Below are 72,089 nucleotides of genomic sequence, written 5' to 3'. Positions count from 1 at the left end.
AAAAGGGTCATTTAAAAAAATTATTTTAATAATTGTCAACATCATTTGGCAATCATTTTATTTTTACCTTTTTTAACTACTCAGACTTTTTTCTAATTAAGTGGTATTTTAGTATTACATGGGAAGTTTTGAAGGAAAATTATATCGATGTCTTTAATCATTAATAAATAAATTAAAATTTCTAGAAAATATTTTTTTTAATGTTTATTTATTTCTGAGACAGAGAGAGACAGAGCATGAGTGAGGGAGGGGCAGAGAGAGAGGGAGACACAGAATCAGAAGCAGGCTCCAGGCTCTGAGCTGTCAGCACAAAGCCCGATGCGGGGCTCGAATTCACAAACCAGGAGATCATGACCTGAGCCGAAGTCGGGCTCTCAACCGACTGAGCCACCCAGGCGCCCCTCTAGAAAATATTTTTTAAAATTCATGTAATTCAAGCAATACCACTGTTGACTTCTCTCTTGGAAACTCCTCCCTCAAAAGACCTTTCCATTTGGTCCAAATCACGTTTCCTCATCAATTTTTCCTCTTCTCTGTTAGAGATATTTTTTAAATTTTTTAAAGTTTTATTTATCTATTTGGGGAGAGAAACACAAGCAGGGGAGTGGCAGAGAGAGTGGGAGAGAGAGAATCCCAAGTTGGTTCCACACTATCAGCACAGAGCCAGATGCAGGGCTCAAACTCACGAACCGTGAGATCATGACCTGCATTGAAACCAAGGGTCAGAGGCTTCACTGACTGAGCCACCCAGGCAGCCCTCTGTTGGAGATTTAATAGGAAATGAAAAGGGAAGGCAATCTGATCCGTGGGATAACTGAGGTAGCAGACCTAACAGTCAAAGGGCTCCCCAGTCTCAGTACCACATACTACCCCCAAGCTCGCTATGTTACGGTGCTTCCCATGAATGAATGTTTCTGCATATTCATAACCTCTTCTTTTTCTTACACAAGATGTTGGTTATAATCTTCCCATTGTAAGTAAGCAAAGACAGATGTGTTTTAATTTGTATGCCAAGTGCCAAGTATCAGTTACTGGTATTGCCCGTGTTAAGGAATCTAAAGCTCAACAAGAAAGAAAGTGGAGATCTTATTAATAGCTGCGTTTCCCTAGGAGGGAACAGTGGGCATACTTAACACATTTTCACCAAATTGTTATCTCTAATGTGTGCTGTCCCCCCTAAAGTTTTCTAGTGATGCAAGCACAATAAATGTTCCAATCCTGTCTGATGATGTTTGCATGTCACATACAGAGAAATTACAATTAATCTTTTTAATTAAAACAATTTTTTTTGATGTTTGCTTATTTTTGAGAGAGAGAGACAGAGCGTGAGCCGGGGGAGGGGCAGAGAGAGAGGGAGAGACAGAATCGGAGGCAGGCTCCAGGCTCTGAGATAACAGCAGCAAGCCAGACCTGGACTTAACTGACTGAGCCACCCAGGTGCCCCAATTATAACTAATTTTTAAGGGCTGAAGTCACTTCTACCATTGCTGGCCCAAATGGATGCCTTTTTGGTTTTTTACCTTGGTAAAGTAGATCTAATCATTTAATCCAGATACAACAACAACAAAGTGTATTACACTAAGAAGGACTTCATTCATGACTCACTAATGTGAGGTCTAAGTGGGAGGGGAAAAACTTGAAACTCAAAATGTAGGTAAATCGCAATTGCAGGATGAACCAAAATTTTGTGTCAGGAAAATAACTCCTTCCATTTTCACCCTTCTGTGCTTTTAATATAAGTTTAACATGAAAATCTCCAGACATGAAATAAGATAGATAAAGTGAACAGGGCAGTGGGCACTTCAAAATTTCCAATATCTAGCTGAAAAATCTTTGTCTTAATTAGCTACCTGCTATTATATGGCAGAGATTCATAGGATATAATAATGACCCTGCATCTTTTCACTCCTTATACTCTAGCCTCATATTGTCCCATTAGAGGGAGAGAAGCTGCTTAAGGGCTCTTAACAGCCAGGTATGCCCGATCTGGAGAAGCATCTATTAATTCTAATGTCATTTATATTAACATACCAAGTAAAAGGAATCTGATAGATTGGAACTAATGGATCCTGAATCCTCTGTTTCCCTAAAATATGTCAATATGCCCTGCATTTCCAAAATAAATGTTCGAAAGTATTTTTTAATTCATATTGAATATATCATATTGCATATAGAAAGAAGTTTAAGAAAACTTTCTCAAAATACACAATTCTCACAAAATTCGCAGAATCCCTGGCATTTTAAATTTCAAGTTAATTAAATATCTGCTACCGCAGAGCCTGATTTTACTTTTTTACTTTCTTCCCATATCGCAAAGTTCATAAAACTCCTTCTCACTATGATTTCCTGGATTATTCATTTATTTACTTAAATTTTTTTTTGCACTGAAGACTTTCTGTTGACTCATAGTCTCACAGGGTCTCTTCAGAGATTCAGAATAAATGGGCATTTTTATAAGGAAGGCTTTGGAAATCTTCCATTATTTTTGTAATGCAACATGGATGAGAGACAAAACTTCATAATCTTCAAGAACACTTCTCCAGCCCCACCTCCAGTCTCAAAGTTCTGGAGCTTTAGATCCACATCTCACCATCCCATTCCACGGTGACCTTCAACAAGCAACCCCAGAGCCAGAGTGCCCCTTCTCCCCTCTCAGAAGAAAAGAGAGCTTTTTTCTTCACTTGTATGCAACTGGAAGGAGGTAGTGATTAAGACTAAACTCTTAGAAGTCCAAAGAAAAAGATTTTCTAAAAAAGTAATAATAATACTCAGAGAGAAGGAACTATGAAGATCGTATGTGTGCTGTGTCTTTCCTTTGAGATGCATCTCTGGATGGGACAGACTTGTACCTGATTAAAACGGGCACTTAAAGTTCTCACAGACTCATAAGTTAGAGGAAAGACTTACTCAGGAGACCAAAACAATTCCTCAGTTTATAAAAATAATAATAATAATAAAACTGTAAGTCCCTTTAAGTATTTGTTTGCCGATTATTAAGAACTTCTTATAGTGATAAACTCAATGCTGAATTGTTTCAAGTGACTCTTAAATATCAGAACGTATAAAGAAAATTAAAAATTATAGTAATAAAATAACATTTACATGTCCAATTTTAGTTTTAGTTTTTAATTTAGTAGGCAATTAAAAGCCTACTTATCAAACTGCTGACTCCTCCTGTTTACCTTCCATGGCCTTGCCCTTCATCACCATGAGAATCATTTCCTCTTTAATAGATGGATAGATGGATAGATGGATGGATGGGTGGATGGATGATAGACAGATCTTTCTCCGTGTGTCTTTCCTTCATTTCTATACCACCTGCCTAGTCCAAGCTTCATCATCTCCCTCTGACCTCCTTCTGCCATGGCCTCAGAACAAACCCTTCTAACTTTTCTCCAAAACACCCTTTCCACACTCATCACATACCACGCTCATCAATTTTCTTGCTCTCTATGCTCCATCCATACTCTCCTCCCTGCATTTCTATCAATTCCCCACGGTTACTGCCAATATAGAACCTATACAATCCTCTTCCCACTATCTCTCATGCTTTTTCCAGTTTCTTTTCTTATTTAGTACCAATTCTTTCTTTACTTCACCAATCCCCAAAAGTGTTTTATTGTACCCACATCAGTAAAATTTTTGCACTTGCAGCCTAATTAAAGTGTGTACAGATACACACACACAGGGACACACTCATGAACACACAGACACATTATATATGGTTATAAATATGCTATGTATATGAAAAAATGTACATGAAAATAGAAAATGTAAAGGATATTCCAAGGATAAAATTTAAAAATTGTTTTTCAATAGTACTTACTAAAGACACTAAGAAGCTCCTTAGTTCAATATTATTGAAAACTAAAAAATGTCTTCAATAATATTTTTATGAGAAATGAAATTAAATATGCTGTGACTTGAAAGTCTGCTGCTTCCACATTCTGTTCATTTTGTATACATATAGTTATTATATATATTGTCACACAAATTAAAGTATATATATTTTATCTATAGAAGTATATATATTTATCTATTATATATATAATATATATACACATATGTATACATGTATATATACATATACATATACATATAATAGCTGAAAAAAGGTACCTCACAAAAGTATATAGACAGAATTCAATAATTGTCTCTAGAATCAGACTGACCAGAGTAGCTTGGCCTATGTTCCAGTGTTATGATCTTCAGGAGGTTTATGAACTTCTCTATGCCTCAGTTTCCTAATCTGAGAAAAGACACTGCAACTGTGTCACCCTCCAAGAGTTTTGATGACTAAATGAGTTAATATGGAAGTCACTAAAGAATAGACTCTGGCTCAGGGGAAGTTTGTATTAATGCCATCTAACATTATCGTTGTATTTATAAACCCAGAGATATACCACAGCGCTTTGCATACTTCTGACTCAACTCCTCTGCTATGAATTATCACAGAATGAAAAAAATCTTTAGGTTATTTATTTATTTATTTTGAGAGAGACAGAGTGCACGTGTGAATGGGGGAAGGGCAGAGAGGGAGAGAGAGAATCTCTAGCTCAGTCTCACAAACTGTGAGATCATGATCTGTGCCCAAATCAAGAGCTGACACTTAACCAACTGAGCCACCCGGGTGCCTGGAATGAAAATATTTTAAATGTGCTGCTAACTCTGTGCCTTTGCCCCATAATCAGTCATAAATGTCAGCCAAGCTGCCACTATATAAGAGTTTATACTTACATAATTTGTCTGTAAAATGTCTGCATTTAAGTATAAGTCCAGTACATCTTTTTCTTTAGTCAAGTGGCTCACAAAAATAATTACTTTTATATTTCATTATTAAAACAAAATTTTGCAGATACCATAAGCTCAGGCATGTTACAAACATCTGTTCCTTCAACCAACTGCACAGCAAACCTCCCACATTGTGAATTTGTTCTAATACTTGTCTCTTCAAATATTAAACAGTATTTTCTCTGTGCCAGTATTTACTGCCAAAGGGATGTATTTTAGTTTCTATTGTACAGTTCTCTGTTCTGGTTTCAGCCATTTTTATTATGCTATGAAAACCAAGTGGCATTTTGAATTCTGTTAATAGACAGGACATCTCAGAGGTTTTCAAACATGTGTCTTTATGCTTAGTGAAGACACAGAGTGCTGCATTAGGTATCACAAAAATGTTAAGCATAATTGAAAACGTTATAGAACTTTGTCCTCCTCTTTTAGTGTGCTAGGCTTCCTAGTAACATCAGCTAATTTCCCAAGGCATTCTGTGAACTCTCTGAGTAGATCGTAATTGCTTTACTTCACAATGTGTCCTAGGAAGGGCTCAAACCAGGAATGGGAGACTCAGCTCCGCCATTTTCTTGTTCACTCTCCTTGCATTATTAGTGTGTTCTTCAGTTGGGACCTCCATCTGGTCACTATTTTTTCAAGCAATCTGTTCATTTGGTGACAATTGACATGGTTGACAATATAATCTTACACAGTATGACCTGTGCAAAAGCGTATTGTGATATATCTCCATATACGTTGAACCAACAGAAGAGTGAACATTGGCTGCCTCTCAGTAGAGAACTTCCACTCCTGAACATGGCTCAGGCCTGACCATAGAGATCAATTTAGGGCACCCATATGTGTCCACATACTATTAAATAATGGTCAAATGTGCTTTCTTTCTAATTTGTAGATAAATACACATATGTAACATCTATTACTATCTTAGTGCTCCACAAATGGAATGTTTTGTACATTGGTGCTCCAGGGTATGTCATCTCTACTTTGTTTTGGGGGGATTTTGTGTGTGGGGTGATGTGGGGGAGAGTTACTTTTGTGCTGTTGTTGTTTTTGTTTTTGTTTTTCTATTGCCATTCTGATTTTGTTTATGTATTTATTTGAGTATAGTTGACACATGTCATCTTCACTTTGGAGGCTACTTCATTAGTTTTTTTCTCAATCATCACTTCTTCAGGAGAGCATGTCAGGGCCATGAGTGACCGAGGAGAAGTGATAGCCTTATCTATTGACTCCCTATGGCAATATATCTTTTCAAGGGGTCATCATGTTGCTTTGATACTCTCGACAAAAACAAAGTCAACATGAAGATTGTGTGGACTGGTCTAACAATGTACCTTATTCCATATGGTAAAGGGAAAAAAAATAAATTGGTTTTAATATGTCATTCTGGCCACTCATCAGTAAAAATACTCCCTGATTTTGATTTTGTGGCAACGTACATCATTTATTTTTATTTTATTTTTTAATAGGCTTTGATGTTTTCCAAATTATATCTCTTGGCTTCATTTTGAGCCTCTTATTCTAAAATTCACAAGTTCCTCTCATATTGAATTGGAAGATGCCAGGAAAACTGGGTCTGAAAAGAGATGGTCACAGAACATAAAACCTAGAAATGAAAATTAAAAATAATTCAGTAAAGAAGAAAATTTATATAAATGGGTTTCATTTATGAATCCCTCAAAGAGAAGTGACTATATGCGCGTGCGCGCGCGCGCGCGCACACACACACACACACACACACACACATATAATCACTGGCTAAGTAGTAATTAAGGTCGACAGACCTGAGAACTTCTACAAATGTTGTAAGGCATGCACATGAAGGAGTGAGAAAATTTTTCAAGCAGAATTCAAAGCATGAAATTAATAGATGGTAAAATGCATGCTTTTTGGAAATACTTTTCACAGTAGAGACATTTCAAATAAGAAGTAAAGGTCCCTAAACCCTCAAGAAAGTAGGGATAGAAGGAACATGTCTCAACATCATAAAAGCCATATACGAAAGCCCCACAGCTAATATCATCCTCAATGGGGAAAAACTAACATCTTTCCCCCTAAGGTCAGGAATATAACAGGGATGTCCACTCTCACCACTGTTGTTCAACATAGCACTGGAAGTCCTAGCCTCAGCAATCAGACAAGAAGAAATAAAAGGCATACAAATTGGCAAGGAAGTCAAACTTTCACTCTTCACAGATGACGTGATACTCTACATGGAAAACCCAAAAGACTCCACCAAAAAACTGCTAGAACTCATATAGGAATTCAGCAAAGTTGCAGGACATAAAATCAATGTACAGAAATAAGTTGCATTTCTATATACCAATAATGAAACAGCAGAAAGAGAAATCAAGGAATCGATCCCATTTACATTTGCACAAAAACCATAAGATACTTAGGAATAAACCTAACCAAAGAGATAAAAGATGTATGCTGAAAATTATAGAAAGCTTATGAAAGAAATTGAAGAAGACACAAAGAAATGGAAAAACATTCCATGCTCATGGATGAGAAGAACAAATATTGTTAAAATGTCGATACTACCCAAAGCAATCTACGCATGCAATGCAACCCCTATCAAAATAACACCAGCATTCTCCACAGAGCTAGAACAAATAATCCTAAAATTTGTATGGAACCAAAAGGCCCTAAATAGCCAAAGAAATGTTGAAAAGGAAAGCAAAGCTGTAGGCATCACAATTCCAGACTTTAAGCTATATCACAAAGCTGTAATCATCAGGACAGTATGGTACTGGCACAAAAACAGACACATAGATCAATGGGACAGAAAAGAGAACCTATAAATGGACACAAAAATGTATGGCCAACTAATACTTGACAAAGAAGCAAAGAGTATCCAATGGAAAAAAGACAAGTCTCTTTAGCAAAGAGTGCTGGGAAAACTGGACAGCAACATGCAGAAGAATGAAACTGGACTACTGTCTTACCCCATACACAAAAACTCAAAATGGGTCAAAGTCCTAAATGTGATACAGGAAACCATCAAAATCCTAGAGGGAAGAACAGGCAACAACTCCATTTCTTCACTGGATTTGACCTTACCCCCGCTGCAACAACTTCTTACTAGACATGTCTCTGGAGGCAAGGGAAACAAAAGCAAAACTGAACTATTGGGACCTCATCAAGATAAAAAGCTTCTTCACTGAAAAAATACACAATCAACAAAACTAAAAGGCAATTGACAGAATGGGAGAAGATGTTTGCAAATGACATATTGGATAAAGGGTTAGTATCCAAACTCTATAAAGAACATATCAAACTCATCACCCAAAAAAACAAATAATCCAGTGAAGAAATGGGTAGAAGACATGAATAGACACTTTACCAAAGAAGACATGAAGATGGCAAACAGACACATGAAAAGATGCTCAACATCACTCATCATCAGGGAAATAGATATCAAAACCACAGTGAGATACCACCTCACAGCAGACAGAATGGCTGAAATTAACAACTCAGGCAAAAACAGATGTTGGCGAGGATGATGAGAAAGGGGAACACTTTTGCACTGTTGGTGGGAGTGTAAACCGGTGCAGCCACTTTGGAGAATAGTATGGAGGTTCCTCAAAAAAATTAAAAATAGAACTATCCCATGAGTCAGCAATTGCACCTCCAAGGTATATATCCAAGATACAAAAGTGCTGATTCAAAGGGGCACATGCATCCCAGTGTTTGTGGGAGCACTATAAACAATAGCTAAATTATGGAAAGAACTAAATGTCCATAGACAGATGGATAAAAAAGATGTGGTATATATATAAGGAATACTACTTGCCAATCCAAAAGAATGAAATCTTGCCCTCTTGCCATTTGCAACAACGTGGATGGAACTAGACTGTATTATGCTAAACAGACTTAAGACAATCAGAGAGAGACAAATATATGATTTCACTCATATGTGGAATTTAAGAAACAAAAAGATAAAGATTGGGGAAGGGAAAGAAAAATGGGATAAAAACACAGAGAGAGGCAAACCATAAGAGACTCTTAAATACACAGAACAATCTGTGGGTTCCTGAAGTGAGGTGAGTGGGAAGATGAGCCAAATGGGTGATGGGCATTAAGGAGGGCGCTTGTCGGAATGAGCACTGGGTGTTATGTGTAAGTGATGAATTACTGGGTTCTACTCATGAAACCAATACTACACTGTATGTTAATTAACTTGAAGTTAAATAAATACTTAAAAATAAAAATAAAATTCTTAAAATTTGAAAAAAAAAGGGAAAAGAAAGAGTTTTCTCAAGGAAAAAGGTAAAGAAATAATAATCACCTGTTGCTCCTAACCACATAGGAAAAACATTCTTGAGGGTATGCAGTGAAGAAAAGTTCTGAAACGCCAAAACAGGCTATTGAATTGGTTGAATTACTAGATTTTTCCACATCTGATTTTTCAAATTCAATCAATTTCCTACCAGCTTTTCTACTTTGCCATCTGTTTCTAAAGCAAAACTTAACACAAGTCTGTGGAGGATGAGGTTTGTTTTATTTCTTTTCAATCTAAGTTTTAGTGAATCATGTCTAGGCTAAATTCCAGGTTGAATGGATCATCAAAATCCAGCATCATACCCACATGTTTTCTTAAATTCAGGGCAGAGCATGTTGTCTTTCTCAATACATTACATTTGAACCACAGAAATAGATTTATTATGCTAAAAAGCATCCAAAGAGCACGTGCAGTAGTGCTTAAGTAAAGAGATAGTTAACAAGCATTTCAATACTGTTCATCTCTACTGAGAACCTAATTCTTCACTGTTCTTAATGCAGTCTTAAACTCTGTTTATTTTAAATCTGATAGTTCCTATGCTAATGAATTTTACATACATTGTGTAGGATAATCTGGCACATGCTGACACGTAAGGATCAACAACCTTCACACATTTACCATTCTGATTATGTTCTAGATGATCCTGAGTTCAAATTTATCCCACCGGAGTATAAGAATTCATGATCACATCACAATAAATTTCCAGACAACAGCAATTCTTTCTGTGGATAAAGAATGCATTTGCCCTTGAAGTTTGGAAGAAAATAAATCAAAAACACTGTGCATAAACAAAGACCAAAAATCTATGCCAATATAGCAATCTCTAATAACCGGGGCAAAAATAATATGAAGCTCGATTGAGAAACAATACATGAGAAATGGTTGGTATATACAAGTTACTCAATAAATATAAGTTGTTATTATTACTAGACTTAAAACAACTCTATAACACCCTGATTTTTAGTTTCTAAAGGAATATACGAGGCAATGAATTGCTGTTCTTTTGCACACTAAAATCATGACATATTCAGGAAAAAAGAAAATCCATTTCCAGGCTAACAGTAACCCAATTGCATACTCTTATCTCGAATATAAGGACTTAACACAGAAGTGTGTGCAAGAAATAACAGGTATGCACTGAGGTGTAGAAAAAGATCCTTGGGTGTCAATTCCGTTTTTACTGAAGTGCCACTCAAGTGCTGAGCAAGTTGTTTAACTGGTGTACATAGATGACACCTGAGAGTTTGCAGGTACAAAAGAAGTTTTGATAGAAGAGGAAAACACTCCTACAAACCACCTCGCAAAATGTGAACTCAGCTGATTACCATTAAAACCTGCATCCTTTCCAGTACTGAATTTGCTCCACTTCAAAGTATTTGTGTATGACTAAGTTGTTGATTTCTAGAAATGCATTCTGAAATTTTAAATGGAAATTGGTGCCCTTTAATAGATTATAGACTTCTTAAGGGCAGGGGAAATTTCCTTGACCTTCTTTGTTAAATACAAATGGTTGATGACCTTACAGATTTTATTTTTCATAACTGTAATGACAATGTTCAAAATAAGATAGATGGGGGAAAATAATGTGATTTAATATCATTTTAGGCCCTGAATCTTTATTTTGTTTTTAACAGCTTTACTGAGATAGAGTTGACACGCAATGCACATATGAAACTGAACAATTTGGTAAGATTTAACCATGTACACACCACCCATGAAACCATCATGGCAATCAAGATAATTAGCATATCCATGCCCCTAAGTGTCTCCCCATGCTGCAATCCCTTCCTCTGCCCGCTCTTCACTGCCCCCTACCTGTCCACCCAGGCAGCGGATCTTTCTTCCGCTAATACTAATTAGTTTGCATTTACAAGAATTTTATAGAAATGGATTCATATAGGAAGTAAACTTTTCTGCCCCTTTTACATTTCATACTGAGTAATACAGTAATCATACTGAGATTCCTCTTCATCGTATACAGTTCATTCCATTTTATGCCTGAGTAATATTTCATAAATTCAGTATACCACAATTCGATAATCCTTTCACCTGTTGATGGTTGGTTGAGTTGTTTCCATTCTTTAGCTATTACAAACAAAGCAACTGTGAACATTTATGTGCACGTCTTTTTTTTTTTAATTTTTTTTCCCAACGTTTATTTTTTTGGGACAGAGAGAGACAGAGCATGAACGGGGGAGGGGCAGAGAGAGAGGGAGACACAGAATCGGAAACAGGCTCCAGGCTTCGAGCCATCAGCCCAGAGCCTGACGCGGGGCTCGAACTCCCGGACCGCGAGATTGTGACCTGGCTGAAGTCGGACGCTTAACCGACTGTGCCACCCAGGCGCCCCTATGTGCACGTCTTTATATGGACATATGCTATCGCTTCTTTTAGACAAATACCTAGGAGTGGAATGGGTGCGTCAAACATTGGATGAATGTTCAGCTTTAAAGAAACTATCAAACCATTTTCCAAAGTGTTTGCATCTTTTACATTCCCAGCAGCAGGGTATGAGCTTTAGTTGTTTCATACCCTCACCACTTTATATGGTCAGGGTGTTTGCTTGCTTTTTTTTTTATTTTTAGCCATTCTTAAGAGAGGTATAGGGATACTTCATTAGGTTTTAACCTTTCATTTCCCTAATAATTATCAAGGTAAAAAATATGTTCATATTTTCTATTTGTCATCTGTATCTCTTTCTTGCTGAAGTGGCCATTAAAATTTGTTGCCCATTTTTATTGGACTATTTTCTTATTATTGGCTTTCAATGTTATTTATATATATTTGACATACAAGTCATTTTACCAGATAAATGATTTTCAAATACTTTCCCATGCCTATAGTTTTTTTTTGTTATTTTATCATTGCCTTTTGAAAAGTAGAACTATTAATTTTAATGAGGTTCGATTTATCAATTTATTCTTTACTGTATCATGTTTGAAGGGGTGTATCTAAGAAATCTTACTTAACCTAAGGTTACAAGATTTTCTTCTATGTTTCTCCTAAAACATTTATAGTTTGAGAATTTACATTTAGGCCTGTGTTATTTTTATACACAGTGTAAGTTATGTGGAGAGGTTAACTTTTTGCATATAGATGTTTAATTTGTATAGCTCCATTTGTTGGAAAAAATAATTCTCTATTGAATTGCCTTTTGTCAGGAATCAATGACCATATATACGTGGCTGTGTTTCAGGACTCTCCAGTTTGTTGTGTTAATTTATTTGTCTCTGTTGACATGAACACCAGACTTCATTGGATACTGTAGCTTTAGAGTAAGTCATAAAATCATGCACCATTAGTCCTACTGTTTTGTTCTTTTTCAATGTTGTTTTGCCTATTCCATGCACTCAAATATGAATTTTAGAATTCATTTGCAACTTTCTATCTAAAAAGTCAGCTGAAATTTTGATGGGATTTTATTGAATCCATAAGTCTATTTGGAAAATATTGACATCTTAAGAGTAGAGACGATTTTGACCAATGAGTACAATATAGCCCTCCATAGATTCACTTATTCTGTAATTTTTTTCAACAGTATTTTCTAGTTTTCAGAGTATACATCTTTCACATACTCAAATTTATCCCTATTTCTTTTGTTACCTACTTCACAAATGGCACTCTTAAAAATTTTCTGGTAATTTCTTGCTTAATTGAAATAGTATTTTGGCACATAAATCTTGTATACTGTGAACGTGCTAAACTCATTCACTAGATTTTTATACATTCTGTTGGCTTTGCTACATAGATGATTATGTCACATTGAAATACAGTTTTGCTTCTTCTTTTCCATTCTAGATGCCTTTTATCTCCGTTTCTTGCCTTGTTACATGACTAGAACTTAGAGTACAATAATGAATAAAAGTGATGAAAGTGAACAATCATGGTTTTTTCCTAATTTTAGGGGGAAATTTTTCAGTCTTTCACCATTAAGTATTATGTTAGTTGTACATTTTCTATAGATGTCATTTATTGGTTTTGTCTATTCCTAATTTACTCAGAGTTATATCACAAATGAGTGTTGAATTTTGATTAATGATATTTCTGCAACTACTGAGATGATCATGTTTCCTTCTCTTTTACTGTTAACATGATGAATTGTTTTGATTACTTGTTTAAAAGTTAATACAACCTTAAATCCAAATAGGGAGTCCAGAAATAGATATACACATATATAGAACATTGATTGTGTCCACACAATTCATTTAGGAAAAGCATGATCTTTTAAATAAATAATGATGGAACAAATGGATATTTATATTCTACATGGAAAAAAATTCTTGACCCTTACCTCATGCATACATAAAAATCAACCCAAAATAGTAATAGGCTTACTATTGTAAATGGTAAAGCCATTCATCTTTTTGAAGAATACAGAGGAACAATTTTCATGACCTTGAGATTTCTTGGATATAAAACAATGAATATGAATCATTTAAAAACACTTTATATTTGGGACTTCATCAAAATTCAAAAGGTAGCTCTTTAAAGAACACTGTTAATGTAACTCATAGGTAGGCCATAGATTGGAAAAATTATTTAAAATATATGTATTTCAAAAGCCTCGTATTCAGGATAACTTAAAATTTTCACAACACGATAATGTGAGAAAAATTACTAAGTAAAAAATGGGAAATTTTGAATAGGCACTTCAGAAAAAAAGATATGTGACTGGGCAAAAAGCACATGAAAAGGCATCCAACAACATCAGTCATCAAGGAAATGTAAATTAAAGCCACATTGAGATTTCACTACACCAAAATTGATCTATAGTTTTAATGCCATCAAAATTAAAACAACAGTGATTTTTTTATAGAAAATGGCAAGATAATTCTAAAATGTATATGTAAAAACAAATGATCTAGAGAATCTAAACAACTTTTAAGAAGATCAGCAAAGTTCGAAGACTTCTAATACCCAATTTAAGACTTACTATAAAGCTACAGTAACGGAGTCCATATGATTGGAATAATAATTATTATAGATTAATAGAATAAAATAGAATCCAGAAACAGACACACATATCTCAGATCAACTGTTTTCAACAAAAACTGCAAAGGTAATTCAATAGATAAAAATATTCATTTACAAAATTGTGCTAGAAAAAATGGACGTCCATGTGGGGGAAAATATGAACCTGGATGAAGGCATAGAATTGTTATCATTTCCGAAACTTAATTCAAAGGGAATCAAACAAATAGACAAAAAAGCAGAATCATGCCTATGAAACGGAGAACAAACTGATGATTGCCAGAGGGGAGGAGGTGAGGGGATGAGCAAAATATGTGAAAGGGAGTGGGAGGTACAGGCTTCTACCTATGGAATGAGTAAGTCATGCGAATAAAAGGCACAGCATAGGCCACACAGTCAATGATATGTAATAGCGTTGTATGGTGACAGACGGCAGCTACACTTGTGGTGAGTTTAACGTATAAAGAAGTTGAATCACTATGTTGTATGCCTGAAACTAATGTAATATTGTGTGTCAACTATTCTTGAATTTAAAAAAAAAAAAGAATCACAAAAGCATTCTGAAAATAAAACCTAAAATCATAAAAGTTTTGGACAAAAACATAGGAGAAAATCTTTGTAACCAGAGCTTTAGCAAAGAATATTTAGATAAGACACCAAGAGCACAAGCCATAAAAGAAAATAAGTGAAGAGGTGAATTTCATCAAAGATTTTAAAATAGGGGCACCCGGGTGGCTCGGTCGGTTAAGCGTCCGACTTTGGCTCAGGTCATGATCTCACAGTTTGTGGGTTCGAGCCCCGCATCAGGTTCTGTGCTGACAGCTCAGAGCCTGGAGCCTGCTTCGGATTCTGTGTCTCATTCTCTCTCTGCCCCTGCCCCATGTGTGCTCTGTCTCTCTCTGTCTCTCAAAAATAAATAAAAATGTAAAAAAAATTTTTTTAATAAAAATAAATAAAAAATAAATTTAAAAATTTTAAAAATTAAGGCCATTGTTAAGAAAATGAAAAGATAAACAGAAGGACAGCACATTCTGATAAAGGATTTGTGCTGAAAAAAAATACATATATATGATAAGAAATAACATACATTACAGTGTGTGTGTGTGTGTGTGTGTGTGTGTGTGTGTGCATGTGTGTCTGTGTATCTAAAGAGAAACTATAATAAAACACCAGGATAACACCATCTAACTTTGTTTTAAACCACTGCCTAATCCCTATCTATTCAAAGTTACTCCTTGAACAAACGCCCTTGATATCACCTTGTAACTTACCATAAACAGCATCTTGCACCCCATTCTAAAGCAACTAAATCAAAATCTGTATTTTTAAACATTTGCAAATGACTGAAATTCACATTTATATTTGAAAATTTCTGGAATCCTTTTCCAAGCCAGAATCTTCCTACACTGCTCAGAGCTTATCTTGTCAATTTCACAAGGTGTTAAGACCCCTGAAGTCTTTACTCTCCAAATAGAGAATCTTAACCATGAATATTTTTAATTCTAAGAAGAGTTAATGTCCTTCCCTGAACCTTTGCCTAGTTATGCGTATTTTTAGGAATCTGTATCTCTCTTACTTTTAAACCATGACAAAAGTGGAAATCTATCCAAATCCTACATGTGCTTTAGATTTCATTACGACCCTATGACCGTCCTTTCTCCTAATCAGAAAGGAATCACTTTGTTACCTGCCTGCCTGCTCTCACCTAAGCTCTTTGTCCTTTGAAGCTATAGTTTTCATATGCATAATTTGCAATGAATAATTTCTGATTATACCTTAAATACTGCCTTTAGTAGCCCTCAAGTTTTACAAGCCAATTTTTTAAACCAATCTCATTTTTTAAAGGTTATTTATTTATTTGGAGAGAGAGAGAGAATGCACACATGCAAGTGGTAAGGGGGAAAGAAAGAAGGAGAGAATCCCAAACAAGCTCCACACTCAGTACGGAGCCCAGCGCAGGACCAGATCCCAGTACCTCAAGATCATGACCTGAGCTGATAATGAGTCAAACGCTCAACCGACTGAGCCACCCCCAGGCACCCAAGAACTAATCTCATTTTTCAAGCCCTTCTGTTTTGGTCCCTGAAAACACAATTTGAAAATCTTTTAGAGGTACCATAAATATGCTTTGATACAAAATGCAACATGATTTATTCAATGTATAGTACTTTGGTGATCATTTAGCCATATTAAAAAAAAAAGAAAACATACATCCTTAATGAAAAGAATTAAAGGCGTTTTTAATTGTCAATATGCTATCTGCATGCAATATAGCTGGAGGAAAGTAAAGAATAAAGGAATTCTTGTTCTTTTTTCTGTTTCTTTAAAGTCATGAGAGGTTAAGGGTAGAAAGGGTTGGGGAAAAAAACAAAATCAGAAATGATATACATTTAACTCTGGTTAAAACTACACTGAAAAGTAGATGAGATTACGGATGCCTAGTCTCCTCCAAAAACATTAAACATAACATGGTATGTAACAGCTATGTGAAAGCAAGCTGCAGTGTAAAAATTCACTTGGGATTGATAAACCAGTAAATAATTAAAGATCGTTTATTCATACCTAGGTATAAAATTACCTGGGACTTACACAGAAATTGCCAACATATGTATCACAGACAGTTTTTTTCATTCCAGATTATATAAGGTCCTAATTCTGTATGTTTTCTCTCTTCCTTACTAATTTTGAAAGTTAAAATATTAACTCATGTATATTTTTTTCAACAATGATTCCCAACTTGCAAAGTTGACTTTATAACTATTCTTTTTAATATATATCAAATTAGGTGTTAGCTATATAGAGTTTTATGTGCTTTTGTAGGGGTTATCAAATCCCACAGAAAAACTGGTTACTTAAATTTAACTCATCACCCCAAGATTTTTTTTTCCTAATTCAGGTCAACGTTTGACATGGCTCAAATATAATGAGCTTTTGTGCCAAGGCCTGCATTGCAATGAATATATTTCTCATTTAAAGCATGAGCTTTTGTGCCAAAGCCTGCATTTTAGATGAATATATTTCTCATTTGAAGCAGCAATATGATATAAAGTTTGCTGAAATAATAAAACCAAGTTCCTAAGTGAAAAACAAATAATTAAGAAGTAGTGAGAAATGCTTCACAAATAGAAATGTAATAAAGACACATCATTGGTTCACTTCTGGTTTCTTAGAAATATCATCTCTTGACCTTTTCTCTACTTGATTCTCTGAAGTTCTAACTACATTTTGCACTGATACAATTCAGTTCTCTTTTAACCCATTGGTGTCTTTCCCACTTTTGTACCTACTCTTAGCCTCCCTTGTCTTCTTCTACAGATTTCTGTAACAGCTATGAATAAGCAGGGCTTGGAAAACAAGAGAAAGATCAATTGATTAGGCAACGAGCTTTTGTTTTCCCTTGTCTGTTGCTTATCAAGGATTTAGCTGGTTTTGTCATTTCCCTCCATTTTGTAAACCATAAAAACAAAACCTTTAAAGTTCAAATGCACAAACTTGGCCAGGGAAACAATAAATTGGCCAGTTTTGGTGAATTTGGTGAAGGTTAATTGCATCTCATAAGTTCAGTTGTCAATGGAAAGACACTTGGCACTGATTCTTTCCAGAACAGAAAGTTTTATCAGGACATTAACGAAAAGAAAGAGAGGATACTAACCCCTTGGACTTGACAGAGAAAAGTCCAAATCTTCTTTTCGGTGTCAGTTCACTGCCAGATGACTCCTTGGGCTTTCATATGTTGAGAGAGAATTTTCCAAGGGTCTCTTGTATTTCTGCACTTTTTGCAAGTAGATTCACTGAAAAGTTCTGTACTGGACTAGCTTTTCAAGGATATTTTTATAGAGAAGAGCTATTGGAAATTGAGAACTATCTTTCTATAGAGGAGAAGATGGATTTGTTTGTTCTCCAGCATTATAAAGATAATATCTCCTTTTGTGACAAAGGTTAAACAGGTTTGCTTATGGCTTATTATAAAAGACTGGGGTTTCCTAATCTTGGGGTTTCTCAGTGAGATACAAACACACTGCCTGAATCAACCTGTGTTTCCCTGTGGAAATTGGGAAGCATAAGGAACCAGTGGAGATACGAAGATTATGCACTTTGTTCCATCATGAGTAATAAAGTCCTCTGTCTCTGACCCAAGAGTCTCATGTTTTCTGCCAGCATCTATGAGTCTGTGGCAAACTAACTTGTTAACTTGAAAGCACAGTAGAATCTCAGACCTTTCACATTTCCATACTCTTAAGTCATTTCTGAACATTCAATGCACCTACCTTCCTCAAGTTCATTGATATTTGAAACATGTCCACTAGGAGGTATTGACACAAATGTTTAGGCCAAAATGCTGATTTATTCTTGAGTTGTTCATAGTATTTAATCCACATAAACATCACCAACAAAACATTTTTAAGGGCTTGGGGCTCCTGTGTAGCTCAGTTGGTTAAGATTCCAACTCTTGATCTCGGCTCAAGTCATAATCAGGGTTCATAAGATAGAGAGCCCCATGTCAGGCTCTGCGCTGACAGTATGGAGCCTGCTTGGGATTCTCTCTCCTCCTTTCTGCCCCTCCCCCTCCACTAGGAAAAGTACCTGACTGGGGTTTATCATGGTAGTTAATGAACTCTTCCCATTCATAAATGGGCCAGAGGGAAGATGAAGAGGTGACTGGCCACCATGCTGACCCTCAGCTGATCACAGAGTACGAACGTACCAGTTGCCTAGGACTGCATTGGTTGCATTACAGACACCATTGTTTACGGCTAGCACCCCCTCTGACAAGTCATACATCCATTCTTTCTTTTGTCTCTGCTACCATAGTGCTTTCTTTCTTGTCCTGGGTAGGACAGTCAGGATAAGGCATATAATGTTGAGATTGCTTCCAACAATATTTAATCCAAACAAACTCTCTCACAGTGTACTGAGAAACAAGGAAGTATCAAAAACTGGCAAAAAAAAAAAAAAACAACAAAAACAAAAACAAAAAAAACCCAAAAACGTTGCTAGAATGGGTTACCAAGAGCAATCCAAAGAATTTCTGTGAAAGGGAACTTACTACTTATTATGAAATTAAGGTTGTATACAGTAGACTCAAAATAATCAAAAGCTGCTAAATTATGCCAATATTAGAAGAAACAGGTAGATGTATGGAAAAACTTAAGAATAAGAGACTAGTAGACTAGTTTCTGTTCCAAACTGGCAAATTATTTCTAGTATTCAATGACTCAAAGAACAAAATTATCTTAAGCACCAAAATAACAACTAAAAGGTACAAGCTATGTGACAAAGATAAATGCAATCACAACATTCTTCGACAAAGTTATTATTGACCTAAATCTGCAAGTGGAGGCTGGTGCCTCCCAAAGACTAAGCTCAAAGAACTAACAAAGGACAAAGCATAAGTTTTCAGTCAGTTTTCTCTAATTCTAAAGCCACATTAGTTTGACCATTTTTAGTTCAAATATCCACAGCATTGTGAGGATTTCAAAAGAAAACAGGGTGGGGGCACCTGGGTGGCTCAGTCAGTTAAGCATCCGACTTCAGCTCAGGTCATGATCTCCTGGTTCCTGAGTTTGAGCCCCACATTGGGCTCTGTGTTGACAGCTCAGAGCCTGGACCTGCTTCAGAATCTATGACTTCCTCTCTCTCTCTTCCCTCTCCCACTCATGCTCTGTCACTCTCTGTCTCCCAAAAAATAAATAAATGTTCAAAAAAAATTTTAATGAAAAAAAAAGAGACAACGGGGTAAATGCTGAGCACTGTGTCAGACACATAATAAATAACTGAATGCTGTTATTGTCGATAATTTTAATAAGTTAGAAAAATGTGGACAGGATTCAATAGTCAAATTTTGTTTTAACACAAGAAGGCTGGCTCATTAATCCAACAAATAGTTTTCAAATATTTATTCCCATTCAGACATTGGAATGTTGTGTCCTGGATGAACAAAACTACGTCTTTACTGTCAGGGAGCTTACAGTGCAGTTGGAGACAAGCAAGTGCCCTAGCAATTTCAAGGCCATATTTTAAGGGAGGTTTCAGTGAGGTTAGCACAAGTGTTGTAGAAGAACATAGAAAACACACCTTCCAGCTATTGGAGATTTTAGGATCAAGACATTTTCCCCAGTGGCTCCATTTTAGTGAGACATACTTACTGAGAAGACCTGGTTCCTATATATGCCAGCTTGTTCTACAGAAGTATCTGCCTTCTGGGGTGTCTGGGAGGCTCGGTCAGTTGAGCATCCAACTCTTGATTTCAGCTCAGGTCATGATCTCGTGGTTCATGAGTTTGAGCCCCACATTGAACTCAGAGCCGACAGTATGGAGCCTGCTTGGGACTCTCTGTCTCCCTCCCTCTCTCTCTGTCCCTGCCCCACTCTCAAACCCTGTCTTTCTCTCTCTCTCTCTCAAAAAGTAAACTTTAAAAATATCTGCCTTCTGGGGCAGATTAATGTCTCTAAGGATTCTTGCAGACCGAATACCTGGGAACAGCAACATCCAGAGAAATCAGCAACATCAATGCATGTTTGGAGTCCTGTTATCTGACACTACCAAAGTCAGAAGAAACTTCTTTAACTGATGTGTCTCCTGCTCGTCTCCAGCAATGAACCAAATGTGATATTTTCCTCCTTGAGTTTGTCAAAAGTCAGAAACTAAAGGTCAATCTATACTATTATTCCCAAAGTATTATCCATATGTCCAAATGGAACTAAAAAAGAATAATTTCAAGGAATGTACTCCCTGTGCAATCAAATTTGAAGGAAAGCAATTTTTGACTTCAAAAACTTCCTAACTCTTTTAGGACTAAGTAAACATGTTGTAAGTCAGATAGTTTAAGCTACTTATTATGCTCTGAAGGCACATTTCAAACTCCCTTGAGCTTTTCTGCCTGTAATACCTGCATATAGTTTGGAGCCAAACCACATAGAACAAATTCCCCAGAGACCAATGAATTTGGAGAGAATGCTAATTATCACAGGCAAGAAGAAAAGGTTCCAAAGCTACATTTTCATCCTTTCTGATTCTCTACAATCCTTCCTAAAAGGGAAATTTGAAAATGGGCACCTCCCTGTACATTGTCCACTTTTTGAACTGGAACCACTGTCAGAGTTTGCTGAGGATTGAAATAGCAAGAAACGGAGAAGGGATACGCCGACCGTTAAGTCTTTTATTGCTACAAAAGCCACTCTGGGAAACCCCATCCCGCATCCCCGCAGTGTACAACTGCAAGTTCAGGAAATAAAACTCACAGGTGGACTAAATCTGAGCCTCTGCGGATACTCAATGCCAGCCCCCATCCTTCCACAAACAAGTAAGTACCCCACGGTCCTGCAGCTGGGGCCAACAGTTGCTTGGCTTCTGCAGATACCCGACACTTCCCCCAACAAAGAGATAACCAAAGAAGTTTGGCCCACAGATGTTCGAACTGCCAGCCGGAAATTACTTCAGAATTTCAGAAGTACTTTTCTTATAACTCTAGAATATCCATGAATGAAGGTTTATAAAAGTAGCAAAACTAGATACCCAGATAATGCTATCCGTATTTCATACATCTGATTTTTTTCCCCTCTCTTAAAAAAAAAGAAACAAAAGCAAGATTAGTTCTGTCTGCTTCGAGGCAGCAAAAATTATAAACGTCTGCTCACTTGGCCTGGTATCTCGGAGTAAAGCATTTGATCTTGTGAGCAGGAGGAGAGGCTGAAGGGAACTCTATGTACTTGGACAGAGAAGATGAATTGTGCCCCAATCAGTGCCTACCAGTCACCTCCAATGATTTACGTCCCTGAATGTTTGGCTCTTCAAACCAGGTGAGTAGATGAATATCTGTGTTTACCTTCGAGGTTTATACCACAGGATTCCTGAAGGGAAATGGGACATTGGAAATGAAACCTGATTAATTCTGATGTGAGAGGCATTCTATGCAATGGAAATTAAATTCGGAGCCTTGGGGATTGCTAGTTTCTTTAGCTCTTGAATAAAATGGGAAGTTGCAGAAGCTTTTGTGAAGTATAGTCTTTAACTTTTCAAGAAAAAGGTTAAACGCTTTGTTTCTTTTTGTCTTCAACAGCTTTTCTTTTAATAATCCTAGACTTTTCACAGGAATTTTCTTGAGAAGCTTTCATTTCCATGATACGTATGGAAATGTGCTCTTTAAAAACGTAAAATGTTCTCTGCATGCTTGTCTATACAAGAGAAACACATCCTTTCAGGGAAGAAGATAGGCTCTCTGCATAAAGGAAGGAAACCAACATTGAAGAGAAGACGTTGTGTGTCCTAGATTCTCACGTTTACGTCGTGTCCTCGGTACATATATTAACCTCGATACCCTCAAAAATGTAATATTGATGATGTAAATATGGATGCGGAATATACCAGCTTGCTAATTTCAAATGATCATGCTTTAGAACTCGTCTGGTTGCCGTTATTATTTTTATGGTTGCTGTCATTAGTTGTAGTGGGAGTGGTAATAACAGTGGCAGTATCTGGGCGTCTATGATGTCTCAACTCTATGGGATAGGCACATTACTTAAAGGACTTCTAATCTTTACAATGACTGTGATGTATATTATTCTCACTTTATAGACGGTGATACGGAGTTTAAGCAAGGGGTTGAGATCTTCCTGTAAAGCTCAACTTGAACAATCACACTCCACGAGGAGAAAAAGTCAGGAGGGAGGACAGTTGGGATAATTGGAATGACTATCTCCCAAGAGGCCACAGCAGCCAGAGGCCTATAAATCGTAAGTCTGTAAATTTAAGTACGCAAGCAGTGGAACTGTGTTTTTCCAAAACTAAGCTGAATTTTTACTAAAAATATAGAGAAAGGACTCAATTTCACTAGTGCCAGATATTTAATCTCTGCCCATTAGGTAGAGTTTCGGCTAAGATCGGAAAGACGTTTCTGTGGTGAGAAAGCTTAAGAGAGAGGGAGGAAGTGCCCAGGCCCTGGTAGATCAGCCCTCTGAGTCGGTATTCACTAAGACATGGCTATTCCTTTCGGTCATCGACTAGAAACCTATATGGGCAAAGATTTAACACCCAGGCCTGGGCAGCCAAGGTCTGCTGACTCTCTGGGCCCTATCCATTCTGCTCCTGGGTGAATGTGAATCATCCTTTTTTGCCCTTCACATGATGCAAAGACCCTGTGGGGCTATTTTAGGCCTGCCTTCACACCATCCCCACGAGATATTTCTTCTAACCTCCACGATGGGAACAATCCTAGACTCTCAACTTCTCTGGGCAACATGGTTAAGGAAAACCAGTATCATCATGGATAAGCCGCTGGCCTGTTCTCATCGTCTGTGAACCTGATACAGGTGCAAGACACCATCTGATAATGGAAACAGTCCTCCTCCCCCAGACAATAATATTAAAAAAGTAAATTTCTGTTCTATCTAGAACTGGTGTAGAATTGAATGTGAATAAGAATGCAGGCATAACGCCTTATACCGACTGGCTCTAGACAATGAAGAAAGGGCATGAAGATGCTTTGAGGAATACTTTGTAGAACATTCTGGCAAGTGCCAACTTTGAGGTGAGAGTCAAGACCAATTCCTGCACCTACTACCTTCTAGCTGGTCTGCCTATGAAAAGCGTCTCAACCTCTTGATACCTCAGGGCCCTTGTTACAAAGCGGCGTGATAACAACTTCATTACGCGAGTTTCGTGGGGCGCCTGGGTGGCTCAGTTGGTTAAACATCCGACTCTCAATTTCGTCTCAGGTCGCGGTCTCATGGTTCGTGCTACAGCGTGCAGCCTGCTTGGTATTCTCTCTCTCCCTGTCTCTCCGCCCCTCCCCAGCTTTTGCACACTTGCTCCATTTCCCTAAATAAATAAACAAATAAACAAAACAAATAAATAAAAAATTTACAAGAGTCTTGTGAAGATTCACTAGGAAGCAAACCTAAAGCTGGTAAAGAGCTTTCACATTGTCTGGCACCATTGGCAGGGCTTTGTGCATAGAAGCTCATTTAATCCTCACCCCGACCACACAGACGGACGTCATCATCCCCGCTTTACAGTAACCACAGTCCAGAGATATTGAGGAATTTGTCCAAGGTCACGTGACCATTGAGTGATAGAGCTGAGATTTTTCCCTCCCGGAGCTTTGTGCTAGAATCTGTGTTTCTACCTTCTCTCCTACAATGCCCTTCCACTAAGACTGGAGGTGAGTTGTCCTAGAACTAGTCACCCAAATCAGGATCCTTCTGGGTAAAAGTGGCACTGAAATAATGACACTGGGACAAGCTGTGTACACAGAGCTTCTCCCAGGGGAACTGGACCGTGGGAGCACCTTAACCATGTGTCCCTCACTACTTCACATGGAGGGCCTTGATCTCTAAAATAGAGAAAGAAGCCACTGAACGCGACCTAGAGCAGAAGCCACACTTCCCTGTATTCCACCGAAGCCTAAGCATGGCCAGAGTTTCAAAAAAAAAAAAAAAAAAAAAAATTAAGCAATATCTTCATGTGAACTATGTCTTACCACCATATCAAAATTCTCTTCTATTACCAACCAGCAATCCCTTCCCCCTCTCCTAGCCTCGCTCACCATCAGTCTGCTCGTGGTCTACCTCAGCATCTCTGCAAATCACACCAGTAATCTCCCTATAGAGAAATCAATCCAGACCCTCACTTGAAACTGACAGCAATTGGTTAGGCTCCTCTTCCAAAGGCCTTCCCATTGAAGACTCTCCTTCATTTCTCCCTGCAGCATTACTCATCTTCCAACTGGGAAGCTCCTCTCCCTCGGTAATTAGAAGTCTGTGGCAGGTGGGACAAGTAGAGCTACCCAGTGAGAGGCTGAATGGCTCTTTTTGGTCCTCGCTGCTGAATTGCTATTTTTTTTCAGGCACAACTCACATTTATTTAAGCGATATTGCAACACTGATGACTCACAGTCTGTCTGGCATTCAAAATAAATCAACCGACATCAATCAATGAATACGTATTGAACACCTATTTTAAGCACACAGGGAGCCTGACCTTCATTCTTCCACAGCCAATTATTCCCCATTGTGCTGATGAAGGGTTACTTTTCTTCCTAGGCCTGCTGCTCTGTCCTTGCCTGCGTTGACCTTCATTTGGGTTGTCTTGACTTCCTGCCCAGATCAACAAGGGCACTTCAAATTTTGATCCAGGTTTACTGGATGTTGGCCACTCTCCCACATCGTGATGCAAATAGAAAATGAAACGAAAATTTTCCTTACTGAGTCTTGGTATCTCCCAGTAACTATGCACAATCCTAAGTCCAGGAATGAAGGGTCCAGCACATTGCGATGTACCCAACACAGGTATATTAGTTATCTTCTGTTGCGAAACAAAGTACTCTAAAACATAATGGCTTAAAGACAATTAAGTGTTTGTTTTTTCATGTATTTTCTATGGTTTAGGAATCTGGGAGCAGTTTTGTTGAACGGTTCTGGTTCAGGATCTTTCATGAAGTCAGAGTGATGATGTCAGTCAGGGTTTCAGTCTTCTGAAGGCCTGACAGGGGCTGTCGGGTCCACTTCCGGTATGGCTCTCATGGCTGTTATCTGGAGCTGCCTCAGTTCCTCACCATAGAACATCTTTATACATGGCACTTGCTTCCCCTCGAGAAAGTGATCTAAGAGAGGAAACTGAAGAAAGGCATAGTGTCTTTTATCACCTTGCATACACTGTCTCTCCCACTGTATTCCATTCATTAGAAGCAAGTCACTAAGTTCAAGGGAGAGGGGAACTAGACCCCACCTTTTGGAGGGAAGAATGTCAAAGAATTGTGATGGTATTTCAAGATCACCTCAGTAGGTGTATTAGTCAGGGTTCTCTAGAAAAAAAGAACCAGTATGGCATATATCTGTCTGTCTATCTATCTATCTATCTATCTATCTATCTATCCATCCATCTCCTACCTACCTACTTACCTACCTACCTACCTACCTACCCACCTATTATAAGGAATTGGTTCACAAAATTATGGAGGCTGGCAAGTTCACATTCAGAAAAGCCAATGGTCCAGTTCTAGCCCAAAGATCAGAAAGTGCTGTAGAACCAGGAAGAGCTGATATCCCAGTTTGAAGACCCTCAGGCAGAATTCTCATTTACTCAGGGGAGGGTCAGCCTTTTATTCCATTCAGGCCTTTAATTGATTGGCTTACCCACATTACGGGAGACAATCTCCTTTACTCAAGTCTGTTGATTTAAATATTAATGTCAACCAAATAAATTCTCACAGAAACACTAGAATAAAGTGTGATCAACTATCTGGGGATTCCATGCCCAGTCTGGTTGACACAGAAAATGGACCATCACAGCAGGCATTTAACACTGTTTATTAATAATGACGTATTTGTGTTGTTACTCTAGAATTTCATCAATTTACTGACCCATTCTCTGGAAAACAATGACTCTTGTTTGAATAGAATACGGCAATTTGCAAACCACTTCTCCGAAGCTTTAGTAATTTTAAATTTCACAACATCTCTGATTGAAAAACTAAGGTCCAAAGAGGTTAAGTAACTTGTTCAAGAACTCACAGATAACTGGAAAAACAAAAATCAAAAATCAAAGGAGAGGTTTTCTGAGTCCATATCTATGGAATTTCCCATCACATAGCCTTTTTTTAAGCAACTGTACATTCTCTTAATATTTCTGCAGACAAGATCACTGTTTCTTTACATCGTCAATAGCAGTCGATTCCTTTCGTAAATGAAGTTTCATAAAGAATGTAATGTGTTAAAGGAGAAGAATGGATCTGCTGGAGGTGATGACAAGTGAGGCTGAAACAGATGGAGCTCTGTCTGCTCTGTCTCTCCTCTCCCCTTGTGGGCCTTTCGGTATCAAGGATCTGAGGGACCTGGTTTGAAATCCACTGGCCTAGATCATATTGGCCTCTTTTTTTTTTTTTAATGTTATTTTATTTTTGACAGAGAGAGACAGAGCGTGAGCAGGGGAGGAGCAGAGAGAGAGGGAGAACAGAATCCGAATCAGGCTCCAGGCTCTGACCTGCCAGCACAGAGCCTGACGCGGGGCTCAAACCCATGAACCATGAGATCATGACCTGAGCTGAAGTCAGACACTTAACCAACTGAGCCACTGAGGCGCCCAGATTGGCCTCTGTCTTGAGAATGAGACTTTGTGGGAGGAACAGAAAGTTTAAGATAGGATGGATGCCTGAGTTGTTACTGTTATTTTATCTTCAGCCAGATGGACAGGTAGCTCTAGCATTCTAGAGGGTTTTTCCAGGAGGAAAAACTTGAGTTTAGGTTCGAAAGGTAGGGTATTATATTGTGATTCATCTTGGGCCACTTGTACTCACACCCTTAATTTGTTCAGAGTTAACTCACTGAAGGCAGACTCTCAGTTTTCTGTGTTGTAAAAAGAGAATTAAAAAAAAAAAAAAAAAAAAAAAGGATGCCAGAGCAAAATGGTTTCAAAAGGCACTTGGCAAAGTGAATGGGAACATAATTTAGAATGTCTGACTGCATTACTTTTTATAATTAGAATATTTCATGATTATAAATGGTTGATTATAAAACCTCAGCCAGCCTGTCAATCAGACACCTCTGGAAGCTCTAAAAAGAACACTTTTTCATCCCGAATAAAGCCCCAACTCCACAATAAAGTAAGATAAAATAACATTCCCAAGTCCCCAATGAGGAAAAACAAAACAGCGGTCACTTAAGGGTCAAGCTTAAAATCTCTGCTCCTACTGGATACCACAGATTCACTGAGAGATAGAGTTAGATAGAGAGTTAGAGAGCTAACTCTCTAACTTCCTCCAGCTCAGACTCACTGAATCACTTCATGTCTCTGCAAGTCTCCCAACGCACAGCTCCCCATTGCCTACAACACGTTTCAATTCTTGACCCAGCTTATTAGACGCATCAAGATTCCACAGCTATATGTATTTGCAACTAAATTCAATTAAAATACACTTGACAAACATTAGTTGAGAGTGAATAGGTTCCATGCTGGTTGAGGGGATATAAACAAAGAAACAAAAACAAGGCACAACCTTGAGAAGCTCTCAACTTAAAGAGGACTGACTAACAAGTACACAGGTAACAGATACACCATGATATTGCAATCATGGATATGATAACAAGGGACACAGAAAGGTGTGATAAAGTTCGAGACTCCCATATGTAACAATCTCCTGCTAGATGTTGAAAAGCACACGATTTTTATTAGAAATAGAAGACACAGCCAAGTGGGAGGCAGGGCAGGTGGAGGGAGGAAGGGTGAGTTCCAGGTACAGGGAATAGCCTGTCTAAAGCTTTGTGGAGAGATTGCCAGAGGTTTTCATTCCCCGGGAGCTTCTGGGGTATTTTCAGAGCATCTGTGGGAGAGGAGCCTCCTAGCTTTCTGCTCAGTGGCAGCAACAGACTGCCAGCACTAGCCGGGGCACTGGGAGCGCCCCCCTGCACGCTGGCCGCTGAATTCCTACCCTTCAGGCCAAGGGGAAAGCAGTCCCCAATTTTGAATAACCACTTGCTTTTCTCTTTTGCTCTTTTGATCCTCCCAATGTATATTTCCCCCAGTTTTAGTGACAAATAATTAACAGGGAACACTGTATTAGTCTAAAATGTGCAATATAATATATGCATATATCATGAAATGATCATCACAATAAGTTTAGTTAACAACAATCACCTCACATAGTTACAAAATTTTGTTTTCTTCTGATGAGAACTTTTAAGATTTGCTCTCTTGGCATTTTGTAAATATACAATACAGCATCACTGTATTGTATCCCCACTGACAGGGGATGTACGTTACATCCCCAGGACTTATTTATCTTATAACTGGAAGTCTGTACCTTTTGACCACCTTCACCCATTTTACTTCCTTCTCTTCCCCCACCTCTGGCTATCACCAATCTGTCTTCTATATCTATGATTTTGGTTTATTCAGATTCCACATACAAGTGAGATCATAACCTCTTTTGTCTTTTTCTGTTTGCCTTATGTCCTTCAGTAAAATGCCTTCAAGATCCATCCATGTTGTTACAAATGACAGGATTTCCTTCTTTTATACAGCTGAATAATATTTCATTGTGTATGTGTCTATGTATACACACATATACACATATGTGCACACATATATAATACAGGCATATCACATTTTCTTTGTCAATTCATCTATGAATGGACACTTAGGTTGTTTCATGCATTGGCTTCTGTAAATAATGTTGCAATGAACATCCAATATGTCTTTTAACTTATTTCCTGTGTTGAATTCTCTCTGCTTGAAATGCCTAGAGTAACTCATGTTACCCTGGCTGGACACTGACTAATATAAGCTCCTAGTACAGAGTTACCACTGAATAATAAAATAAATAATGAAGATGTGCTTATTCTTAAATTATCTAGTTTTGGCAAAGAAGTCGTGCTTTTACAGTGATATCATGATGGAAGTATAGCATCATCAAGGAATGGAGAATTTCCTAAGGTTCTTAAAGAGAAAAGGGAATGACCACAGCTTCATTAGAACAATATTAAGCTACACTGGAGCTTTTATAATCCTCTATCATCATTCTCCAACAAATAAGAGGGAAGAAAATTAGATATCATTTTGGATTTGGATATTATGAATTACAGAGAACACCCTATTTTCTGTTGAAAAATGCAAGTCCCGATGCAAAGGTTTTATACTGTTCTTTATAAGCTTCCTTAATCCCTAGGTTTACTTTGGATGTATTTTCATACAGCCATTGGAGGTGAAATTAGAGTTATCTGCAAACAGTTTTCATTTTCAATGAGGCCATAAAGTTTAAAATGTATAGAAAATCATGTATTGACTATACAGCATTTCAGGCTATTATAGCTAAAGAGAATAGACTATACTTTTCTGCAAGGGGACAATTTTGTCAGTAAGCTCTGGCAAGCAAAGATCAGACAGGGGAATTAGAGGTACAGTTTGATTTCTTAGGGAGATCAATGAATATGACAGGTTAATAGATGGCACACAGCTGGTGTCAGGTTAGAAGAAGTGATGACAAGGGACAAAGGAGAGGACAAGATGAGCATTTATAGAACCAGAGTCCAGTTCTGTCTGGAAAATCAGAATGCCCTGGGGAAGACAGGGGTTAGCAGCTAGCGTTCCTGGGATAAGCAGAGCAATCAAAACATCTCAGACATTCAGAGGGTCCCCTAAGAACCCAGCTACTTTCTCCCTGATGCCACAGAGACTTCTCCAAACAGCGATCTATGAAGTATAGACATCAGCCATGGTTTCTGGATTAGTGTCCCCTGTGTGACATGCTCCCCGAGGGGAGACAGGAAGGGGTTCCCACCTGGTGAAGGTCGAAAGCAGGGAAACATTTTTCTTTGTAGCCATTCCCACTTATGGGAGATAGTGTAACTGAACCGGAAGGAAATAGTCTTAGAAATCAAATATACCTGCATTGAAATTCAATCTCTACCCTGCTAGTCACTCAGCCTCCATTAACCTCAATTTCCTCAGCCTTAAAACGCGGAGAATAGTATCTCCATCCAACGATCATTGAAGGCTTTAAATGAGACAATGATGGTGATGATGAAAATGATAAAAGCAAATATTTGTGTTCAATTTACAAGCAGACACTGTTCTGAGTATATGCCAAGTCAGATACATATTTAAGACACAAAATGTTTATAAAGTGCCTGTACAATATCTTGCACATTACGAGTGCCTAATAAATGGCAGCAATCTTGCTGATGTTAGGTGGTGGTGGCAATGGTAGTACCGTTATCATTCCTTCCCCTTGAGATACAACCACCAAGGCCACGAGTGTATTAAACTGAATGTGCCTCCTCAGGTTCATGTTCATATGACTTACATCGATAGCAATGTGATCTTAGCAGAATTGAGACCACCTGCAAAAAAGTAAAACCTCTCCATTGACTTTATTCTCAACATACTCATTCTCAGTCATGTAGTTAAAAAACTAAGAGTACCATCAGGAGGGTAATTTGGGGCATGGTGAATATTGAACTCTGAGAGAAAAATTCTTAAAAACCAGTAGTCCAAGTTTTTGGAAGTGCACGTTAGAAATAAAAGTGCACAAGGAGATGCTAACTGGACAGGCGGGGGGTGGGGGGGAGTATAAGTAATAGGATGCAAGGGAGGTAATTTACGGAAGATAATTGAAATGACAATCTAATAGTAATTGAGGGTGATGAATGTATCCAAGAAGAATCAGAGGTTCATACCATATATCAAAATGTCACATAGAACATGAAGACAAAATCAGAGAAAGCATCAATCTCTAGAGAATATACGCTATGATCATTTTTGTAAATAATGTTTAGAAAGCACATACACAAATATTTACACAATTAGTGCAACGGTGCCCCAGCACTAGAGTTGGGCTCTTAGCGTCTGGCAAGTTGCCTAACACGCCTCAATTCTCCTGCCCTTGTCTGCTAGATGGAAATATTAATATCTGAGTCACAGAGCCAGGTCTGGTTAACAAAGTAATGTATGTGAAGTGCTGATCTCTACAAAGCAGGCATGCAATAAATGCTAGTTCTTTCCCAACTTAAAATCTGTAAGTTCCTCAATACTAATGGCTGGATGAAACATTTCCAAATCATGGGATTAAAAATACTAATTTGTGAGCTTTTTCTAAGAAGCATGTGATCAACTTTATAGCACTTGGGGGAGAGGCAAATATTTGGAATTTTGTATTCTATGAGTAATGATTGTTATAATTAGACAAACCGTTAGAATAGTCAAAATTTAGAATCAACTTTTTTCATCAAGTCTCTCTAGACGTCAGAGTATTTTTACTGGTCTTTAATAGGCTTACTAGGAAGATGAACAAAATGTCAAAATAAAAAACTAGACCACAATGCTTTGAGAACAACCCTTAGCAATTAATTAACCGCCTTAAGAATACCAAGGAAAAGAGGACTCTAGAAAAGGACATTGTCTGGGGCGCCTGGGTGGCTCAGTCGGCTAAGCGTCCAACTTTAGCTCAGGTCATGATCTCGCGGTCTGTGAGTTCGAGCCCCGCGTCAGGCTCTGTGCTGACCGCTCAGAGCCTGGAGCCTGTTTCAGATTCTGTGTCTCCCTCTCTCTCTGACCCTCCCCCGTTCATGCTCTGTCTCTCTCTGTCTCAAAAATAAATAAACATTAAAATTTTTTTTTAAAAAAAGAAAAGGACATTGTCCATAGGTAATCGATTTGTCACTGTCACAATAAGAAACAACACTGTAATTGGTACATACTATGGAATATGTATATATTCCATAATATATAATTATCAGATATAATTATAACATATAGTAAGTATATCTGGAATATATACTTCTGTAAAAATAACATTATAAATGAGAACTAATAAAACTCATATGAATACATTTCAGCAATATTTCATTAGGTAAGTAATTGTGTATTATACAAAGAGAAATTCAAATGACAGCTAAAAGTCAGTAAGTGGGAATTTGGGAGGTGATGGTAGACGCTGGTCTAAGAGATGCAGTATAAAATGGTGTGCAAGGAGGCCTCTGTGCAATCTCTGGCCATCACTTAGTCTCATCTGGGACAGTTCACTTGTACCTACGCTAGACATCTCAGGTAGAGCATTAAGGGGAAGGCAGAAAGGCTCCCCGTGGGGTGTCAGCTACACTGGCGACAGAAGTGCTTTTCTAAGACTTCTCTCTGATTGTGAAGAACACATTTTCTGTACAACAGAAGAACCTGCAGTTTCCTTCTCTCTTCTCTCAGCACCCTGATTAGTAGTGCTGGGAGGTTGTAGGACAACATCTCAAGTACCATGGGTATGTTTCCGGCCCAAATATTCTCAACTTGGGCTTTCTGAATTGCCCAATTTAAAGCTGGCCGGAGTTAGACAGGTGTCTACGTCCACCCACTGACTTTATAAGGAGAAAGTTTCATTCCATTGAAGGGTTGCTTTGTGTAGATGTGTGTGTGTGTGTGTGTGTGTGTGTGTGTGTGTGCGCGCATGCGCAGGTGGGGGTGTGTTTTAACAATAAAGTGTTTCCTATTTTTCTAATACATTTGTCATGAATCATTTTAAATAGCAAGTACTTTCTCTAGATCCTTTCCATGTAGGTAGCAATAACTTTATATTAAATATGATTTTATACTGTGCACATTTTGAATACAGAGAAAAAAGAAGGACTGACTGACCTTTAGCTACTTATATGTCATACGTCTAACTATACAATCAAAATGCCCCGATAGTTCCCTTCATCTTTCTACATGAGATATTTATTGAGCAGTTACTATGTGCTCACATTGCCAGATGTTAAATGATTGAAACACTTAAAATCCACCCCATTTCCCAAATCTCTATAAAGAGCAAATGAAAATATGTGGGAGCTGTAAGAAAATGATTAAGTGATAAATATTACTTTTTGATCATAAATCAAACCTCTATTGATCATATATTATATGAGGCATCACAGTATATATTTAATCATAAGGAAACCTAATGCAATTTATCTGTCTCACAACCCCACACAAATGCACGTGTGCATGCACACACACACACACACACACACGGAATTAGAAGTCAAAGAACCAGAGGTTTGAATTCAGGCTCTGTCAATGTACTAGCTGCTAATTTGAACAATTTATTTAACTTCTTTAAGCTTTAGATTCCTTATTTATAAAATGAGGATAATAATATCACAAATTATATATATAAAAGATTTATATATATAAGATAATATATATAATTTATAATAATAAATATATTAATATATAATACATAATGTATTTTTATATGTTAATATATAATTTTATATAAGATTATATACATATATGTGTATCTGTATATAAGATTCGTATATAAGATTTATATATAAGATTATATATAAATATAAATATATATAAATACACACATGTATGTATATAAATAAGATAAGGTCCACAACAATTGCTCAGGAAATACATGCACCTTTCGCCCTGTCCAGAGTTCTGTCCCAAAAGCAAGGCTAGGGTTTGACCACTGAAGAGAATTAAAAAGATTTTATAATGTGTTCTATTTTTATTCTCTAGGAACTCCCACTTCAGGAGAGCAAGAAAGATGTTCATTCGTGAAAAGTGAACTCATGATATCTTAGTACATAGAGGTTTATGGTGGGATGCCTATAGAAAAAAAGGCAGATTTTATATCTGAAATTAAACAAGTAAAATCATACCCCAAATGGATGAGATGTGCTCTCTGTTGAGGGGGTTCAATACTAAGGAGAATCGGCACATGCGAACCTGAGGAGGCTTGGGAAAACCCAAATCCTAACAAAAATGCCAGGCCAGATTTGTGGTTGTGATGAGACAAGTGTCTAGGAAGCCGTCAGTGGTCAAACTCATGTTCTGACCGGTCAACTCAACAGCTGTGACAACTGACAGACCTTTCTTTGTTCTGATACCAGGCTCATAAAACAGCTTTTTTTTTAAATCATAATATGACTTCCTATGTGGTCTTTCATCCTGGGGAAAGGACTTGCCAACCTGTGAACACATGCTTTCCTTTCTCTTTGGAAGTTCTATTTTCATTTCAAACTTCATACTGTAAACTAACAAATACCATAAGTTGCCATAAGTCTCAACAACCAAAATCGTCTCCCTTGAGCCTGCTCATCTCTGGGCACAAAGACAAAACTGAATGAGACTCTGGACTATCAAACCACAACCAGATCCTAGCTCACATAAGGAGGCATACTTTTGCGGTCTCAGTAAATATTAAGAAGTGTGGTTTATGTTCCAGATTTGTGCTTGAAAATTAAAATCCAGAAGAAAACACAACTAGAAAGAAACACTCTCGTTTCATGTTGAGACCACTGGAAATGTAAAACAGCAGATAAAACTTCAAATAATACAACAATGATTCTCTACTATGGTCATACAAAACCACTGGTTTTGGTTTTGGGGTATCTGTGTATGTGTGTGTTATGTATATATACATGTGTGTATGTATATACGTGTGTGTATGCATATACATACACACACATACACACACAGACACGTATACACTACTAGACCGATAAATCCCAAATCTAATATCGGGACCCAATATTAAGTAGGTCTGAGTTTTCATACTTTTTCAAGTTGTCCAGCTAAAACTCTAGTGTATAGCCAAAGTTTCTAAATCCACAGCCTATGGAAATTGATGTAAATGAGTAAAAGTGGGCCAGGTGAGAGTATAGGTAATTGTGGACTATAAATCCAACCTATAAGGGCAAACATTACTCCTCTATAACTATTTCCTTGTGCAGTTGCAGGGTTCACTGTCAAAGGATCTTTGGCATGTTTAAAAAAAGAATCTGAAATCGGGAATTTTTGACAAGTTTCCCAATTTTTAACTGTTGATAAATAATTCAAAGCTTTAAATATTATTCTGTAAATCCCACAGAGCATATTTCCGGGCCACAAGCTTGTGTCTTCTCACTATAAACTGAGAAAGGCTATGTGACATACAGAGCCAACACAGAGGTTTAAATAAACAAGTCCTTAAACAACAAGGAAAAATTAACACATACTGATTCTGTTGTTTGACAGATAAAAGGATCCTACAGATAAAAGGATCAATCAACTGGTGAGCTATTTTGTTTTCTTCTATTGACATTTTATCTTGACTTCAGTCAAGAGCTTAAGTATCTTGAAGACAGGAATTAGATTTTCTTTTCTTTTTTTTTTTTTTTTTAAACCAACTTTTATTTATTTTTGGGACAGAGAGAGACAGAGCATGAACGGGGGAGGGTCAGAGAGAGAGGGAGACACAGAATCGGAAACAGGCTCCAGGCTCTGAGCCATCAGCCCAGAGCCCGACACGGGGCTCGAACTCACGGAGCTCGAACTCACGCGAGATCGTGACCTGGCTGAAGTCGGACGCTCAACCGACTGCGCCACCCAGGCGCCCCAGATTTTATTTTCTTTATGTTAGTTTCCCTTCCCTAGTCCTGAACACATCCTTGAGTACTGATATACTTTTTAACACATTATAAATGTGATGTATGAAATGTGTTCTAGATTAAACTAGTCTTCTTTTTATGTTTACTTGGAAAAAAAAATATGCAGTGAATCAAGCAAGTATCCAGGAATGTAATTAATAGTCAAAGCCAGTCTGTTAATTGCAATATCAAGAATCTCTCTCTTTCCTTCTCAGTCTCTTCCTTCGCCCACCTTGTCTCTCTCCCCTCTTCCCTGCGTGTCTTCCTCCCTCACTCTCATGGTCCATCTCTTTCTCCCTCAAAAGCCTGGATCCACCCAATCTTGAAAATGGCACTTTTTCATGTACAAGCAACCTGTAGAGAAACTGAAGATATATTATTTAATATGAAATTTATTGTCAAATTGGTTTCCAGACAACACCCAGTGCTCATCCCAACAGAGGCCCTCCTCAATGCCCATCAAAACTGAAGATACTAAGTCTTCTTAAGACTAACAGTGAACAACCATGGACAGACCGGAAGATTGACCATGAAAGATTTTAATTACACTATATTGACTGGGACAATGGCAATTTAATTATAGAAAAGAATAAAAGTTCTGTCCTCAAGTCACATTGGTTTTGTTTCTAAGAGTTTCTTTGCTTAGTCTTCATGGAGAGAAGTTTGGGAGGGAGGGCGTTGTTTTTTTATTTATTTTTTTTTTTCCTGGAACTTTTCCTAAAAATTCAGCCAAGTATGATAAATCATATTGAAGCTGGGGAGCATCTCAAATCTAGTTATCAACTTATTATTTGATTTGAAATGCTCAAGAGAGTATGCTGCTTATGAAGAGAAACAATGCAAGCATTTCTGACTTGGGGAAAGGAGACTTTGAAGACTTTGAAAGAATGCAAAGTGCCCTGAGGAATGCTGATTGGAATTCTAGAAGGTGTGAGAAATTTACTGCACATAAGTAAGGAATTGAGCATTTAGGAAATAATTGGAAAGGCTAGCATTGGAATTCAACTGAGACAAGTAGTAATCACAGCACTGAATTCAGAATAAAAGAGTTGAATATGAAATAAAATACAAGAAAGCTCACTAAGAGACCATGAAAGGCAGTGCTTTAGTTGAGGGGGTCCTAAAATACTTTCTTGTCCATGACAGTTTATCTTAAAACATCATGTACTTCAAATTTGCAATGAGGTGAATGCTTTATTATATTGTAGTATTAGAGATTGTAAACACATAGCCTCTGATTAATCACTTCTTTTAGTGAAACTTACCTACTCAAGGGAAATCGAAGTAGAACACCTGGATCTTCGAAAAGATTGGGCTAATCTAAAAAACTCTTCATAACTACAAGTAACAACCTTTATTATGAGAATTTTTTAAAAACTAGTCAATTAATTGGTCATCATTTAGCTCTTTCTACCTTTTAAACCTCACTGTATATTTTGAATTCCCTCTTTATTCCTTAAGTCATTTTAAGTATGTGTATTTTATAATATCCTTCAGATTTTTTTTTTTTTACCTAAGTTCGTGATAGGTAACTTGTGGGCCTCCACAGTGGACTGCTTCCTCCTGTGGTTTATAATGTTTACCAAGGATGGTTTTAACTCTAGGAGTTCTCTATAGCCTGGGTTATAGAAAAGTCCCTACAGAATGATGATGCATTTGCTTCTACAGAGAGATGCATGTGTTTTACCAGTGAGAACTAATTTTTATAATAAATTTCCTGGCTTGGGGATTTCCACATCATGCCCAAATATAAATGCGGTGACATATCCAAACATGATGCCACGGATGGCTTTGCTAGCTCATGGGAAGCTTCATACCTCCAGAGCTTTAGGCAGGATACACAGAATTTCCCCAAGCAGAAAGCACTTCCAGGGCCCAGCCTTATGCAAGCATATTAATTCAAGTTCCTCAAATTATACAAGCCAAGGCTCCTATCTCCTGTCCCCATATGGTTGTTAGAAACTCAGCCCCTGAGCTCCTATAACCAAGAGTGTTAGGTCCCAGGTTGCTCTGACATCAGCTGGGATGCTTGCTACTCTGATTTTCATCACTGGTGTGGACATTTGGGTTTTCCTTTTCTTTTTTTTCAAGCTTAGTGTTTACATATATAAATTTTGTATATATTCCATTTTGTTCATATGCATTTAGATTTTATTGCTACCAGGAAGAAGGCTATGTTAAAACAAGTCTCCAGTGTTGCTGAAATCAGAAGCCTCCTGATAATGGGGAGAACAGTTTTTCATGAAAAAGCTGTCAAGAGGAAATAAAAACTCCCCAAGATTTTATTCAAAGTTGTCATGGCATAATCATTTAAACCCCTTCAAAATTATGAGAAAATGTGAGTATGAGAAAATCTTATCTAAAAAAGGCTTATTTAGATCGAGTACCAACTATATACCCAACATATTTTTCTTCTACCAAGAAAGTAAAGACATCAGTGCTGTGGAAACGTAAAGATGTGAATTGTTGGTGTAATTTTAGTTCACTCCAAGATCTGGACTAAAACAAGAGAGTTTCACCATTCTTACCAAGTGCCTATCATAAATCCCATAACCCAAGAGAGGCCAGAATGCCAAAATGAAATGAGGTGGGGAGGTGGCAGCAAAGAATTACAAGGTACTAGATCAGGATATGGCCCCTTTTTAATCGAAGCTTCCCGAGAGTAGAGAGCTACAACCATCCACCCACCACCAAATATGTCAACGAAACATCCCATCTATGCCACAGAACCACCCAGAGGCAAAACCAGCAAATCAAAGTGCCAGGCAGGCAAATGGAAGCCAGAGTCCAATACCAGGCATGAGTGACAAAGCAGCGAGCCACAAGGCACAGGAAAGCATCTAGGAGGCAAGCCTGTCCTGACAGCATTTTGGGGATGGGAATAATTCCTGAAGTTCTAATCCAGTCTTTGGCTCCATCCAGTTCTCAGGATGAGATGTGCCCGATTTGGGGGCATAGCTGTAACTTGCCTCAACAACACTGGCTCTACTGCCTTCACAAGATTTCCACCAAAGTGCAGGCACCCAAAATGTACATCAGCAGGATTTCCGTAGTCTATTGCATAGGAAAGCCCTTTTCCTAAGACTGACTGAAAGAGAGCCGGGCTTCTGTCCGACAAGTTTTCCATTATAATTAAATACATCACCTCTAGTAATCATACATATGTGTGTAACCCTCACTGTATATATGAATAAATGAACATATGTACACCAAAGCTTCAAGTTAGAAGAAACCTTATGGAGCATATTTTCAAACACCTGAACCTATAAAGAAGGAAATTCAGTTCAAAAACGAAATGAGGCTTGGTCGACTTTGTACTGCTAGCCTGTAGCATGGCAAATATGGCAGAAAATATACTAGAATTGAGTTTCCTGACTCTCAGGTCAGTAGTCTTCTCAGCAAGGCAACACTGTATACATAATTCTTGTATATGTATGAAGAGGGTTGAGTTAATCATAATTCCATAATCCTCAGCTATTAGTACACTGTCATTCTTGGTCCATATAATGTCTTTAATTATTATTATTTTAATTTAAAAAAGACTGTTTTCCCTTTATTCTTGACCCCCACTCTATTTCCCTTCCTCCACACAGGAACTCATTCAAATGTGACCAATAAGTGATCTTGAATATGTACATTTTCTTTGTCCATTGTACATGACCTTCGGTGTGTATGAATGTGTTTTTAAGTTCTTTAAAGGTTATGGATATAGGTGGAGTTCTTACTCCTCTTCCTAAAATCTACATTTAAGAACAGAGTGTTGTGCTGCATGTACAACCAATACATTGCTTCTAACCCTTGCACAGTGTTATAATAATTTTCTATTAATGTCTCATTTCCCACCTGAAATTCAATCACTACAATCTATAGTCAAATTCCATCATCCAATAGGACAGGTTTCCTTGAATGTATAAGGTAGATGTCTTTTGAGCTTCCTGTTTGCAACTTATGGAATCTTTTGCTCGGTTTATATTTCCTAAATATATTACTAGTGGATAATAGTTTGGGGAAAATGTCAGTGGTTACAGGAATTTGGGCTATGAACATATCGTATCCAAATGGTGTGGGATAGAAGTTTTCTATAAGATTCGAAATGTGCCTTGTGGTAAACTTGTATCAATTAGCACTAAATTTATTGGTTGACCATAGAAAATAGCTTTAAAATGTGTGGGAACATTATTTGCCAATTAAAATTCTAAAAACATAAGTCAACTGATCACTTTAGTCACAAATAAATAATGAGAAAGTATTCACAGTACAGTGTGTGGGAGCAAATACTCAAAACAAACAAAAAATTATTAGTGATTCAGTATCTCAAAGAATAAATATTGCTAAATGCTACCACAGGTTCCCAACATGAAAAGAAAAAGTTTGATCCTCTTAGTTAGGATACCTATTCAAATCTGATCATGTATTCTGTCCAATACATATAAGGCACTTTTTACTTATACTTCTAAACTGGAACTTAAAGAAGGAATGATAGGACATCAAGTATGCAAGAGATTGAGATGGATGGAGATTCCGGACAAGCAAAGCAGCATGGCAAGCTAAGAATTATGTCATACACATTTAAGAAGTACATTAAAATTCTGCATGAACCCAAGAACTGACTGTCAGAAAAGCTGAGTTCTAAATGGAACACCTTGTTTAATTGATGTACGACTTTAGATTAGTCATCCAACCTCCCAAGAATATCCTGATCCTCGATTAAAGAGAGAAGGAACATGTCTACTTCACATAACATGTTGTGATCATAAAATCCAGTGACATTAAAGGACTTAGAGTAAAACGAACTTCAGTATTTTAATAGTCACATAGAATGATTCAGAACTGAAGCTGATGTGCTGACCACCAAGACGGAAACATGAATAATATGGAAACTGGTGTTATAGGCTTTTGACAATTTTCCTTTGTAGCTAAGTTTCCTTTTATTGAAGTTGATGTGTTAGGGCTTGAGAGCAATTTAGGATAGGAGAGTATTTAAAAGACAGAAGAAAATTATTTAACATGATTATCAGGCTAATAGACACCAAGTAGTTAAGAAACGTTACTAGCTACTGCTGGAATATAGTGTGCTGTGCGCACAGTCACAGAAGTGGGAAATACTCCACTGAAGTGTCAGTAAGGGGCAGAGTAAGCTGAGGCTGCCTACATTAAAAGAATACCTCCACACCACCCACCCTTCAAAGCACAAACACATACACACACACTCACAAGCACACACACACACACACACACACACACAGATGCACACAAACACACACAAGAATCAGGGAACAAAAATTAATTTCAAAACAACACCTTAAAAGAACAGAGGGAAAAATGATGGCAATAAAAATGACGTGAGAAAAGGCTGGGAGAACAGATCCAGGAGATACAGGGCGCATTACAACGAATTTCAAAAGAGAAGCAAGAAACAACGAACATATAGCAATGAACAAATAGTACAAAAAAAACCTACCAGTAAAATGAAGAGTTGAATTTGCAAGTTTAAAAGAATTTTTCCAAGAAGAATTCAAGATAGAATACCCATTTCTAAATCTATCTTGGCGAAACTTTTGAATTATCTTTTTAAAAAATTCAGTAACCATAAAAATAAGAAAAAACTAAAAAACTTACTTTCAAAAAGTTGAGTAGCAGGCCATAAAAAATAAGACAAGAAGAAAGAAAGTATATGAATTAATGGGATACCTGGGTGGCTCAGTCAGTTAAGCGTCTGACTTCGGCTCACTCAGATCGTGATTTCATAGTTCGTGAGTTCGAGCCCTGTATCAGGCTCTGTGCTGACAGCTCAGAGCCTGGAGCCTGCTTCAGATTCTGTGTCTCCCTCTCTTACTGCCCCTCCCCTGCTCACACTCTGTCTCTCTCTCTCAAAAATAAATATTTTAAAAATTTTTTAAAAAGAAAGTATATGAGTTTTCTATCTTACACTGGGTATGTGAAATAGCCATTTTACCACTTACAGTTAGAAAAATAAAAATTGGGGCACCTGGATGGCTCAGTCAGATAAGCATCTGACTCTTGATTTCAGCTCAGGTCATGATCTCATGTTTCATGAGTTCAAGTCCCCCATCGGGCTCTGTGCTGACAGTGCGGAACCTGTTTGGGATTCTCTCTCTCTCCTGTTCTCTGTCTCTCCCCTGCTCATGCTCACATGCTCCCCCCTCTCCTCTCTCGCTCTCTCTCTCAAAATAAATAAACTTTAAAATATATATATATATATATATAGAAAAACACAAATTCAGAAAAGTTTTTCACTTACAGATCATAATAAATAGAATAAAAATAAGTTGCATGGCATCCAAATCACTAGCAACAAAAAGAAGAAACAAATATCATCAGACAAAAAGGAAAGCATGAAAATTTAGAAAAATGGGAGAAATGACACAAAAGTATTAGAATGGCATCAGACTGCTCTCCTGCAATATTGAAACATAGAAAAAAAAGGTGAAATAGCAGGTACAAATTAAGAATACAGCAACTCAAACTTTCTCCATCAAGCCTAAAAAGAATTTGTCTGTTAGAATGAAAGAAAGCTATTCGACAGTGGATGGATGGATGGATAGATAGATAGATAGACAGGTAAATATTAGGTTGTTAATATGGGGTATATTCATGTACGGATGTGTTGTAGGTAGAGGTAATAGGAAAGAAAAACAATAGATGGCATCTTTTTTTTTTTGAGAGAGAGAGGGAAAGAGCATGCATACAAGTGGAGGAGGGGCAGAGAGAGAGAAAAGAGAGAGAGAGAAAGAGAGAGAGAGAGAGAGAATATCCCAAGCAGGCCCCAGGCTCAGCATGGAGCCCAATGCAGGGTTGCATCCCATGACCCTGGGATCATGACCCGAGTTGAAATCAAGAGTCATATGTTCAACCAACTGAGCCACCCAGGTGACCCTAGATGGCATCTTCTTAAAACACACATACACAATTATATTTCTCTATGAAGAAAGATTATATTTGCATGCACATGTATAAATTAGCACACAGATGGGGCGCCTGGGTGGCTCAGTCGGTTAAGCAGCCGACTTTGGCTCAGGTCATGATCTCACGGTCCGTGAGTTCGAGCCCCGCGTCGGGCTCTGTGCTGACAGCTCGGAGCCTGGACCCTGTTTCAGATTCTGTGTCTCCCTCTCTCTGACCCTCCCCCGTTCATATTCTGTCTCTCTCTGTCTCAAAAATAAATAAACGCTAAAAAAATTAAAAAAAATAAATTAGCACATAGAAACTTCAATCAAAAGTAAATTTTCTGGAAAAGAATTAATTCCTAAAATTGTCTCAAGAAATAAAAAACATGAATAGATCTATAACCAAAAATTAACTTGAAAGATGTTTTAGAAGAATTACCTAGGAAGAAGGCCTCAAAATATAAAAAGCTAAAATTCTAAAAATTCCTGAAACATACAGAAGATTAGCACAGCATCTTTGTGATAGATACAAAAAATACTGAGAAAAGAGAAAAAAATTATAAATGAGAATTCTTCAAATTAAAAACTTCAGCTCATCAAAGGCCACTGTTAAGAAAACAAACAAACAGGGGCACCTGGGTGGCTCAGTGGGTTGAGCATCCAACTTCCTCTCAGGTCATTATCTCATTGGTCATGAGTTTGAGCCCTGCATCGGGCTCTGTGCTGGCAGCTCAGAGCCTGGAGCTTGCTTGGGATTCTGTGTGTCTGTCTCTCTCTGCACCTCACCTACTCATGCTCTGTCTCTCTGTCTCTCTCAAAAATAAATATTAAAAAAAAAAGAAAATGAACAAAAGCCACAGACAGGGAATAAATATAGATATCTGAGAAAGGACTTGTATCAAGAATATATAAAGGACAGCATTAAATCAATGATAATAAGAAAACACAAATAAATGGGCAAAAGTTTGGTAAGACACTTCACAAAAGAGCATAAGTGAATATCCAACAAGCATATCAAAGGTGATGGGCATCCATAGTCATCAAAGAAATGCAAATTAAAACCACAATGAGATTTCACTTCACACCCCCTAGAATGACAAGAAGACCGATAATACCAAGTGGTCATGATGATGTGTAAGAATTGCCTTTCTTACTCATTGCTCGTGGAAATGTACAATGGTACAATCACTTTGGAAAAAGGTTTGGTAGTTTCTGATAAAGCTTCGGTTATGGGCCAGTAACCACACTTTTAAGTGTATATAAAAAAGTAATGAAACTATCTTTCTATGAAAATGGATGAGCACAAACCTCACAAATGCTTTACTCTCTGGAGACAAAAACCAGAAATAGTCTAAATGTCTAAGTCATACATAAAGAAACTGTAACGTATCTATACAATAGAATACTACTCAGTAATAAAAAGAAAGGATTACTAATATAAGCAAAAACATGGATGAAACGTTGAACCACTATATTTAGTGGGAAAAGCCAGAGACAAAAGGAAACATACTGAATAATTTCATTCATATGAAGTTCAAGAATGAGCTTGAAAGTGACATGAGGGCATTCTTTGAGGTAACAGAACTGTTCTACTGGGGTGGTAGTCATAAGAATGCATTCATTTGTCTAAATTCATCAGACATTATACTTAAGATCTGAACACTTTCCAGAATTTTAATTATACCTCGATAAAACTGAGTTTAGGAAAAGATCACATATAAAAAAATGAGAAAGTAAAATTGGCACATAATATTAATGCTAGAAAAAAAATTTAAAGAACGTTTTAGGGTTAAGAAAATTGAATCTGTAAGACTTGAAGTGGTAAAATTAACAATGGTTTTAGCTATCTTTTATTAAGTGCCTTCTCTGTACCAAGTGCTGACCTATTCCTTTTCTTTTTTTTTTTTTTAATTTTTTTTTCAACGTTTATTTATTTTTGGGACAGAGAGAGACAGAGCATGAACGGGCGAGGGGCAGAGAGAGAGGGAGACACAGAATCGGAAACAGGCTCCAGGCTCTGAGCCATCAGCCCAGAGCCCGACGCGGGGCTCGAACTCACGACCGCGAGATCGTGACCTGGCTGAAGTCGGACGCTTAACCGACTGCGCCACCCAGGCGCCCCTGACCTATTCCTTTTCAACATAAACCTTTTTAATTTTTTTTAAGTTTATTTACTTTGAGAGAGAAAGAGAGAGAGAGAGCAGAGGAGGGGCATAGAGAGAGGAAGAGAGAGAATCTCAAGCAGGTTCCACACTGCCAGCATAGATTTCATCTCAGGAACCGTGAGTTTATGACCTGCGCCAAAATCATGACTCGGACACTTAACCAACTGAACCACCCAGGCACTCCTCCCTTTTAATCCTAAAAAAGACAAGGACACTAATGGTTCTGTACCCCATTCTTTCCTGCCAAGATTCTGGGGTTTTTTTGTACAAGTCCCCACCCCTTCCCATAGAGCGATGTGCTTCAGGGCATCGTGACTCCACTTCTGCCACCCCAGGGTGGCCCAAGGTCTATCTGATTTTCCCTGACAATGACCGGTTCAGGAATGGACAAGTGGTCAATTCTGACCAACGAGATATGAAAGAAAATCCAGGGACATGCTTCCAGGAAACCATCTTCACTGTAAAGCAAGTCGTATGAAATCATTACCTCTCTTCTTCCTCTTGACATCGTCATGCCTGGATGCAACGTCTGGATTTGCTGCAGCCATCTTGCCATCTTGAAGCCCTTCTGTAGTTATTTGCGCACAAAAACAGCCTATGTGACAGTTATTCATAGTCCAGTTAACAAAGGAAGAAATTGAGTTCAGAGTCAGTCAAGCTCAGAGGTTTGAGAACTTGCCTGTGGTGACACAGTAAGTGGTGATAAAAGGATATATCTGTATCTCTATCTCATTCTGAAACTACTGCTCTCCAATAGTCCTTATTGTCTCTATTCAAGTTTATGTTAGAGCTAATGTATATTTACATGTTCATAAGGCTTTACAAATTCTAGTCTGTTGTTTATTTTACTACATCAGGGTGTAAAATATTCTTGTTACTGCATTTGGGTTTTTTTTTCCTCATGTTTGTTTATTTATTTCGAGAGAGAGTGATAGAGAGCAAGCAGGGGAGGGCAGAGAGAGAGAGGGGGAGACCGAGGATTCCAAGCAGGCTCTGCACTGACAGTGCGGAGCCCAACACAGGGCTCAAATTCACAAACCATGAAATCATGACCTGAGCTGCAATCAAGAGTTGGACGCTTAACCAAGTGAGCCACCCCGGCACCCCGGGGGAAGGGGAGATTAATTCACAGCTGCTTTTCTGATCTTTTCCATATGGTCCATCTCTTAATGCCCTTTGTACGATCAGCAAACCTAAGGTTAAATGCCTCTCGTGGCAAGTCTTTCTTGATCTGTGCTGGGTTAAGCTTTCCCTATTTTGTCTTCCTTACCTCAAATACACATCTGCCCCTCTCAGCTGCTGTTTTAGTCCTCTTTTTTTATTCCAGCAAAAGTGTCATGCCTGGTGTATCACAGATGATTAGTGATAATGGAGAAGAAGTCCTTATAGTCCTTAGCACATACACTTCAATATTTAATACTTATTTATAACAGCTTTATAACGTTTACTGTTTAATGACTATAGTCTAGCCTCTTCAAAAAGGCTGCAAGTCTGAAACGAGACCCCGGAATACACGATCTCTGGCCCATACTGTCTTTGAGGGCCTATTTCTGTGTTTCTATTCAACAACGAAGATGGACGTTTTCTTTCACAGTGTCTACCAAGGTGCCTGGCACCGGAAATATTTGTCAATCACTTGAATATTTGAAAGAAAAAGTAATGTTCATGTTGTCACATCTTGACATTATTAATGCCTCAGAAAAGTCATTCTGTAGTGATGGAAATTATGAAAGGAAAATGAGGATGACACTTTGTCCAATTTGGTTCATTGCATCAGTGCGAAGCAGAGGTAAAAGAATATATGTATTAAGACACAAATTCACACATAATCCTTCAGAGTTGCCCAGAAAATAGAAGAATTAGAAGCATTATAAAGTATTAAAAGCAGTATTATAAGGATAAGTTTGACGAAAGAACATAGACAATGTAGGCGGAAACTCTGAAAGTGATCATAACTTTGCCAGATCCCCAAGCTCCAGAAAATGGATAAACAGGGATGGGCTGGAGAGGGGGATGTCAAAAACTACGCCTCACAGGCCAGCTACCTAGTCTTGTAAATAAAGATGCATTGAAATACAGACACAGCCAGTTGTTCCCTTCTTGCCTATGGCTGCTTTTGAGCTACAAAGGCGGAGTTGAGTAGTTGCAACAGGGACCGTATAGCCCACGAGCCTCAACACTTGCTATCTCGCCCTTTAAGACAAAGGTTGCAGATCCCTTGTCTAAACTACATACAAGCATCAAATTCTTCTGGGGGTGCTCCATCACGGTTAAGACACGTTTTAGAAGATGTGCCAGAGTGATGTTTGACATGGTTAGCATCAGTCAGAACCTTCCGCTAGCTTCGAGAGACAATTCTAAGGGCGTAGAGAGAGTAGGCAAAGCATAAGCATTTATTGGATTACCCCAAATGGAAATTCGTCTTTAAAATGCCAAGCGGCCTGTTTTTCTTCATTGGAAAACAGTCGCTGCCACATGTACAGTATGGATTCATCACAGCCACAACATTCTAATTGCAGGCTGTGAAGAGTTCTAATTGAAATAAGATTAATGAGGAGCCACGCCAGCCTCCTACAATATCACCATCCATATGAACACTTAGCTTCTATGAGTCATCTTCCTCCCCAAAATAACTCGGATTAAACAGCAACTTCCAAACTAATGGCAACATTTCCGGCCAGATTTCTTTTTATGTCTTGCATCATGTTCCAGGATACAGCACGCGGGGCAGCACACATCTTCTGCCATCAGCTAATGTTGTTAAATGTCAGGCATTTAATAAAGTTAAAGGGCAAAAAAGTTTTAAAGAATTTGTTCTGCCTAGCAATCAGCCCTTGAGAAGACTCCGGAAAACTCGTTGCTTTATTGACTGGATCAGAATGAGAAATTTTCTCATCAGCGTCTGAAAACATGACTCAATGCCCCTCGATATTCTAAAGCTCTATGAATGATGCTCCTACAAGGAGCATATTTACGTATGTACGTATTTAGGAACATTAATGAAATACAATAATAAGTATACTCTTGTGTCTACCAAATGTAGAGTTGGCATAACAGCAAAGTGGGTTTAACTCAGGTGTTTGAGAGCCTGGGCACAACTCCTAATAAGAGCTGTGGGTATGTTCCCCTCGCCCCAACATCGGCCAGTGGGTGGGAGACAGCAGAGCCCTGCAAACTGCAAACTGGGATGAAGGGTCTGTCATTGTCATTTCTCCAGCGTCCTTCAAGGAAGGAAGCCCCCTCAATCTTCCCTTTCTATTCTACCCCTGGACTTGGAAACGAAAAGATGAGGTTGATCTCCTTTTATGGCCTCAATTTCCTCTTTAAGTATGTCGTGAGGGGGACGGAACTGGTTGATACCGAGAAGAAAATAACAGTTTTAAGATGCCATTTGGAGTCTAAAACATCAAATTGGCTACGAAAAGGGGGTAGAAAGTGTGGGTAAGTCAAACCGCCTACCCTGAGTTCCATTCTAAGACAGACATTAAAGTACTTCAGTGTAAGTACGTGCAGTTAAATTTTACATTTTGGACATCCTCCTTGGTTTAAGTATGTGCCATGCGACTGATATCTCTATCAGCTCTCTTAAAATAGAAATTCTGTAAGGGACAGGCTTATGTTAATGAAGTATGCATAGTGAACAAAACAGCACTGACTGACTACCTTTCTACTCTAGTAGCAAATTTAAAAGGGAAAATATATACACGGAGCTGTTACCAAAGCCTCCAGAGCAAGATGCCACAAGCCTGAGAAATTGTTTCCTCTGATCTCTTGTGTTTTAATGACTAGCTAGCAGCATTCAATTACAAACTGGTCATTAACAAGAAATCTAATTGCGATTAGCAGACAGGTAAACAACTCATACAGGCATCGCAACGTGCATGGAGGGCCATTTTATAGCGTCAGGTGAAATGAAGGTTTCCTTATGAAAAATAAATAACATCACTGTATTTATAAAATGGCATTGTCTCAGCTCTTCATACATAAAGTAATAGAAGAGTAGCTGTAAACAATGAACTATACGATACCTTATTTTTTAAGTATAGTGCAACAAATCCTATTCTCCAAGAATTAAATACCTACCATCATTTAGAGTTTCAAAAACTTAAGCCACTAGTGAAAACCTACCTTTTGACAAAGGTGATCAGGAAAGACTTTATGTAGGATTATGTTAGATTATTTAAAATATAAATATACATATATATTAAATTACATTGTCAATATATATGTATATACTATACAACTTTATTAAAGCAGAAAAAAAAAGGAAAGTATTAAAAAATGTCATGGAGAAAATGTGAGTTTAAGATAACAAAATACCCTATATTTTTATTTCAACACAGTTTCAAATTCTTACCTTCTTTAAAAAGGTCCAGATTGGTGTCTTTGCCTAGAGTGCCAAAACTACTCTTTATCTGTGTGGAGTCACCCAAACTGATTTTGTGTCACTTTATAGTTTATCAGTTAGGACTTAAAAACACACAACACCCTTACAGACTCATCAAACACCTTCCTGAATCTTTTTGTCTCTAGGTAGAAGAATTACAGCTGTTGGTTTCAACTTGCCAGGAAAATTTTATCCTAAGACTCATTAGGAACCCTAGTAAAACAGAAAAGAAATCTAATATTACAAACACTTTCTTTATCTACATATTAACCCTATATCATTCATATCAGGTGGCAGGATAGACATACCTAGAAGTTCCCTAATAATTTAGGACTCCTACAGCATTCTTCTGCAATCGAGTCTTAGTGAGAAACTGAGTCCCAGTGAAGGAAAAGGTAAGTATTAAAATTCTATTTTCAGCATCATGATCAGGTTTGAAAAAAGCAATTTTTACCTAGACTTATTTTTTAAACAATAGACTTCTATTATATTAGAGAGGATCTGAAAGAAATCAGGAGAGGCACGCAGTGCCAAAGGCATCTCAGTGTTCCTAATAACTGCGTCCTCCATATTGCATACATTTGGCCCAGAGGGAGGAGTGGACCGACCAGATGACATCCACTTGAGAAAAGTCCACAGATCTCCCAGACACACAAGTTACTTCTTTCAACATTTAATGACCCCACAGTGAAGAAAATATATAATAATCAAGTTCTTTCTTGTCTCCAGTCTAAGTCCTTGCCAGTTTGCAAATTCATTTTCTGTTTTCCTCTTCGGAGACAGAGAACAGCTGGTTGTCATCTTCCAAATACTGTAACAGTCCCTTATATCTTTGAAGATAGTAATTAAGTCATCCTCACAGCCTTCTCTTTTGAGAAACTAAAATTCCTTTTTAACACGAATTATCAAAAAAAAACAAAACAAAACAAAACAAAACAAACTGCCACAGCCTTGGACATGAAAATTATTATCGCACAGACTTTCTCCGGAAACCCCACTTGGTTTCTGGAATCACTCCTTCTCCAAAAGCAAAAGCAGAAGCACTCTGCCTTGATGAATTTGACTGCTGCTGTCTGTCTTCCTCCCTCTTTCCACATAACGTCACTAGTGAACTTGGGTTCTCCGTTAACCTCCCACGAACACTTTGCAATTCTCAGGTAAACTTGTGTGACTCTTAACCCCCCAGTCACCTTTCACTCCCTGCCTCCACCCCCTCACATTCTAAAACGAGAGCCTTCATAAAGAGCAGGATCTTGACAAGCCATGACAATAGTGTAGCTCCAAATATTACATAGGCTACTTGAACCAACTGTACCATTTCAGCCCAGTGAGCTTTCTTCATAGGGTATTGGTATGCTAAGAAGAGTTCAAAACAAGCAACGCTTTCCCATATCCATTTAAAAAAATAAAAGCACTCATTACACAGAGATAGGAAAGAAAAAGAACAGAGTTACTGACCGTGTGATTTTAGGCAAATTATTTAATCTCACATTTTTGTCATGTAAAATGGGAATAGCGATCACCCCCAGGGTTGTGTTAAGGGATGAATGAAATAGTCTTGTTACCCACCACACTGCCTGACAAAATCCCTTTCTCTGGCACTTGTGTGGCATTTTCATACCTTGGTGTCGTGTTCTCCATGAAAATACAGTGGATTAATGAATCAGTTCTCTGGGGGCATATATTTGTATTTAAAGAAGGACTTTCTGGAGTTTTGATTTAAAAAAGAAAAAAAAAAGGTGACTCAGATGATAAGCAAGCATTCCAAGTAGCAAGTCAGGTTTGTAAGGACGGTGTTTTCAAACAGGAATAACCCCCAAGTAAGGCAAGCCAACTCACAGATGTAATTCCATCTTATACGTGAGGCAGAAACATGTTTATTTAAAGCCAAATATCCTCAACCTCAATGATCCCAAGTTGCTTCTAATAAGATTTTCTCTGAGATACCAAACCATATATTTCACCTTGGGTTATTTCACTGGGAAAGAGGATAGCCCTAACTTGGGAAAGATGTGACATGCCAATGTATCCATAATAGAGATCTCACTATTAAAGTACCAACCTTTTACTTCATTTTGCTTTGGATGAAGTAGGACAATTACTCTGCTTGAAGATAGAATATTTCAGATGTGAAAAGTTGAAAATATTTTTTTTATTTTTCTTATATGACTACAATTAACTGTTTATATTCCCCCTCTCCCTCCCTCCCTCACTCCCACCCTCTCCCTCTAAAGCCTGAAAATAAGTTGAACAGGTAAACTAAAGATCTATCCTCCATAAATATTTTAATTAACAATCATCTGAGAAGGGTTTGACCATCTACTTACCTGGAGTTAATGGATAAGTTTTGGAGTTTCATAATGCCGTGATTTACCTGTTTCCCAGTGTCCACAGATAATGATTGATGACCTGTTCAGTAATTAATTTCACTTAAATCTACAGGTTGTAGAGAAGAAGTGGGAGGAAAAGCATCTCATGTAGGAAACAGTTATTTCTGTTAGAAAAAAAAAAGAACAAAATTAATTTTCTAAGCAGTCACACTAAATGGCTCAATCAGTTACTCAACAAAACTTCCTTACCTAATATAAGCCTCTTAAATGTCAGCCAACAAAATTCACCACTTACCTGGAAAGTTTACCTTTTCTGTGTTTTTAAGAAAGCTGCCTCCAAAATGGGAATGTATGGGCAAGTGCGTGTGTGTGCGTGTGTGTGCGTGTGTGTGTGTGTGTGTGTGTGTGTGTGTGTGTGTGTGTGTTTAATGTCTGTGAGGTGAGGGTGTATGGATGGATTGTTTAGGTAGCAGTTTGACCATTTGTTTTATTTGGTCCCTGCCTCGTTAATATCGTTTAAAGGCTCCATTCTACTTGCCTTCCGTAGTTCCCTTGGCCATTCAACCCCTCTTCTGTTAGTTGGCACTTTTTATTGATTTTTAAATATTACATGTAATTTAGTTATGATTCCAAAGGTTACAGTAGCAAGAAAAATAGCCTCTAGGACTTCCAATGTGATCTTCTATGATTTATTTTTAAAATTAAGTTTTTCAACAGCCTCACTCAGTCAGTGTGCCCTTTCTTCCTTGTCTTCTACTCTTTCAGGTTTTGATTTCCTCAGTAAGATTTTTTTCTTTTGTTCATATGACTCAACTTCTAATTTTTAATCTCACCATTTTTCCTTGCTAAATATAGTCACTAGGATATTAGTAAAGTACCGGTTTTATATCTTAACTGAATCTTTCAGAATTATACATACCAATTTCATTCAAACTTTCACTCACTCATTCCACAAACCATTAAAAACATACCTGAGCTATACTGGCCAGTAAGGAGGCAAGTCACAGGTTAACTTATCAGGAAAGTTCATGAATTATCTCTATCCATGCACATAAGCTACAGTCTACACAGCACTACTGCCTGCATCTAGATCAGCCTCCCCTCAACACCCATAAAAATGTTATAATAACATGCTTCCCAATATTCTTCCCAAGAGCAAAGGAAGGAGATGGGAAATAGAAGAGAATCGATCACAGTTTTTCAGGGTAAGAGTGGAGCAAAATGACGGTATCCGAAACACAGGCTAGTGAAGAGAAATCATGAAAGCAATAATCAAGTGCTCATTGCTTATTGGAGAAAAATTATTAACATTGGCCATGTGTCAAGCTGAAGGGCAAAGGATGTGTAAAATGGTGAGTTCCTTAAGGAGATAGTTCATATGCCCAAAAGTCAAGAGAACAAGCCTAAATAGAAGGAGACAGATTTAGCGAGCAATTTGTTCTGGAAATTGTTGCTATGAACACAAAGGTAAATAGGAATCTTCCTAAGCAAGCAAAGGAGAAAGGAAAGAAGAAACTTCAGTCGGAAAAAGGTAAACGTGGACAAATATGAGAAACTTTAAGGGACATGTGTTCTTAATAAGGAGAAGAAAATTAAAAATCCAGAACTGTGTTAGCAGTGCAATTATCATACACACACACACACACACACACACACACACACGCATATAGATGTGGAAGGGAAAGAGAACACAGAAATTTCTTCATCACTGAATACACAATGTGAATTATTATTGAATTAAATTTTGTGGAATTTATACATCCGGGCTGTAAGCGAACCTGATCAGATTCATGGCTTGAGGGAACGGTGGACTACTGCCGATATGTGATATTGAATTGCTTTTAAATTATTTTTATATTCAGATAATTTTGCAAAAAAAATACACCAATGAATAAGTAAAAGAAGCAAATGAGAGCATCTCAACAAATCCATCATGACCTGGTTATGGTGTACAGGCAAAGATTTCACTTTATGAAGCATATGTCCAATTCAACATAGCCCTTTCAAATCTCCAATCCTAAATTTTTCTAAGCAACATTTTTCAGAAAGAGCTTTAATTTCTGCAAGAGTTAAATCCACAAAAATGCCAAGCTTGGAAGGGAATGGTGTACAATTACAAAAATAAAGGGATAATTAGGTATAATATTCTAGAATACTTAGAACTGTTTACTTCTTGCAGGCAGTGGTTTTTCCAAATAACAGCTCAGGGTGAATTAATTGTTGTAAAATAAATACACAATCAAGCAAATAACATTTTATAATTCTGAAACAAGCATATAATAGAAACTGTTTCAAAGATGCCTAATCCAAAGGAACTGGCAAGTGGAAGTAGATTTGTGAATTAGCAAACGTGATGATCTGGCAGTCAACATCTCCGGTTCCCAGTGTTTGAATGCATGCTATAGAATGAATGAAAAGCACACAGGAAATTAAATATATGCAGTGTATGAAAAATTAAGCAGGTGGAGGGACAGAGAAGGGGAATCAGTAAACTAGTCTAGAGGGGAATAGGAAAGCAGGGAAACTGGAGAAGGAAGAAGAGAGGGAAATGAAAAACATTTGACTATTCAGAAAAGCTGTTTATCTTCTTTGTTTAGCATCTTCTATCGATCACCATCAGGGCTGGCAAGTAGCTAGAAGCTGTGATCCTGAATTGATATTTAATTAAAATCCAGTTCTATTTTAATAATATGGTAAACACATCACAATTCTGTATGTAAATAACATCAGCAGATGAAGAAGAATCAAAACTAAGTACTAGGAAGTTTACAAAGAAGGCAAAGAGCGAATCATGCAAAGAAAAACAATAATTAAAGTCAGCCTCCAATTTATTGTTATCGTGGCTTTTATTAAGATTCTGCTTTAGTCCAAAAGTTATTTTCTTTCTGTCTTAGTTGTCTTGCCAAGGAGAAAAATAAGCACAAACTGCATTCTGTTCTTCTTATCCATGAAATCAGAGACAAGTGCCGCCCTCAACAATTCATTCTCCACTCTCGATGGGCTGGATTATTTTCTGGATCACCACCTTTAACTTCCTCTGAGCAAAGTTGTTTCCCAAAATTCTCACCTTTGGTTACACCAAAATGCCAGGTAATGGGAGTTATATGTGTTTATCTAGGGAAAGATTTGGTGTTTGAGATAGATCAACTCAGCCAACTTTTTGAAAACCACTTAGATTTCCAAGCATACTAATAGATTCTACTTTAAAGGTATATTATGTCCCCTGGGAGCCATTGCCATGCAGATTTGTTCACACTTATATATTTGTCTCCATGCCCATGTATAAAATAAAATGTTTATAAAAATTTTTTGTAACTTAAAAAGTGCTTTCCAAATTCAAAATAATCTTTTTTAATTAAAATGCTTAGTTAGTGTTATAAATCTTTGTGCTTCACCCAGCAAGGAGGCTAAATTGTGATTCCTTAGTGGTCTGAAATAGTTACAACTATAAAATAAACTTTAGGCACCCCAAGTAGGGAAGTGTCTTAATTCTCTTGAGCTGTTTTAACAAAAACATTATATACTGGCTGCTTAAACAACAAACATTTATTTCTCACACTTGTGGAGGTTGAGAAGGTGAAGATCAAGGTCCTTGCAGATTCAGCTAGATCCCATGTCCAATGAGGACCCCATTCCTAGAAGGCTATCTTTTCACTGTGTCCTCACATGGTGGAAAGAGCGTGAGATCTCTCACAGGCCATTTTATAAGGTCCCTAATCCAATTCATGAAGCCTGCACCCTCACAACCTAACCACCTCCCAAAGGCCCCACATCGAAACACCATCACATTAGGCATTAGGGGTTAACATATGAATTTGGGGAGACCAAACATCCAGCCCATGGCAGGAAGACATACTAAAGACCAAATTTTTTCTTCTCGCCCCCCAAATTAGAAGTTCTGATCTTATGAAATAGAATCATCGAAATTTCTGCTTCATTTAATCTTCCCATTTATCCATGGTGCCTTAGTTCCAGAGTGAGAAAAGAGTAAGCAGATGCGAATAGCAAATGGATAGCCTCTTAAAGAATCAGGGTTGAAAAGACAGGTAGAATGCCTCCGAATTAAGTAAATAAAGGAAATGAAATGTAAGTTTCTTGAGAGAGCCCAGCCAAATCTATTTCCACATGCCCACCTCACCTGAGTCACCCGTCAGGCGGAGCAATGACCTCATAGGAGCCTCCACTGGGCTAGCAGAGAGGGGGAAGGGACAGAGCCATCCCCTCTCTCCTCAAGCTGCCACCGCTTCCAGAAATACAGGGTCTAGGGCACTTGTGTGCACCATTACTCTGTTCCAAAATAAACAAATCTCAGAAAATCAACGTTTGGCTCCAGGTGATTCTCAGGGTGAGAGGAATCACCTATATCGTTAGCAGACCTCTCAGAGATGTGTGTACCAAGCACCTGCACAGGCAGTAGCAAAAGGGAAGGCTCGCTGTGCTTATTCTATTCTATTCCTGAAGTAGCCAAAAATTCAGAAAGAGTATCAAAGGGGCCAGAAGGGAGGATTTTCTTTTCTCCAAGACCAGCAGAAAGAAAGCAAAGCCAAGCCTACAACTCTGCAGCAGTGAGGCGCGCTCTGATTATTTGAATGGAAAGAGATGTACCAATGCCAAAAACATAAAACAGACAGAACAAATTCAAACATTTGAGAAGAGGATGTGATTTGGCGGAGATATTCTTTCTGCCTTTCTCTACTTCCAACCTACTTTCATTCAAGCAGCTCACATCTGGTGTTTTATGAGAAGTCAAGAGGAAAACGTCACCGAACCTAAGCCCAGCAGCTCCAGGCTGGGAATCGAGCCCACACGCTCATGGAGATGGAGAAAATCTCGGAGGACACCCACCGCCAATCTCCAGCTTTCAGAGCCCAAGATCCATACATGCTCCTCCATTTCAGTTAGAGGGAATAGATAAAGAAGAGATCAAATAGCCAAGATAAGATACAGTTAACCAGACGTAAAACTCATATTGAACCCATTATATCAGAATGCAATGACCTTACTGCTCTACTATCAAATTGGGATGTTCCTTCTATATTCTTTCATAGTATCCGTTACTTTTGAATTCCAAGGTATTGATTTGTAAAAAAAATAATGATAAATTTTTTAAGTCATAAATTTTCAAGGTTTTAATTTACAAAGTTAGAGCTGAGATATTTTACTTACTACATAAATTTGCAGGTCAAAACGAAACCACAGAGAAGCTTGGCCAACAGTACTTATCACATACGTTATGTTTAAAATGAGCTCTGATGGACTGTACTATCAGGCCAATCTCACCTTCATAGTGGGGGCAAGAAACCCCACCAGAAACATATTCACAGCTGGGGCACCCGCCTGGCTCAGTCGGTTAAGCGTCTTTCTCAGGTCATGATCTCATGGTTAGTGAGTTTGAGTCCTTCATCAGGCTCTCTGGTGTCAGCACAGAACCCACTTCAGATCCTCTGTCCCTCTCTCTCTGACCCTTCCTAACTCACTCTCTCTCAAAAAATATACATTATTTTTTTAAACAAGGAAACATATTCACTTCTTCTGAACCTCATTCAAACAGCGAGTGTAATATCCCATTTGGAAAGCTATTGTGAACACTGTAATCAGGGAAGGTTCGGGAACTAGCACAGTGCAGGCACATAACAGGTGCTTTACTTTCTTTTCGCACTTTGGGTGTCCTCTACTGCTCAAAGCTGTCAGACTAACTGGGAAAAAAGACTATATTGCCAATCACACTACAAAAATCTGGGTGCATAATTTGAAAACCTCAACTGGTACATGGTCCTCCCTCAGGAACTAAAAGGAGAATTTCTCCCCTAGGGATCTCATCTCTACTAATCTTTACTCAGAAGACTTCCTGCCAACATCTTGTACTTCTCTGTCCGAGTTTTATTCCCATTTATAAATGAATATTTCAAGGTAACTTCTCAGAAGCTCCCTAATTCTGATCTGATAAGATAGGCACCATAAATATGTGAGGACTCCTGGGGTATTTCCCAGTTTAGCCTGGCTTCTCATCGAGATCCTTTTGTGACTTAGCCTCTCATTATTTTTGTTCAATTCTCAAGGATCAGTCAGAGCTTCAGTTCTTATTGCCTATATTCCCTTTAGAGGAGTGCTGAGATGTGTCAGATTGTTCTGTTTTCCCAAATTTCAAAAAAAAATGCCACAGAATTTCTAATTTCTTCGGAGCATGATTGTTGTACGGACATCTGGTTGGTCAGGGAAGCATCTCATACTTTGCACATAGTTCTGTTGTATAAACTGAGGGTCATTTGCTCTCAATTCCTCCCACAAGTTTGGAGAGTAGGTGGAGTTGTTGCAAAAAATGCACAGGGGATCCTGTGGGCAAAAGAATAACCAAGGCAGGGGTGCCTGGGTCACTCAGTCAGTTAAGCATCTGATTTCTTGATTTCAGTACAGGTCATGATCACACGATTTCGTGAGTTCGAGCCCCACATCTGGCTTTGGGCTGGCAGTGCAGAGCCTGCTTGGGTTTCTCTCTCTCTCCCTCTCTCTCTGCCCCTCCTCCACTCACGTTGTTTCTGTCTCTCAAAAATAAATAAATAAACTTTAAAAAATAAAAAAGAATAACAAAGACATTGTCTGGGCAAGAGGAAGACGTGGATCAAAGGTCAAGCATGGGCAGGAAGAGTGAAGAGGCAGCTAGACTAAATCAGGTGCATATACAGGATATGCTAGGGGTGAGGAGCATTGCACTAACTGCAGGTCCAGATGAGGCAGTTGCAGACAGAGCAAGGAAGCGCAGAGAATAACATGGGAAGCTTGAACTGCACAATGCATTTGTCAGTCACTTCACACAGGTAAGTCTGTGTACGAAGGATATAGATTATGGTATTTCTTTATGAAAAGCAAGCTGCCAGTTAAACACATCTCCCTAAGGATGTCACCAATGGCTGGACAATCTGCAACATTACAGGTCAAAATACAAACATGCATGATTTCTATTAATCACCCATTCAGTCTTATAAGCTGCACCTTTATTTTCTACCTTTGTTTTCCACCTAAGGCTTTAGGGTCTTTAGGCGCTTTCAATACGTAGGGTCTGAAAATTATTTTTTCTTTGAAAAAACAGTGGCACCACAAAAATCCCTTCACTTTAGCATTGTCTTGCATCCTACTTACTAATGACAGAAAAGCAGCCAGTGTTACTGAACATATGACCCTAACTCAGTTAAATAGGCAACAATACAGAGCATATCCTGGGGCTACAAATGTGTGCCTCTTTCTTTACAGCTCCATTAGTTTGGACATGAACTTCATCCCTTTGAAAATGTCGGTACTACATAGGTTACAGAGGTAGTCAAATTCTTACCCTTGATTTGTTAATATGATTGTACTCATCGAATTGGTTTGAATTCACATCCAAGGGCACTACGTACTAACACATTTTCCAAGAATAGAGACAGAAATAGAGATGAGATAGAGATAAAGATATAATTGGAGACAGATACTATTACAGATAAGAGCAATATAAATCTCTTATTATCTCACATAATTATCACAGTAAAGGATTTTTTTAAAGATCATGAACATCCCATTAATGAAATATTTTTGATACTCCCCTAAAGAAAATATTCCATAAATTGCTTTCGTTTGCCTTGGAATCTATACAGCAGTTACAGCTGATTGTATTCTAGACTTGAAATTTGTTTGGTGTTACCTTTAGAAAACAGAATTTCTAACAGATGACGGTCAAGCCCTAAAATCAAGTATAAATTCTTAGAGCTGGAAAGAGCAGACACAGATTTTCATTCTATTCATGGGTATAAAAACCGCAGAGTACCATACATGGCCTTGCTCAAGTGTTAATTGCACAGAACAGAAACAAGGCGGGGGCGGGGGAGTATATCTGAACAGGTTATAAAGAAAAGAAGAGAGCAACATGTCAACTCAGAAGGAAAAAAGGAAATTAAACACTTTGAAAAGATATATGTGATAGAAATTCTGGAAATTGAAACTAAAGTGTACAAGAAGGCAAATCATTTTTCCTGTCATTTTTAACACTTCCTTGCTCTGACATGTCTACAATGCTCTAAAAGCTATCTTCCTGTATTTAAACTTTTCCAGTAGCAGAAGCTTGAGTCGATTGTTTAAAAATGAAACAAAAGTTAAACAAAACTTTACCAAACATTGAAAAAAGATTCTAGTTCAATTTATAATAGTACTTAATTCATCCCTGCTGATTTTTCCATTCATGTTAGTGAGGTTAATTTGTATCTCCTATTATTTCACTCTTTTTACACGCGACTTTTGCAATGAAATAAAAATAAATTCAATCTCCCCTTTGAAGAGCGATAATTATGTTTCTGTCGCTTACATGAAAGATCTTAGTAACTCCCTCATGCCTGAGGTTTCTTGAGTTATAGGCCTTTCACGTTCATAACGGAAACGTAATGACCATACTTCACGGGTGAGGCGTTCTGCAATTGTGACCGGGAAAACAGACTTCCAGCTCCCCTTGGCAAGACACCCTCCATTGGAGGTTGGGAGAATCAGCCCTGAATCTTCAAGATGCTGATTCCTCAGGGAGATATTCTTTCCCCACATAGCAGTTTGGGGATTAAGAAACCCGAGAATCTTCTAAGCATGGAAAACACATACACATTCACACACACACATATGTACATATATATATATATATATATATATATATATATATATATATACATGCTTGTATACTCACACTGATGTATATATAACATATACTTGATATATATATTCTAATTTATATTTGTATACATATATAAATACATATATTTTCATTTACGTGTGTGTGTGTGTGTGTGTGTGTGTGTTTCAATCATGGTGCTATACAAACTGATTATATATGGCCACTATGAGGCCGTAATATATAATAATAGATAATTATATATATAATATTTAATATATAATAATCTTTCTTCATGAGAGTCCTCCAAAGAGTTGAAAACAGCTATATTAATATGGATCACATAACTTTATAATTATTTCATGGGATATCTAAGTTATCTCTTCCTATGTTCATTTATCATTTCAAGTGAAACGCAACTGTCACTCATCATTTTAACTTGTTTTCACCTTTTTCTCCCTGAACTCACTTGCCAGCATCAGGGGAAAGGACAGGTTCATCTTAGTCGTAACACGGAAAACCCACAGAATGGACTTTGACCTCAAGTGGACTTAATATGAACATCTGAAAAACAGCTCTGCCAGTTTTTAACCTATTTGTTCATGTATTAATTACTCACATCTCTACACTTCAATGCCATAACTTAGAAATAAGGATAAAAAATCGAGTTTCTGTAAAGATTACATGAAATTATTTACATATTACAGCTAGCCACCTGGGACACACAATGACACGAAATTGTTCGTTACTATATTATTTCTTAAAACAGGGATGACTGGTCCATCTCAAAGTTTTCATGAAATTAGACTTTCAGTTATATTTTAAAAATGATAAACAAGTCACTTGTTAGGTCCAAGATGTGCATTGTGTGGCATGGGACAAGTCTAAAATTTTATCATATGTAAGAAGTCTAAAGACTCATGTCTATATACTAAGCCATAATAAACCTGGGAGTATTTTCAACTCTCACTCTGGGTAAAATTCATTGTATAAAATATGGTTTTCCTTACCAAATACAACATTTACCCCTCCCTCTCCCAAATTTCCCAGATTCCCTTGTTTGGGACCACATAATTATTTCTTGCCAATGGCAAGTAACCAGATATGCCATTTCTGGTCCGAGAGTATTAACTGGCTTAAGTTCTTCAAATTCTCTCTTTTCCAGGTCTTGAATAATAAGTGTGTTATGTTGAAATAACAGAGCCATAGGATGGAAATAGTCTAGATTCCTCAGTTATGGTCAGAGATTTCAACATCACTCTCCCAATAATTGAGAGAACAAGCTGGCAGAAAATCATTAAGTATAACGAATGTTTGAAAAACACTATCAATCAACTTGACCTAATAACTCCACCTAACAACAGGAGAATATACATTCCTGTAATATGCATGGAATATATGTGAAGCTGGACCACCATGTGGGCTATAAAAGAAGTCTACATAATTTGAAATGTGTGCAAATCATGTATGTTCTCTATTGAAACAGCATCAAATTAGAAATCAATAGCAAATCAATGTGCGGCCAATTCCTAAATATTTAGAAACTCAATACTATCTATACATGGAAAATGCGATAGACTCCACCAGAAGTCTGCTAGAACTGATACATGAATTTAGCAAAGTTGTGGGATACAAAATCAATGTACAGAAATCAGTTGCATTCTTATACACTAATAATGAAGCAACAGAAAGACAAATAAAGAAACTGATCTCATTCACAATTGCACCAAGAAGCATATAATACCTGGGAATAAACCTAACCAAAGATGTAAAAGATCTGTATGCTGAAAACTATAGAAAGCTTATGAAGGAAATTGAAAAAGATATAAAGAAATGGAAAAACATTCCATGCTCATGGATTGGAAGAATAAATATTGTCAAAATGTCAATACTACCCAAAGCTATGTACACATTCAATGCAATCCCAATCAAAATTGCACCAGCATTCTTCTAGAAACTAGAACAAGCAATCCTAAAATTCATATGGAACCACAAAAGATCCCGAATAGCCAAAGTAATTTTGAAGAAGAAGACCGAAGCAGGAGGCATCACAATCCCAGACTTTAGCCTCTACTACAAAGCTGTAATCATCAAGACAGCGTGGTATTGGCACAAAAACAGACACATAGACCAATGGAATAGAATAGAAACCCCAGAACTAGACCCACACACATATGGCCAACTAATCTTTGACAAAGCAGGAAAGAACATCCAATGGATAAAAGACAGTCTCTTTAACAAATGGTGCTGGGAGAACTGGACAGCAACATGCAGAAGATTGAAACGAGACCACTTTCTCACACCATTCACAAAAATAAACTCAAAATGGATAAAGGGCCTGAATGTGAGACAGGAAACCATCAAAACCCTAGAGGAGAAAGCAGGAAAAGACCTCTCTGACCTCAGCCGTAGCAATTTCTTACTTGACACATCCCCAAAGGCAAGGGAATTAAAAGCAAAAATGAACTACTGGGACCTTATGAAGATTAAAAGCTTCTGCACAGCAAAAAACAATCAACAAAACTAAAAGGCAACCAACAGAATGGGAGAAGATATTTGCAAATGACATATCGGACAAAGGGCTAGTATCCAAAATCTATAAAGAGCTCACCAAACTCCACACCCGAAAAACAAATAACCCAGTGAAGAAATGGGCAGAAAACATGAAAAGACACTTCTCTAAAGAAGACATCCGGATGGCCAACAGGCACATGAAAAGATGCTCAACATCACTCCTCATCAGGGAAATACAAATCAAAACCACACTCAGAGATCACCTCACGCCAGTCAGAGTGGCCAAAATGAACAAATCAGGAGACTATAGATGCTGGAGAGGATGTGGAGAAACGGGAACCCTCTTGCACTGTTAGTGGGAATGCAAATTGGTGCAGCCACTCTGGAAAACAGTGTGGAGGTTCCTCAAAAAATTAAAAATAGACCTACCCTATGACCCAGCAATAGCACTGCTAGGAATTTACCCAAGGGATACAGGAGTACTGATGCATAGGGGCAATTGTACCCCAATGTTTATAGCAGCACTCTCAACAATAGCCAAATTATAGAAAGAGTCTAAGTGTCCATCAACTGATGAACAGCTAAAGAAATTGTGGTTTATATACACAATGGAGTACTATGGAGTACTGGAGTAATAGAGTACTATGTGGCAATGAGAAAGAATGAAATATGACCCCTCGTAGCAACATGGATGGAACTGGAGAGTGTTATGCTAAGTGAAATAAGCCATACAGAGAAAGACAGATACCATATGGTTTCACTCTTATGTGGATCCTGAGAAACTTAACAGAAACCCATGGGGGAGGGGAAGGAAAAAAAAAAAGAGGTTAGAGTGGAAGAGAGCCAAAGCATAAGAGACTCTTAAAAACTGAGAACAAACCGAGGGTTGATGGGGGGTGGGAGGGAGGGGAGGGTGGGTGATGGGTATTGAGGAGGGCACCTTTTGGAATGAGCACTGGGTGTTGTATGGAAACCAATTTGACAATAAACTTCATATATTGAAAAAGAAAAAAAAACTCAATACTATCTCTCTAAATAACCAATAGGTAAAAAATGAAATTGTAAGGTATTTTGAACTGAAGTCAAATGAAAACACAACATATAAAACTTTGGGTGTAGAGCCAAAGTAGTACTTAAATGACAATAACTTTTTTTTTTAATTTTATTTTTTAAAATTTACATCCAAATTAGTTAGCACATAGTGCAACAATGATTTCAGGAGTAGATTCCTTAGTGTCCCTTACCTATTTAGCCCAACCCCCCCCCCACAACCCCTCCAGTAGCCCTCAGTTTGTTCTCCATATTTACGAGTTTCTTCTGTTTTGTCCCCCTCCCTGTTTTTATATTATTTTTGTTTCTCTTCCCTTATGTTCATCTGTTTTGTCTCTTATAGTCCTGAGTGAAGTCATCTGATTTTTGTCTTTCTCTGACTAATTTCACTTAGCATAATACCCTCCAGTTCCATCCATGTAGTTCCAAATGGCAAGATTTCATTCTTTTTGATTGCCGAGTAATACTCCATTGTGTGTATGTATATACCACATCTTCTTTATCCATTCATCCATCAATGGACATTTGGGCTCTTTCCATACTTTGGCTATTGTTGAGAGTGCTGCTATAAACATGGGGGTGCATGTGTCCCTTCGAAACAGCACACCTGTATCCCGTGGAGAAATGCCTAGTAGTGCAATTGCTGGGTCGTAGGGTAGTTCTATTTTTAGTTTTTGAGGAACCTCCATACTGTTTTCCAGAGTGGCTGCACCAGTTTGCATTCCCACCAGCAGTGTAAAAGAGATCCTCTTTCTCCACATCCTCGCTAACATCTGTTGTTACCTGAGTTGTTAATGTTAGCCATTCTGACAGGTGTAAGGTGGTATCTCATTGTGGTTTTGATTTGTATTTCCCTGACGATGAGTGAAGCCATCAAAATCCTTGAGGAGAAAGCAGGCAAAAACCTCTTTGATCTCGGCCGCAGCAACTTCTTACTCAACACATCTCCAGAGCCAAGGGAAACAAAAGCAAAAATGAACTACTGAGACCTCATGAAAATAAAAAGCTTCTGCACAGCGAAGGAAACAATCAGCAAAACTAAAAGGCAACCGACAGAATGGGAGAAGATATTTGCAAATGACATATCAGATAAAGGGTTAGTATCCAAATCTATAAAGAACTTATCAAACTCAACACCCAAAAAACAAATAATCCAATGAAGAAATGGGCAAAAGACATGAATAGACACTTCTCCAAAGAAGACATCCAGATGGTCAACCGACACATGAAAAAATGCTCAACATCACTCATCATCAGGGAAATAACATTTATTTAATAGCATTGAATAACTATATTACAACAGAAGAAAGGTCTCAAATCAATGACCTTAGTTTTCACCTTAAAAAAACTAAAAAGAGAACAAATTTTTTTAAAAAGAAGAAAAAATAATAATAAAGATAAGAGCAGAAATCAATGAAATAGAAAACAAAAAAATAATAAAGATGAAAAAAAATGAAAATGTGTTTTTTGAGATCCATAAAATTGATGTACACCTAAACCAGATTGAAAGATAATACATAAATAGCTAACATGAAAATGAAAGAAGTAGCAATGCTACATATTCTAAAGCATTTCAAGAAAAATAATAACATTTTATATGAAATACAAAAAATGTTTGAAATACACAAACTACCAAAGCTCATTAAAAAGGAAACAGATAGGGGCGCCTGGGTGGCTTGGTCGGTTAAGCGTCCGACTTCGGCTCAGGTCATGATCTCACGGTCCGTGAGTTGGAGCCCCGCGTCAGGCTCTGGGCTGACGGCTCAGAGCCTGGAGCCTGTTTCCGATTCTGTGTCTCCCTCTCTCTCTGCCCCTCCCCTGTTCATGCTCTGTCTCTCTCTGTCTCAAAATAAATAAAAATAAAATGTTAAAAAAAATTAAAAAAAAAAAGGAAACAGATAACCTGAATAGTCATCTACCATTTTTTTAAAAATTGAACTTGAAGTTAAATGGTCCCCACCCAGAAAACTCCAGGCCCATGTGGCCTTCCTAGTGAATTATACTTAACCTTTAAGAAATAGTAATACCAATTTTATACAAATTTCCATTAAAAAAAGGAAGAGAGAATGATTCCCAATTCATTCTATGAGGCTAGCATATCCTGGTACCCAAATTAGACAAAGACATTAAAAGAAAAGAAAACAACAGATCTATACTTTTCATGAATATAAATGCAAAAATTATTTTAAAACTAGGAAATATAATTCAACAATATATAGAAAATATAATATGCCACAACCAAGTGGAATTTACCTGAGAAATGAAATATCAGTTGAATATCCTATGATCAGTGTAATTAACCAATAAAACTAAAAATGAAAAAGAATATGATTATCACAATAAATACAATAAAGGAATTTGACAAAATCCAGTATGGATTTCTAACTAAAAATTCTTAGCAAACTAGAAACAAAAGGAGACAGAAGAAACCCCCACAAAACTACAACTAACAGCATACTTAATGATGAAAAAATGAATAATTTACCTCTCAGAATATTAATAAGACAAGGATGTTTACTCCATCATATCTTTCAACATTGTACTAAAGGTTCTAACCATTACAATGAAGGAAGTAAAAGAAATTTTTTAAAATCCATATTGGAAAGAAAGAAGTAAAGTGTTCTTTATTTAAAGACAACCTGGCCACTGATGGAAAAAAAATTCTATGGACTCTATCAAAAAGTACTAGAACTGGGCACCTGAGTGCTTCAGTCAGTTAAGCGTCCCACTCTCGTTTTAGGCTTAAGTCACAATCTCATAGTCCAAGGGTTCGAGCCCCAGGTGGGGGTCCATGCTGACAGTGTGGGACCTGTTTGGTATTCTCTCCCTTTCTCTCTGCCCTTCCTCAGCTCACGCGCACTCTGTCTATTGAATAAATAAATAAACTTAACAAAAGCTACTAGAACCAATAAAAAAGTTCAGCAAGATTACAGAATATAAGATCAAAATATAGGAATCAACTGCATTTATATATTCTAGCAACAACTAGAAACTGAAGTTACTTTAAAAAAATATGTACAACAGTAAGTAGTATTAAATATATAGGGATAAATCTGACAAAAGATATACAAAACCTATACACTAAAACCTGCAAAACCTTCCTTAGAGAAATTAAAGAATACCTTTGTAAACAGAGAAATAAACTATGTTCATGGACCAGAAGATTCATTATAGTTACAATATCATTTTTCTCCAGTTGATCTATAGATTTAATGTAATCTCAGTCAAAACTGAGTAGCCTTTTCTATAGAAATTGACAAACTGATTCTAAAATTCACATGCAATCATAAAGGACTTAAAATAGCCAAAACATATTTTAAAGAGAATAACAAAATTCTGTGAAATAAAACAGATTTTTAAATACAATTCAATGAAGAAAGCATAATATTTTCAACAAATGGTGCTGTAACAACTGGATAGTCACAGGTATTTTTAAAAAGAGAGAAAGGCATCTGGGTGGCTCAGTTGGTTGAGTGTCTGACTCTTGATTTCGGCTCAGGTCACAATCCCAGGGTCATGGGATTGAGCCCCCCATCGGGCTCCACACTAAGCATGGAGCCTGCTTAAGATTCTCTCTCTCTCTGTCTGCCTAAGATTCTCTCTCTCTCCCTCTGCCCTCTTCCCAACCCTCTCTCTCTCTCAGAAAACTTTGATCTGTACAAAACTTAACCCTTGAAATGGATCATATACCTTACTGTAAAACCTAAAGTTATAAAATTTCCAATAGGAAATCTTTATGATCTTTGGTTAAGCAAAGTTTTCCTTCAATACCAGAAGTACAATCCATAAAGTTAAGTGATAAAATTGATCATTTGATTTTCATTAAATTTAGAAATTTCTCTCTTTGAAAGGCACTGTTAAGAAAAAAAAAAGTTAATACCATCTTTATTTAAGATTTTGATACTTTGCTCATTGTGGGTCTTTTGCTGTATTTTTAATTTTTTTAATATTGCAGTAAGATATAATTTACCTTGATTACAGAGTTTCCTGGCACCCTCTCAAATTTTGTAGCCACGGTGGGTGTATCACTCATTTTATCATAGTATCTATTCTATTTCACATCGTTAGCAATTAGATACGAGGAAATCAAAATCATAATTAAAAATACCCATATACCTATGAAAATAGCTAAGATTAAAATAAGATTGGTCATTCCTAGCATTGTTGAGGATTTAGAACCACTGAAATGCTCATACATGGGAGATGGAAATGTAAAATAGTGCACCCCCTTTGAAAAACAGTTCAGCAGTTTCTTAAAAAATTAAACACGGTACTACCACATTACCAAATCATTCCACTATTAGATATTTATGCAAGAGAAATGAAAGCATATTTCCATAGAAAGGCTTTCACACAACTGTTAATGGCTCTATTTGCCATAGCCAAAAACTAGAAACAACCCAAATGTCCATAAACAGCTGAATAAACTAACAAGCTATGTTTTGTCTACCCATGGAATACTAATCAAGAGTAAAAAGGAATAAACCACTGATGCGTGCAAAAAAAAAAGCATGGGTGAATCTCACAATAACTATGCTCTATGAAAGAAACCAGGAAAAGAAAAAGCATCTACTGTATGATTCCATTAATGTAAAATTTTAGAAAATGCCAAGTAAATTATAGCAATAGAAAGCAAATCAATGATTGCCTGGGAACAGGCAGGGGGGAGTCGCAGAGTGGTGGCAGGGGTGGGGCTACTAGGGATCACAAAGAAATTTTGAGTAGGAATGATGTAGGCACTATCTCCCTTGTGTTGATGGTTTTATAAGTCAGTGCATCTGCCAAAACCTATGGTTTTGGACATTTAAAATTTGTACAATTTACTGCAGGTCAATTATACCTCAGTAAAGCTGTTTGAGAAACATACAGTTGTATGAGACAGAAGTCATGTCTTACTTTTTTTGCTTGATAGATATCATTGAAAGGGAAAAGCTGGAAGAATTCCATGTTTATCTCTGGGGAGTACAACTGGAGTTCAAAGTTAAGGAGAAGAGACAGCTACTTTTTATTATAAGCCTCATATATGCTGATTTCTGATTTCAAAACTATATACACATAATGCATTGTTGTGACAAAAATTAAAATAACTATTAAAAAAGGGAAAATGCAAGAAAAATTCTGATGCATGGCAAAGATTAAAAATCATGGGAATGTTCACAGTACTGGTAATAAATGCCAGACAGCAGTGTGGAAAAGAAGTTAAACTACATTATGTTATTCTCAGGGCCTCTGATTTTTACCCTTTTTGTTTATGTGGAATTCTCTAGATGTTAAAGACATATCATCCTTTCTTTCCCCAGAAAGAATATTTTCTGAAATATTAAGAAACTGCCCCCATCCTCCAAAGAACTTAAAATACACTGTTGGAAACACACCATGTTTTTTACACCTCCTGGGAGGCTCTGAAATACAAGTAACACGTTATCACTTTACTTTGTTAGATCATACAGTATACTTATATACTAACAAGGAAAAAGTAACTTCACTGTGTGCACAAAAATGATAGTGTGTTATTAACTCTAAGCCTCGTTCACAACAGTCATCAGTGGTGACGTCTAAAATCTGGCTTGTTACCATCGTATGGTAGCGAGCTGTGTAATTACAGGCAACTCATTCCCTTTCTTTGAGCCTTCCTTCATCAAATACAAAATGGATAAGCTAGACTAGGTCTCCAAACCTCTTGGCATTAGATGTATTTAGTTCCGATAAAATGACCAAATGCTGTATTTTATTGACCCTAAATTGCCACTGATTTTAAGATATACTATTATTCATCACAAGGATGGAAAAACAGTTCCAACTCTTTTCCCCTCCTGTAGGACTTTTATTTTAAATTCATTAAAAAAAAAGCCTTTGAAACTTGGACGCAGCTTTTCCTTTTCTCACAGCATTCTCATTCTTACATTAAAAAGGAAAGCGAGCCTGGGTGGCTCGGTTGGTTGACCATCCGACTCTTGATATCAGCTCAGGCCATGATCTCATGGTTCCTGGGATTGAGTCCCACACTTTTCCAATGATGCCACTAAGTTCACACATGCACAGAAGACATCCATGGCCCAAATGGCCCTTGCACCATCAGCTAGAAGGCACTCTTGATTTCAGGCAAGTTAAAATGGAGAAGCAGAAACACATATTCATCTTAGAATGGACAAAATACAGCCACAGCAAGCAGGAGTCACTAAAATATGTGAATTACTAACCTGGTAGCTTCTGGAAGCTGTGCTATCTAAATTAATGAATGCTCGGGACATACACCCATGGAAGATGCAGTGTCTGTCCACGTGCACGCGTGTCTCGTGCACTCTATTTCAAGCACGCAGCACACGTGGGAGCACACCTGAAATAGACCAGGAATACTCTTATCCTCGCAAGACCCCTTTCTTGAGGTAGACAGTTCATTTCATCCGGGCATGAATGCTTGTAATTACACATTAAATCATTCAACTGTGATCATGCTCTGTGCGAGGAAAAATTCAGGACAATCCTATACACGATCATCTCAATCTTATAACAACTTCTGGTGTTCATGCCTGGTAGGTAAATGAAGGTGTTAACATTTAAATACATGATTTATAGTCCTCTCATCATAATGATATCATGCATTCTCTCAAGAGTGAGATACCACTAATGGAAACATTGTCTCTTGATTTCTCCTTCCCAGTTGTCTCTCTTTTGCCTGGCCAACTGGATTTAATCATATGTCATTGCTTGATTGGATGCTGGTTCCTCTCAGGAGGCAAAAAGGCTTGTTTCCTCTAAGAATTAGAAAGGCAAAGCATTGCTGGGTCATTTGTAATATTATTGGTATGTGTGGGGTGGTGGAGAGGCTGTAAATAGTAATAAATATACATGGGTCCTCATCACTTTTACTGAAAATGAATAGGCAGGAAAAAATACCCAACTGATCAGTAAGAAAATATGTATTTACTTTTGCTTGCTCAAGCTTGGGAACGAGTGCAGAAGCAAGCTAGCTCTGGGACCAATTTCTCTTTGCCCTTGCTGCCCTGCAAATGACATTCTTACCAGACCATTAAGAAAACTGTTATAACTTCTAGTGAGACCACCTGCTAGGTCTCAGTGCTGGGACGATTACATCTATCGGAAATAATGACCCATAACTAGAATAAAACACATTAATAACATCACATTTACCCAGGATAATGCATTTCACCATTTTATATTGCACAGACCAAGTTAATCAGTAAAAGCATTACTAAAAAACGAGAGCAACTAACAGGCACAGAGTAGATAATGAATATAAAAGCAAAATGTTCAGACTATTTTTTTTTTCTTCTAGAAGTGGGAAGATATGTAATGGGCAGTAATGGATGGAACAGTAGTTTGGGAATGGGTAATCTTACCTTCTGTTTGTATATTCATATGCTAAAAGGAAGATCTGGCAATGCCTTCCTCTAGACGTAAGAGAAAACATGAGGTGGTGAGGTTTAATGGAAAGAGCTCCGGATTAGGAGTTAGATGACCACAGGTCTTACTCCAGCTGTGCTGTTAATGAGCTGTGTGACCTTGGGCAATTCACTTCACCTCTCTGAGCCTCAATTTCTTATCTGCAAAATGAACAGCTTAGACTAGGTGATCTCTGAAATCCCCTCCAATTCTCATATGTTGTGATTCGAAGCAGAATGTCAACCCGATATGGGAATTCTGTGAAATATAATAAAAATGCCTATAAAACTTTGGAGGTCCAAAATCCTTAGAACCGTGGGTAGAAAGGATCAGACTGTATGGTATTTACGAGCTTATTCTGACACAATGGACTGAGGCCCTGGTAAAACTCAAGGACTTTAGAGAAGTCTTGCATCAGGACTAGAGTAAGGCAAGTCTGTGGTTCTTCTGACAGTCATTTTCTTAGGTAAATGCTTGGGTTGACTGTAGCTTATTTCAGGAATTTTAATATCTATAATAACAGGCAAAAGCTAGTCCTAAGTAATACAGGTTATACAAGATAAATAAATCCCAACTATTAAGATATATAACAATTCAACCTTACAATTCAGTATTTTTAGAGGTTAAGAGAACATAAGGAATTAGTTAAATGTCTTAAAGTTTTCAATCTCGCTCATAATTTTCTGCTTTGTTTCTGTGACTGAGCACTTTCATTTGAGAAAACACATTTCCTAACTCACCACAACAGTATTTCCACTGAGGCATAAAGTAACCAGAAAC

Source organism: Prionailurus bengalensis, chromosome A1 (assembly GCF_016509475.1).
Source record: "Prionailurus bengalensis isolate Pbe53 chromosome A1, Fcat_Pben_1.1_paternal_pri, whole genome shotgun sequence".
NCBI lineage: Eukaryota > Metazoa > Chordata > Mammalia > Carnivora > Felidae > Prionailurus > Prionailurus bengalensis.
This window is presented reverse-complemented; position numbering follows the sequence as displayed.